The sequence below is a fragment of the Phragmites australis genome, chromosome 12, assembly GCF_958298935.1.
Source record: "Phragmites australis chromosome 12, lpPhrAust1.1, whole genome shotgun sequence".
NCBI classification, from domain to species: Eukaryota; Viridiplantae; Streptophyta; class Magnoliopsida; order Poales; family Poaceae; genus Phragmites; species Phragmites australis.
In genome coordinates, this window is record NC_084932.1 from 17,193,590 (window position 1) to 17,265,678 (window position 72,089).

A 72,089-nucleotide genomic window follows, 5' to 3' on the forward strand; every position below is an offset into this window, starting at 1 on the left:
AATTTGGACACTTCTACCTATTTTACAAAACTTAATCCCCCAAGATTAAACTAGGTACCACATGGAACATACCAAACACCACTAAGGCTTGGCTACAACCACTTTTCACCACTAAGGCCGACAACTCAAAAGGGTCAAATCTAAAACACATTTTAGATACCCGAAACTTCAAAGATAAATTCTTAACACAAATACATCCCACACTAAGCACATGGTTTGAGCAGTCGACACAACAATCGAATAACGTTTTCGGCAACCCCTCTTGATAGTACGGCTATCGATCCTATAACCTGGTCTCCCACCAAACTCCTTGAGACCAGTAAAAACCAGAAAACCTATTCTAGTTATACCTTTGTATTGAGAAATCCCACCGGACTTGATGAACAACTCATCCAAGCCCCGATGCTTCTCATAGATTGTCGAATAGCGAAATATGGGGTGTATATGCATAAGGAGGTCAAGTGCCCTCTGGTCTTCAACGACGACTTCCGGTGGGTACTCGTCCACCACCACCAGTCCAAAGATCGAGGAACGGATACTCTCAAGACAATGGTCATGAGGCTTCATCGACTCAACCATAGCCAAGCCTTGGAAGTGGTGTCTTTAGTACTCCTGAGGCTAACATCTAGCGCGCTCATCTGATTGTAGGATCCTTCCCTAAGTTGGATCCGATGAATCCTTTAACCCTAATGCTCAATTAAGTGAAGACTTTACTCGATGCAGTTCAAATCCAGGCTACTCGAGTAAACAACCCTAGCAGTTCTAGGCCCCCAAGTTAGCAAGGTGCTAGTTCGAGGAGCCATGGACACGGACATCCCCGAGTCGAAGAATCGCAGATGGGAAGCTCAGACGGTAGGGGTTGAGCGCAGTCCTACGGGCTAGGCTATAACTTCCTTATTCATAGGAGTAGAAATGAAGAAGACCTGAGAAACTGCATCCCTCACAATCTGCACGATCTATGGAGAGTGATAGACAATCATTGCGAGGAACGTCGTGAGGATGACCGGTGCTATAATGAGCATAGATCTCCAGGACGGGACGATCAACATGACTCCCATATTCGAAGGAACAAGCATGACAGTCCTCATCCTCTGCCTCTTGAAGAGTTTGATGGGGGTTACGAAGCCTTCACACATGAGTTTCAGTCGATACGATGGTCCGAGAAGTTCAAAGCAGGACTGATCCAAAAATACAACAAAAAGCTTAATCCCAATGAGTGGTTGTAGATCTATACCACTGTTATTCGAGTAGCGGGCAGTGATAACAAGGTGATGGCCAACTATCTGCTGACCGTGCTGGATAGGCTAGCATGGTCCTGGCTGTTAAACTTGCCTCCCAACTCGATCTGATCGTGGGCCAAGCTGAAGGCTCAATTCATTGCCAGTTTCCAGGGCACGTTCGAGCACATAGGAATGGAGAACGATCTTCATCAGCTGAACCAAGGCAAAGACCAATCTCTTCGAGACTAAATTCGGAGGATCAGCAATAGGCGCAATACAATCTTGAACATCTCCAACGAGTTAGTCATCATCACCTTTAAGTGAGGCATTAAGGACATAGATCTAGTTGGCAAGTTAGCTACTAGAAATATCCAAACGGTCAAAGAGCTCTTCGAGTTCGCCGACAAGTCCGCAAAGCATGTTGAAGTTCGTCACCTTCCAAAAACCCTCAGCCTAGCAAGGACAATCCTGAGTCCTCGAAGAACGAGGAGAAGAAGAATAAACTTGGTGACAAGGGCAAAGGTCCTAACATGACTGTAGCTGCAGTTGATAGGAGCAAGTCACGCAACACCGAGGATAACAAAGGCCTGAGCTAAGGTGGTGGAAAGTGGTGTCCCGTCCATCAGACCAACCAACATGGCTTTGATGAATGCCACACTATTAAAAAGAAGGTCGATGATAAGCTCAAGGCTGTTGTTGTTGAGTATCACAACAAACAGAACAACTCGGATGCTAAAGACGGTGAACCCAAATTTCGTAGGGCCGGAGGATCTGCCATGTACGAGTCCAAGAGACAGTTCTAATAGGGCCAACTCGATACCTCAAGTGGTCAATGGTCCCGATCACCTTTAACCATGTTGACCACCCAGCTGCGGTTCCACACCCTGGTTGATATCCGGTCATGGTCCAACCTACAATCCTTAACATCAAGATACAACAAACATTGGTTGATGGGGGTAGCTCGCTTAATCTCAACTTTGCCAAGATGTTGGACTAGATGGGAATTTCAAGGTTGGAGCTCAAGGCAGGAGCTGAGCCTTTTCATTGGATAACCCCAAATTTATCCAATATACCCCTTGGCCAGATCAAGCTACTAGTCACATTCGGAGAGCCTGACAACTTCCATATAGAGAAGTTAACCTTTGATATGTCGGACTTTAAGATAGCTTACAATGTGATTCTAGGCCACCCAATGCTGGGTAAGTTCATGGCCGTAGTGCACTACATGTATCAAACACTCAAGATCCCGGTTCCCAAAGGAGTCATAACTGTCAAAGGGGATCAGTGTGCAGCAGTCAAATGTGATAAGTAGAGTTTGGATATAGTCGAGTGCTTCTGCCGGATGTTAACTACTTCAAAAGATGCGAAGTCTAAGCACCAGAAGCATCAAGCCATCATTAAGGTTAAGGACTCCAAGCTTGTAAGTTTTGTTAGCACGTCCAAGTCCAACGAGCCCGCTAAAGGACATGAAGATTGATGGTGGTGCCAAGACAATATCCGTCGACCCATCTTAATCAGCTAAGACGGTCAAGATAGCGGTTGACCTTAATCCTAAATAGGAACTTGAGCTCATCACTTTCCTCTGGGTGAACAAAGATGTGTTTACATGGCAACCGTCTGATGTGCTTGGGCTCCTTAGGGAAGTGATTGAGCAACGACTAGCTGTGAAACCCAATGCCAAACCCGTGGTGGAAAAACAATGAAGGTTTATAGAGGATAGGAAGCAAGCTATCCAGGAGGAGGTCAGCAAACTCCTAAAGGCGGGCTTCATTCGAGAGGTTCGTCATTCTACGTGGCTCGCAAATCCCGTCCTCGTGAAGAAACCAAATGGCAGGTTGAGAATGTGTGTTGACTTTATCGACCTCAACAAAACCTGTCCCAAGGACCCTTTTCCTCTTGCTCACATTGACCAGATTGCGTACTCTACAATGGGTTGTGTATTGCTATGTTTCCTAGATTCCTATTCGGGGTATCACCATATTAGCATGGGGGTAGAGGACGAGGCGAAAACTGCCTTTGTTACTCCCTTCGGTGTATTATATTATGTAAAGATGCCTTTCGATTTGAAAAATGCTTGTGCTACTTACCAACAGTGTATTCAAAACTGCTTATAGCCGCAGATCAGGCGCAATGTTGAAGCTTATGTTGATGACATTGTAGTCAAGTCAAGAACTGAAGGCGCATTGATTAACAACCTCATAGAGACATTCGACAACCTCAGGAAGTATCATATGATGCTTAATCTTGAGAAGTGCTCATTCGGCGTTCTATCTAACAAGATTCTCGGCTTCTTGGTGTCAAGTCGGGGCATCAAAGCCAATCCACGTAAAATCGAGGCGCTTGACTAAATGCGGTCACCTCGAACACTGAAAGAAGTTTAAAATTTGATAGGACACATAGCAGCCCTTAGTCAATTCATCTCCAGGATGGGCGAATGTGGAATGCCTTTCTTCAAGTTGCTAAAGAAACATGACTAGTTCGAGTGCACTGAAGAAGCTGACAACGCCTTCCAAGATCTAAAAAGTTATTTATCATCTCCGTTAATTCTAACACCACCTAATGAAAAAATGAGCCATTTTTGTACATTGCAGCAATCCCACAAGTTGTAATAATGGTCCTTGTGGTTGAGTGGGAATGTCTTGAGAAAAAGGCCATGGTCCAGAAATCTTTTTACTACATGAGCAAAGTCCTACACGATGCTAAGATATGGTACCCGCAAGTGCAGAAGTTGCTATATGCAGTTTTGATGTCTTCCTAAAAGCCACAATACTATTTCTAGGTGCACAAGGTTACCGTTGTGATAACGTATCCACTCAGGAATGTCATACATAATAGGGAGCCTACTAGATGAATCGCAGAATAGGCAGTCGAGCTCAATGAGTTCGGCGTACACAATACACTATGAACAAGCATTAAGTCAGGAGTACTAGCGGAATTCATCGCTGAGTGGACAAGCATTGAAGTAACAAATCCATGTGTGATTGAGGACCACTGGACGCTCTTCTTTGATGGATCGCTCATGCTCCAAGGCTCGGGGGCTGTCATTGTACTTAGGTACATTGTTCAATTAAATGTTAAAGCTTCCAACAATATTGCAGAATACGAAGGACTAGTAAACGGGCTCCGCATAGCTTCATCACTTGGAATCAAGTGACTTCTCGTGAAAGGGGACTCACAGCTAGTCATAAACTAGGTGCAAAAGTAGTACCAATGCTTGGATGACAACATGGCGGCTTATGTGAACGAGGTGTGAAATCTTGAGGAAAAGTTCGAAGAGCTGGAAGTAACACACATCAGAAGGAGTGATAACTCTAATGCAGATGAGCTTGCTAGACTCGCTTCTTCTCGAGCACCAGTGCCCATGGGAGCCTTTATTGAGAAACTCCTCAAACCATCTGTCCCAACAGCTCGGCGAACGGATGCTGTCCAAATCGACTAGTAGTCTGGTCAGGTCAATGAGCCAGAACTTATAGACACACTAGCTGCACTACTCGAACGCGAACTGACTTGGATGACTCTGTACCAAGCCTAACACGGAGGTCGAGGTATCCCTGACAATGATACGTCTGTAGAGAAAATTGCTCGTAAATCCAAGCTCTACACTTTGGTAGATGGCAAGTGTTGGGGGTCATTGTTAAGGACCCCTGATGACCCCTTGGCTCAGCTAGCCCATGCCCATGGACCCACACCTCCCGAAGGCCGCTTTTGGACTTTCAGGCTTCGAAGTAACCATCTCCTAGAGCCATGTCTCCTGAAGTCTCTATCTCCCGGAGCTATGCCTCCCGAAGCCTCCACCTCCCGAAGCCATGCCCCTCTGGAGCCCCCGTCTATGGGGCTCAAGCAGGCTTCCCAAAGGCTACGAGGTAAGTCATCAAGCGTCAAGAAAGATCTACCAGAAGAGGAACGCCGGTCATCCTTTGCCTGCAAGGAAGTGACCGCATTAAGTACCTAGGCTAGTGGACGCCATCCTGACACCCTAGTACAATGGAGGTTATCCTGACACTTCTGGCAGCGTGGTGCTGGGCCACAATTGGTGACCGGCTCACCCCTCAGGGTGCAGGCACCACAATAGTTACCATGCTAGATATTTATCTTCTATGTAGGGTAAAAAGTAGTTATCCAGGATAAGGCCATGTAACTCGGACGGGTCCTCGCTATTTTGCACATAGTGATAACTTGTACGCTAAGCTATGTACAACCCTATAAATAGGAGGCCATGGTCGTCTGGGAGAGGAGAGGGCAACACACAGGACATAGAGGTGCACAAACACAAAGTCACACTGTGATACTCCCCCTAGACCGATCTATTTTTTCTACTATCAATACATTGTGGTGTTCCTTCCTCTCAAACTTCGTCTCCAAGATTGAGTCTCCTCCTTAAAAGAAACTCTCGCCATACTTGCTGGGGAAAGATGATCTCTTGCTCCAATAGCGCACCGTCCATGGGGATTCGAACACAGAAGTGCTAAGAGAGGTAGGATGCCACCCAAGAAAAAGACCACCAAGGCCACAGCGACAGCAGCTGACCCCCTGGTCACCCCTGTGCGACAGTCCAAGTGGCTAAACACAGGCCGCGCCAACGGCACCCCCCCCAACCCGGGGAACAAGAGCCTTACAGCCACCGCTGACCCAGCTATGACCATAGCTGTGGCTGGCACCGAAGGGCTCTCTACCCTGGAGACCTAGTAGCAAGATGAGGCCCCCACTATGCCCCTAGGACTTGCGGCCAGTGCCACCGCCAAAAACACCATTCCACCCGAGCGTCAATCACGCTTGGCAGCACTCTTGACCCATATAGAGGAATTACAAACGGTCCTACGGGTCGAGCAGTAAGCTACCCGCATGACCACCGCCACCCCCGTGATGACCGGCGCTGTTCTGACCCAAGCTCTACGGGCCGATGAACTCATCGACACTAGGACTCTGCACGTTCGGTCTCCAGAGCCTCGGAGCTGGCGCCGCGAGGATCCCCTGCATTACTATGACTCTCCCCTGCAAACTGACCTATAGGCTACGCCCTTTCCAGAGGGCTTTCAGACCTCGAAGCTACCTAAGTTCAGGGGCGATTCGGACCCTGATGAGTTCGTCCGTTCCTACGCCCTCACCATAGAGGCAAGCTAGGGCGGACCGGCCACCATGGCTAAATGCTTCCCTCTCGGCTTGGAAGGGGTGGCCATACGCTGGTTCTGGGCATTGGACCCTGGCACCATTCACGCCTGGTCCCAACTCCGAGACCTCTTTCTTAGCAACTTTCAGGGCATCTTCGATGAGCCAGTAACCTCCGGAAGCATGTTTACTATCAGGCAGGAGCTGGACGAAACCCTTCGGGATTACTTCCGAAGGTTCTCCCAGACCAAGGCTCAGATTAGGGGCATATCAGACTCTTCGATCATCGATGCCGCAACCTAGGGACTAGCCGAAGACGCCCTATACGATTGGCTAAACCGGCATCCAATATGCATGGTGGAAGTCCTCATGAGCAAGTTTGAGGAATATGCGTGGGAAGAGGAGGAAAAACTCCGCGGAAGGCGCTCGCGAGCTACCGAGACTTCTAGTAACACCCTGATTTTTAGAATTTACAACTTTTTAAAATTTTCCAAGGTCACCGAATAGCTTCACTAGTAGTATAGGTTTAAAACCTATTTTTTAATCAAAAATCAATATAGGTTATTATTTTGTGTGCATTGCATGCTGAGTTTTGTTAGGAGCCAAGTAAATGCATTAGAGTTCTTTTTCTTTTTCTTTCTCTTTGGTGTTTTGAGTGAAAAAGATTTTTAAAAGGTTTTTACAAAACTCAATAGTAAATTAGATAAGGACCTAATGGTTGGAATTCAAAATCTTTGAATTCATCATTTATTCAATCCTTGATCATACCTGATCCTTCTCTAGTTCAATTCAAATCTTATACAAATTCTTGTTTAAATCCAATCTCTCATCTTTCTTAAATTCTACCCAAATCAAAATTTAAAGTCCTTATCTATTCCCATTCTTGTTCAACCTCATTTTTTCATTTCTCTTAAATTCACTCCAAGATCAATTCAAATTCAAACCCTATTCAAATTTCTCTGCAAAAGTTTCTTTCCTGAACCCTAGATATACCTAAAGTGTCTTTGGGATCATCAATCTTGCTCAAGTCTAAACCCTTAGCCAAGTCTTCTAGATGGCCTAATAAAGTATCCACGAAATCTGCAAATTTTCGCGGAGTCCTGCATAGCCTTATCTTATTATGAAGTTTTGGAGTTCAAAACCTCAAATGCAAATCTTGACAATACCAAAGTTGTAGATCTCGTCGAGAGCTTTGATTTGAACCTATGGAAGTACCCATTTGGATAATGGAGCTAGGAGTTATGGCCCCCAAAATCAATGCTGTGCAGATAAGTCTAAGTTCAAACAGTTTATCTTGTGGTGCATTTTTGAATATCAAGATGGAGTTTTCAAATGTTCCAATGAATACAAAAGTTGTAGACCTTTTCGTGTAGTACAATTTAGAGTCTAGAAACGTCTAATTTGGAGTCCGTACGATGAAGGTATCATCTTCAGAATAGAGAGCTAGAAAAAGAAAATCCTAACCGACTTGAACTCGAACCCAATTCGTGTTCGGCTTGGACTCCACATCAAGCAGCTGCCCTTAGCCCTATAAATATGAGTTGCACGCCCTCTCCTACCCCTATTCCACGCCTCCAAGCCCAAGATGTCGCTGCTGCCCTGTCTGTGCACTACCGTTCGCCGTCACTACCCGTGATGCGCTACCTTGTCATCTTCTCGGCGAATCATCCTTCCTCGACCATCAAAGCAAGGTGAGGACCCCTTATTATCATCCCTTAGTACTGTTTTACCATCATACTAAGTCCCTAGCCAAGCCCTAGCCCTAGCTAAAACCCGATCTACACCGCCACGGTCATCACCGTCGCGGACAGCCGCGCTATAGCCGATTGACATCAATGTTCCCGGCCAACTAGTGCACCGTTCGCCATGCCCTTTCACCGGCTAATGTCCCATGACCTCACCAACCAGGTCAACTAGTAGAGTAGCCAAAACACCGCGATCAAGGTTGACATACCCGCTGTCTGATTTTTGGACGTGTTCTACGCGTGCACCGGATTTGCATTCGCGTTCCCCATCATTTGAAAAGCCGTATGGATGCACCAACCATGTCACGGCGTGTCCCATTGAGTCTTCTACATGACCCTAGAAACCTATTCCCGTTTGTGCAGCGACACGACCAGAACGCGATTGCCAACCACACTTTGTCGCAACCGTCACCCATCTCATCTCCACTGCTCGTTCTTCCTCTGAGGGGATGATCTACCAAAACCCGTGCCATATCATTGTGTTCCCAGCATATATGAACATCTCTGTTCAAATGCTTTCTCAAATTTCATAGCCAATCTCCTGGAATGTGAGCATCTTCATTGTTGCGTCTGTTCGCGGTCACCACCAAATCTAGTAGCAATTATCGTTGTTTTGCAGCTACGTCGGATGACCCCTTCCAAAACCAACCATACCATTGATTTAGGCCTTCAGCATTCTACGCCATGCTTCCCTCGTTTCACCGAAACAGTACTGAAGCCCAACATCGATATCAGTGACCATGCACCAGATCGCGGTCATTGGGTATCCTGAACCTAGAAGCGCAACCTTCGGTCTTTTTTATCCATCATAGGTGGTCAAGATTAGATCTCAACGTATCCCTTCTTTAAGCCAAGATGGTATTTGCACAGCATGCCAAGTCAGCGCCACATCATTCTCCTTAGCATAGTCAGCGAAGTCTGGTCTGCCTTACACTTCTTGAATCTTGCACAATGATGTTGTTAAGCCTGATGTAGTGATTGTGCAATAAAGCCTTTTCCCATAGGAAGATTGTTCCGGTAAATCAGCATTTTCTTTTTAGTCTAATCCATCTCTCAAAAGTTGTTCTTTTTTAATCTTAACTCTGATTTTGGCGATTCTTGCGTATAAATGTTTCTAAAATCATCTCTATCCAGCCATAGTGTTTTAAAGTATTTTAATGATGTTTGGTATGTTGTTCTTAGTGTTTTCCTTTGTGTTGTTTGTCGGTAGTCCTTGCAATTAGTCGATAACGTTCTGGAGCAGTTCGAGGGACTTGAAGATCAAGATTTCGACAACAATAAGCAACACCGTGTAAAAGGTAAGTGTCCTTGATCATTTTTAACCTGTGATTTAAATTGTTTTGTTTTACAAAATTACATGCAGTGTTTGTTAGTATGATGGGTAATCACCTATGTTAGGGTTTTCCCTACATTTTCCTTTATCATCCCTTGGAACCTAGATGGTTTACGATTAGGTTTCTTTGGTGGATAGATTGCTTAGCCATGCTTTTGGGATGTTGAGAAGTGTCATATACTTGATTAGTGAACTTATGCAATAGTGGTCGTTAATGTGTTAATGGTCTAGCAATATGAAACCTTAGGCCTTGAGCAAAGTAGTTTTGGTGGTTGTCATGGTTATGTTGTTGGTTTAGTGTTTGCTTAAGTAACTTACGTAAGGACCTAAGAAATATCATACCAACGATGAGACCTGGTATGGGACAGGCCTGGCCTATTAATTAGCGGATTTTAGTTTTTGTGAATGCCAAACGGAAGAGTGGATGTGTGGGGATAGCTAAGGCTAGAACCGTTTGGTTAGTGGTATGAGATGTGTAGTGGAAGGGAAGGGTGAAAACTTTTTGAAAACTACAAGGCGCAAAATGGGGCTTCTGGGTGGGGCGAAAACCACATTTGACAAGGGTGAAACCTAGCGGGCATGGACATACTAGATGAAACTTTGTAACGGCTTTGAAGTTTCTTTTCGGGCGACACACCACTGGCGTGTGTTAAGTGTCTAGCCAACACGACAACATGGAAATCACGACTTGTGGGGAAAGTTGGACAACCTCTACAAAGTGTAAAATATGATATATCAACCGTGCTTACGGTTATGAGAGACTTGGATCCTCACATGATTAGTGGGTTGTGGTGGGTTATTTGTTATTTGTTATAGACTGTATGGGTTACATTCCCTTAATAATTGTTTAATGTTTTTTGAGTCAAAATATGTTTTCATTAGTCGCATTTACGTAAATATACCATGTGTTAGCCTATTCTTGATATAAGCCTGCATATCATTATCTTCCCCACACTTTTTGAGTGTGTCATGTGCTCGCACTTGATAGTTTCCTTATGTCATGTGACATGTGTGCTGCTGCTCAATGAGTGAAGATGTTGAAGATTATCAAGATGAGGTTGTGACGTTCTAGGCACGTGTCTCCCGGTTAGTTGCCTGCGGTGATAAGGGTCGGAGATCACCAACAACAAGATACCGATGGAAACCTCCTCGGGGTGGCCCGATCTTCACGACAGTAGGTTGGAAATCACAAGATAACTTGCTGCGAACAGCGGAGGATAACTAGCTTTATACCTGCCAAGGTTGGATGCGACCAAGCGACGGGGAGAGAGGCACCGAAACCGCGAAGACTTCAACTCGATCTCCGAACGACCGCAGAACCACAAACCGGGACTAATCCACACAAAACAGTGCAGCCGTACTGGAAACCGTAGAGCACGAAGTAGAGGACCCCAGATGGATCTCTTCACAAGTCCAGGAAGAACAAGGAAGAACAAGGGTGTGCAAGGCACTCAGCAGCTCGGCAGCAAAACCATACAGGTTATGTGTTCATTCAAAATGATCAAAATTAATTGTCTTTTGCAGCAGTACATAGGGGTATTTATACTAGTAACAAGTTTATAAGATAAGTATGAACTGAAGTCTCCACGTTGGGAAGGTGGAAGGCCAACAGGTGAAGCACTCCCGAGATGGTCTTTAATTCCCGCGCGTCTCGGGGTCTTCTGCGCAGTCTTCACGAAAATGGCCATTACTCCTAGCTCGGAAGTCCAAATGACGTGCCGTCAGTTGCGTTGGAAACTAGACTTGAAGCACTTTCCAACCATGTATATTATGACCCCCGTCTCTTCCCGAGATGGTACAGTTTTGCCTTGGAAGTTGGAGCAGTTGCTGTGTAACACTGGGTCTTGACGCGTAACCCATTCTCCTCGGGAGCAGCTGCCTTGGTGTTCTTGGCGTAACCCTCAGCGTCCTCAATGTAACCCGACATTGTCGCCTCTTGTGTAAACCTAAGTAACATAAGAGTACACGATTTAGGCAGTATATAATTCTCATCAATATCAAGGTGTAACCGAGAGAGGAAAGTATGCACCTCTTGTTGGAGTAACTTTGCACGGCTGCGTGTAACGGGTCCTTCATAGGCTTGAGCGCGTGTATCCATGGCTTTGCTTGGTGTAACCGGTGTTGCACTTGTCTCTTGAAGTGTAACCTTAGTTGGACTTGGTGTAACTTGTGGCGTAACCGATGGTGTAAGTGACACAGCCGGCGTAACCGATGCACTCGGGTTACGGATGGCTGGGATGTCCTCATCATGCGGTGTTGTAGGGCACCAGTGCTTCTGCTCTGCTACAGATATCTTCATAAAAGATAATATATGTCAATTGCTGTAAGAGTTTAACGTTTATTATATAAAAGTATTGCTTCTGTTATTTCACCTGTGACGTCCTTATGTGTGTTGAACATCCTGGGCACACATAAGTTGTATCTGGTTTTGTCTATTGAAACTAGGTTGATAGAGGTGGTATCAGAGCCATACTGACCGTAGGACGCAAACCTAGATAGAATAGTTGTGCCATAAGGTCATTTTTAAAAGCCTATTTTGAAAATTCCATCCCCGTGCTTTTCTAACTCTCAGTTTCTCTCTCTACTTACCCATTTTAATCTATTGAGAAAAATAAATTTTCAATACTCCTCCTTTCAAACTATTAGTTGTTGAATGCTACAGATTGTTGAAGCTCTGGGTGTAAAAGACAATCATGGAAAGCAAGGCAACATCAAGAAGAGGAAGAAATCCTTTGAAGATCATCAAGCAAACAACAGTTCTCGGCTACGTTCCACTCTTGAACAAGCATTTTGTTCTGCCAACTAGGAGTTTCATAGGTCGAGAGAAAATTTGCAGAGTACCCCTACAAGGAAGGTGTGTTTTTGCTATGAAGAAGAAAGACGCTATGCCAATGCACGTCCCTTGAGGATCCTTTGTACCTGACAATAAGAAGGTGTGTGTCCATTGTTGACAACTTATGCGCTGGGTCAAAAGATGTCCCATGAAGCACCCCGTACGGAACTGGATCAATCCCAAATCCCATATGAAGATCTCAGTACAACATTTAGACTGTCACGACTTTCAAGTTGTAACTCAAGATAGCAAAGATCGACGAGATCCCATCAAGCTCACAGAAGCTCAATAGGCACAAAAAAATAGAGTGATATATTTCATATCAAAGGCTACATGTCTATCTACTTCTCAAGAACTGGAAATATAAATCAGAGAAGTCTGCTTCTTTTCAAGGGGGTAGTCTTCCTAGCTAATCTCTTGGTTTTGGAATCTAAAGATAGATATTGGAAATGGCTAGTCAACAAAGGTAATGCGATAATAAAGTGTGTTAAAGGAAGGACAGTACCCAGAAGCTACACTTCAACCACAGAAGTGATTGCTAAGAACAAGTTTTCTTTCCTCAGAATTAGGATATGCCTTACTAAATCTTAAAGGATAAGAATATCCGCCCAACCAACAGATGAGAAGATCATTAAAAAAATAATAAAGAAAACTTATCAGGAGTGCTAAAGCTACAGAATTCTCAGGAATCAGAAAGCACTAAGATGTATCATGATCTCAAGGATTCTTATCGGTAGTATGAAAACAAGAGTGGTGTTGCAAAGTATATGATCCTATGTGACACATATAAAAAAAGTTAGAATAGTACATCAGAGACAACTACAACCATTAAGATACCAGGAATGGAATATTCGAGAAAATCTAACATACTCAGGGTAATCAATAAAGATTTATTGAAATAGTTGGGAAAGACAACAAAAGCAAAGTGAGCAGAGTATGTTAGGGCAATGAGGTTAACAATGAGAAGAAAAAGTAATTTGGAAAGCGAGAAGAAAACTTGAAGATCAAGATCCCTTATCTCATTTTCGATCTTCCTGAATCTCGAGGGCGAGATTCCTGTAAGGGGGGTAGATTTGTAACACCCTGATTTTAAGAATTTACAACTTTTTAAAATTTTCCAAGATTATAGAATAGCTTCACCAGTAGTATAGCTTTAAAACCTATTTTGTTAATAAAAAATCAATATAGGTTATTATTTTGTGTGCATTGCATGTTGAGTTTTGCTAGGAGCCAGGTAAATGAATAAGAGTTCTTTTTCTTTTTCTTTCTCTTTGGTGTTTTGAGTGAAAAAGATTTTTAAAAGGTTTTTACAAAACTCAGTAGTAAATTAGATAAGGATCTTAACGGTTGGAATTCAAAGTCTTTGAATTTATCATTTATTCAATCCTTGATCATACCTGATCCTTCTCTAGTTCAATTCAAAACTTATCTAAATCCTTGTTTAAAACCAATCTCTCCTCTTTCTTAAAGTCCACCCAAATTAAAATTTAAATTCCTTATCTACTCCCATTCTTGTTCAACCTCATTTTTTCGTTTCTCTTAAATTCATTCTAAGATCAATTCAAATTCAAACCCTATTCAAATTTCTTTGCAAAAGTTTCTTTTCTAAACCCTAGACATACCTAAAGTGTATTCGGGCTCAATCTTTCTCAAGTCCAAACCCTTAGCCAAATCTTCTAGATGGCCCAATAAAGGATCCACGAAATCTGCAAATTTTCCCTGAGTCCTAGACAACCTCATCTTATTATGAAGTTTTAGAGTTCAAAACAGGCTCAAATGCAAATCTTGACAGTACCAAAGTTGTAGGTCTCGTCGAGAGATTCGACTTGAACCTATGGAAGTACCCATTTGGATAATGGAGCTAGGAGTTATGGCCCCCGAAATCAGTGCTGCGCAGATAAGTCTAAGTTCAAACAGTTTAACTTGTGGTGCATTTTTGAAAATCAATGGCATTTTCAGATGTTCCAATGAAAACCAAAGTTGTATATCATTTCGAGTAGACAATTTAGAGTCAAGAAACGTCCAATTTAGAGTTCGTACGATGGAGATATCATCCTCAGAATAGAGAGCTATGAAAAAGGAAATCCTAACCGACTTGAACTCGAACCCGATTCGTGTTCGGCTTGGACTCCGCATTAACCAACCACCCCTAGTCCTATAAATATGAGTTGCACGCCATCTACTACACCTATTCCATGCCCCTAAGCCCTAGACGTCGCTGCTGCCCTGTCAGTGCACCGTTGTTCGCCGTCGTCGACCGTGATGCGCTACCTCATCTTCTACGTGAATCATCCTTCCTCGACCATCGAAGCAAGGTGAGGACCCCTTCTTCTCCTCCCTTAGTACTATTTTACCATCATAATAAGTCCCTAGCCAAGCCCTAGCCCCGACTAAAATCCGATCTACACCACCACGGTTGTCACCGTCACGGACAGCCATGCTGTAGCTAATTGGCATCGACGTTCCCGACCAACTAGTGCACCGTTCACCATGCCCTTTCACCAGTGCATGTCCCATGTGTTCCCCATGCCCTCACCAACCAGGTCAGCCAGTAGAGTAGCCAAAACACCGGGATCAAGGTCAACATACCAGCAATTCGGTTTCTGAACGCGTTCTACGCACGCACCAGATTTGCATTTGCGTTCCCTATCAATCTGAAAGCCGTATGGATGCATCAACCGTGTCACAGCGTGTCCCATCGAGTCTTCTACGTAACCCTAGGAGCCCATCCCTGTTTGTGCAGCGACACGACCGGAACACGATTGCTAACCATAGTATGTTGAAACCATCACCCATCTCATTTCCGCTGCTCGTTCTTCCTCTAAGGGGATGATCTACTAAATCCCATGCTAGAGCATTGTGTTCTCGGGATTTATGAACATCTCTGTTCAAACGGTTTCTCAAATTTCATAGCCAATCTCCTGGACCGCGAGCATCTTCATTGTTGCATCTGTTCACGGTCACCACCAAACCTAGTAGCAGTCATTCCTGTTTTGCTGCTACCTCAGATGACCCATTCCAAAACCAACCATACCATTGATTTAGTATTTCCACATTCTATGCCATGCTTCCCTCATTTCACTGAAACACTACTAAAGCCCAACATCGATGTTAGTGGCCACGCGCCTAATCGCAGTCTTCGATGAAGACCGAACCACCACCGCTACACAGAGTCACCAGTAGTATCCTTAACCTAGAAGCGCAACCTTCGGTCTTTTTGATCTATCATATGTGGTCGAGTCTAGATCTCAACGTATTCTTTCTTTAATCCAAGATAGTACTTGCATAGCATGCCAAGTCAGCACCACATCATTCTCCTTAGCCTAGTTACCGAAGTCTGGTCTGCCCTACACTTCTTGAATCATGCGCAATGATGTTGTCAATCCTGACGCAATGATTGTGCAATAAAGTCTTTTCGCATAGGAAGATAGTTCTGGTAAATCAGTATTTTCTTTTTACTCTAATCTATCTCTCCAAAGCTGTCCTCTTTTCATCTTAACTCCGATTTAGGCGATACTTACGTATAAATTTTTCTAAAATCATCCCTATCCAACCATAGTGTTTTAAAGTGTTTTAATGATGTTTGGTATGTTATTCTTAGAGTTTTCCTTTGTGTTGTTTATCGATAGTTCTCACGATTGGTTGATAACGTTCCGGAGCAGTTTGAGGGACTTCAAGACCAAGATTTCAATAGCATTGAGTGACATTGTGTAAAAGGCAAGTGTCCTTGATCATCTTTAACCTATGTTTTAAACTATTTTGTTTTACAAAATTGCATGCAGTGTCTGTCAATATGATGCGTAGTCACCTATGTTAGGGTTTTCTCTTATCATCCCTTGGAACCTAGATGGTTTATGGTTAGGTATCTTTGGTGGATAAATTGCTTAGCCATGCTTTTGGGATGTTGAGAAGTGTCCTATACTTGATCAATGAACTTATGCAACAATGGTCGTTAATGTGTTAATGGTCTAGCAATATGGAACCTTAGGCCTTGAGCAAAGTGGTTTTGGTGGTCATGATTTTGTTGTTGGTTTAGTGTTTGCTTAAGTAACCTAAGTAAGGACTGGTTCGTGGAGCGACAACCCAAGAAATATCATACCAACCACGAGACCTGGTATAGGACAGGCCTGGCCTATTAATTAGTGAATTCCAGTTTTTGTGCATGCCAAACGGAAGAGTAGATGTGTGGGGACAGCTAAGGCTAGAACCATTTGGTTAGTGGTATGAGATGTGTAGTGGAAGAAGGGACAAAACTTTCTGAAAACTATAAGGCGCAAAAGGGGGCTTCTGGGTGGGGCAAAAACCACTTTTGATGGGGGTGAAACCTAACGGGAATGCACATACTAGATTAAATTTTGTAAAGGCTTTGAAGTGACTTTCCGAGCGATACACCACTGGTGTGTGTTAAGTGTCTCTAGCTAACATGGCAACATGGAAATGACGACTTGTGGGACAACCTCTGCAGAGTATAATACGAAGCTATCCTCTTGGGCCTCCAGAAGGCTCGAGACTTAGGGGCAGCCAGAGTCATCATTCAGATTGACTCTTAGATCATTGTCGGCCATGTCAATAAGAGCTTCAAAGTTCGACATCCAGACATGATAAGATACCTTGAATCCATCCGCAAGGCATTCGTGGCATATCAATATAGAGCATACCGTGAACGGACAATGGCCAGGCAGACGCCCTGGCAAAAGCTGCCACCACAGGCAAAGACCCACCGTTGGGCACCTTCCTTGAGACTCTACATCAGCCAACTGCTAAGACTCTTGATGAGATGGCCGCCACCATCCTCCCCATCGAAACCACCGACTGAAGAACTCCCCTCTTACCCTTCCTCAGTGGAACAGAAGAGCCAGAAGACCCAATTGCGCTCTGCCGCATTTAGCATCACGCCAGGGGCTACCATCTCATAGAAGGCGCCCTGTACAAGACAGGTGTCTACGCTCCCCTCCTTCGCTGCATTACCAGACAAGAAGGGGCCAACCTCCTCCGGGAGATACATGAAGGCCTTTGTGGCAACCATTTGGTGCCTTGCGCCCTAGCCGACAGGGCACTTCGTCTGGGGCTCCATTGGCCTACAATTATGTTCGATGCAGAAAACCTCGTCCGCACTTACCAAGGATGCCAATGGATGGGACACTGTAGCTACCGGCCCCTAGCACCCTACAACCAACCACTCCCATCTGGCCCCTGGCTCGTTGGGGCATATACCTCATCGGACCATTCCCCTGTGTCAAAGGCAACCTTCAGTATGCGGTGGTAGCATTGGAGTACTTCTCCAAATGGGTTGAGACTGAACCCCTCACGGTGATCACATCAAAGAATGTCCAGAAATTCTTCTGGAAGAACATAATCTACCTTTTTGGCATCCCACGATAGCTCATGGTCGACAACAACACCCAATTGACTCCGGGCCTTTTAGACAATTCTGTGATGACTTGGGCATCGAATTATGCATTGCGGCAGTTCGGCATCCTCAGTCCAACGGGGCCATCGAATGGGCCAACGACAACATCCTCTCTAGCCTAAACCACCGACTTGTCAGCCTAGCCCGAGGTCTATGGGTCGAAGAGCTTCCCAAGATTTTATGGTCCCTCCGCACCACTATCACGCGAGCCACTAGGTTAACCCCTTCCGCCTCCTATATGGCGACGAGGCCATGACCCCCATCGAGGTCAAGGGATGCTCACTCAGGGTGCAACTTCCACAAACTACCAAAGAAAGAGAGCTCACCCTAGATCTCATCAAAGGCACGCAGCTTCATGCCATCTAGAATCTCGATCACTACATCAAGAAAGCCAAGGCCTGCTACAATCCTAAGGTTGAGCCATGAAACTTCAGGCCTGGCAACCTAGTACTTTGACGTGCCCTAGCCCTGGGAAAACTACGCAACAAAAGGGAAGGCCCATACCTAGTCCTCAGGTCTAACAGGCCTGACTCCTACCGCCTGGCCGATACAGAAGGGACCCTCCTCGAACACAGTTGGAATGCGGAGACCCTCGGCAAATACTATGTGTAGGGGACCCCAGGCTTAGTCCTCTTCGAAGATCCAGGACAATAAAAAACCGTAGGTTTACACACCCACAAATAGCCACCAAACCTAGAGGTATTACCTCCCAAAAAAAATCCTGTATCCCACACAAAGTCTACGAAGATCCTCTGGCATCTTGAAGGCACTACCTCCGTGTCGGAGAGGTAAAAACCTCCAGCATCTTGAAGGCACTGCCTCCATGCCAGAGAGCAAAAATCCCTCTGGCATCTTGAAGGCAGTGCCTCCGTGCCGAAGAAGTTTATCCCTCCACCATCTTTAAGGCATGACTGACCTACGTGGTGGAGACGCAAAGACCACTACAGCATCTTGATGGCTTAGCCTCTGTGCTAGACACGCATATATCCCTCCGCCATCTTTAAGGTCTAGCTAACTGACATGGCGGAGAGGCAAAGACCGCTCCAACATTTTGAAGGCATTGCCTCTATGCCGGACAAGAAAAAGACCTTTCGTCATGTTTAAGGCCTGGCTGACCTATATGGCGAAGGGATAACCTCCCAGGCATCTTGAAGGCCTAGCCTCCGTGCCAAAAAGGATTCATACAAAGTAATGATCCTCTGACACCTTGAAGACTAAAAGTTTCTGTGCCAAAATCATCAGACCCCTCTGGTAACTTAAAGAACTAGCCTCCATACTACAAGGTGTCACACATCGAAACATTAGTAAACATAGGGAATCCCCTCTACAGAGGGAGCTATTGCCTAAGACGGAGCCCCCTCAGCCTCAGAAAGACGAAGGATGCGTTGGGAAGGGATATGAGTTGAAGGCTGAGAAATCTAGCTCTTCCTCCTCCTGCTCCTCCGGCGGGGACTCCGCATCCTATACCTCATCCACCTTCACCTCGACCCGAATAGGCTCAAGGATTTCTGAAGGCACCCTTCCGTCAAAATCCCAGGGGAGGACAAAGCATTGAAAGAAGAATGAGACAGCAATCTCCCGGGTTGTTCGGGCTGCACACCAGTCATCCTTTGCAACAAAATATACATCTAGAGCACAAACAAGGGGGTCCTCCGGCTCGACCTTGACCAAGACATCGGCGTCCACCTTCGGATCCACGCGCCAATTGGAATCGCTGGAGCATAACAAAGCGACTCAGCCATCAGACGGATAGATTGGTCCTAGATGCTCCAGATGCACTCGATCTCTCCCCGGAGGCACCATCCCAGATACGAGCGAGGCCCCCTCCAGCTTTGGGCTGCCGCACCTATTTACGCAGATCGGACTCCAGTTGGCCTCAAAGGCACGAACATTCCAGAACAACACAGGCGAACCACAAGAAGACAGACATGGCTCTATTAGATAAGAAAAATCCAAATACATGAAGCAAAAGGGGGTAGTCAACATACTAAGACTTTGACCCCCTTCGGTAATAAAAGAAAGCAAAAAATAGATAGCCTGCGACAGAGCTACACCTCCAGGGCGTCCACACACGGAGACTACTCCTGCGGAGCAATAGCGTGAAGCAAAAAGCCTCTAGAGGGTCGCAGTGCGCTTGCATGCTCTGGATGAAGGGCCAGATGTCCCAACAAATAACCCGGGCAAAGATCCCCCGGGGTGCCTAGAGTCACCTGACTTGCTATGTAGCACAGCGTCACACTCCAGCCATGCCTCACCCATAAGATATGGAAGAATTTCTCCAGAGCCACGCGAATATCCACTAGAGGTGCCTCTAGCCTAAAACTCTCGATCACAGAGTCTGGCACCTACTGCTCTAGTAATTCGAGGGGACCAACCCCCACTTGGTGCAGTAGGGCCAGGTGGAGCGCTGCGGCTAAACGTGCGCTGGACCTCACGTTGATCTCCGCAGCTCTAACCATGACCTTTGCAGCGGACCGAAGCCAAAAGAGCGGCATAGCCGACGCCTTCGAGTCGAGGGTAGTGGTGAACACTTGGCCCCAAGGCTGTTCATGGCATCGGAGGTGATCCAGGCAACCTCCGACGCAAGTGCAGCTAACTGTTGGCACTCCGAGCATAGTACCCCCTCCGATGCCTGAGCCTCCTTCAGCTCTCGCTGCACCTCGCCCATGTAGCCTGAAGGGTCTTAACATCACCTTCGGTTGACACACGGGTTGCGTTGGCCACACCAGCGAACTCTCTCATCTCCTGGAGGTCTTCAGTAGCCTTCCACGCGTCAACCTTCGCACGCTCCCGCTTCAACCTCCATGCGCTCCCATTTCAAAACCTACTCTCGTCGAAGACCCTCCTCACGCTCGTAGAGCGCTGTCTCCTCCTGAAGACGATCCTCCGAAGACTCCACTTGCTTCCGGGCATCCTCCAAGGCCTGACAAAGGCCTTCAACCTCATCACGGGTAGTGAAAAAGGAGTGGCACCCCCTTCTCCCAGTGCCCTCATCAAAAATACTAGCTATGAGGCACAGTAGAAGATGAAAAGGAAAAAATGAGCTACTCAGAATCAGACACCGGACCCAGCAAATCATGATGAAACTATTGACCTGTAGGACCGCCACTACCAGTAGTGCCTCCACTTCCTCCAAAGGACGTTAGGCCAACGACTGCTCAACCTCTCCACTCCGAAGAAGAGAGGAGGCCGTGACGAAGGCCCTTGATGCATTCGGGTGCAACGTGAAGTCGTCCAGAGTCAAGACCCCAAGGCCAGGCCCTCCTCAGTCGTCACAAAGGGAGCCCCTGCAGAGGGCACAGTGCCCCCAGCATCGGCCGCCAGGGCCAAGTCACCAGCCGGCTCGGGGCTCCACGGAGACAAGGCCGCGTCCCATGAGGCGGCATTCAAGGACACCTCCAGAGGAGTCCCCGACCCCTGTCGGGGCTCTGAAGCCTCTGGGGGAGGAGTCGAAGACGCATCCACATTGGTGGTCACTGCAAAATACCAAGAAACATGAATCAAGATCCCGGTGCATGTCCAAAATAGGATATGGCTAACGAAGCAATGACACCTCACCAAGTCCCTCAAACCTTCTCTAGAAGGGCCTATAATGTCATCAACGTCTGAACCGGTGAACCCAAAATCATATTCCATAGAGGCCACGTCTCCTCTCTGGCTTTGGCCATGGCTGGCAATATCCGAAGAGGCAAGGCCCTTCCCCCGGTTACCACTATCGAGTTGATCCTCACCTCCAGATAGGTTCCCCGCACTCCTGACCCACCTCTTGCACTTCTTATGGACCAACGACACATCGGACGACTCGGCTGTTGAGCCGGTGTGCGAACCTTTGAAGGCAGAAGGCCACTGAGCTCGAAGTGGCTTCATGTGGATCGCGGGAGTGGCGTGCACTTGCTTTCCAACGGACTGAGGCTCCAGCTGATCCCGCCATGCCGGAGCCCCCACTTCGAGGTGAAAGCAGGTGCGGTTGTACCGCTCCCAACTCTGTGTCAGAGCCACCCGCTACTCCTGCTTGGCATGAGTAGGTGGGCCCAGGATCACCTCTGCGATGTTTGCCGCATGCTCTAGCGGAAGGCAGCTCTCTGAATGAAAACGGTGGCTCACGTCTGTGGATCAAAAACTAGACAACAAAGAGAACACACCAGAGCTGATGGTGGGACCAGAGTACACCTTTGGCCACTCTTCCGTACCTTACTCGAAGATGCAGTCCTAGCCCATCTGTAGGGGCTGAATGCGCAACATGGTGAACTCCTCCATGAGGTCATGCATGCTCATCTTTTCAGCCACCCTCCGGAGAAGGGCCAGCCACGAAGCAAACTAGTCATCTGTGATCCCTGTCTTGTGCTCTGGGACATACGCGATATCCCGATTTGTGGAGCGAAGGGGGGATGCGAGGCTAATGTTGTAATAAAACCATCGCTGCAACCAGCTGATATACCACCGACCATTAATAGCCTTCACTGGGAAGGCATCATGGTACTGCAGTCATATCTAGAAGTAAACACTGTTGAAGCTGAGTGGCCTCTTTGTCCCATCACCCTTCATCTTCGGCTGGCAGCTTGCAAAATGGACGGCTGCGAAGAAATTCGCCCTCCCTTCACACCCCTTCGCCCGCATGGCCCACTCTAAGGTGGCTAGGTGGGTGATGGCGTTGGCATGGAGCTGCGGAAGCTCCACGTAGTAGTGGCGGAGCACCTCCTCAAGTAGCGGCACCAACGGAAAGTCCAGACCCGCTTCAAAGAAAGCCTCGAACACCACGACCTCATGGGCTAGAGGCTCCGGGACCTCCTCGTCCAGCGAAGACCGAGCGACAGCTCTAGAGGAAATCTTCCCCTCCCTAAACATTCGGTAAAGCTTCGTGCCATCGATTGTAGACACCCCTAGCACGATGGTCTGCTGGGGATGACTACTGATGGTGCGGTGGAGCTCCACCCCTGGCGGCTGCCCCATCACCAACAGAGGAACCGGTGCCACCGGAGGGCCCCCCGCCATAGCCACGCCAGCGGCTTCACTCGCTGCCTAAGTTCCAGATCCACCCGCGGCACTCGAGCTAGCCATACGGATCGTAGGAGGATGGCGGAAGGCACTGGACAGCAAGAAAGAAAGAATAATAGCAATCGATAGATGCACGCACAAAGCAAGAACAAATGAGGCAAAGGGCAAACGAGAATGAGGCGTAAGCAAGAAGGCCACTCAAGGTAATCCCTCTCCTTATAAAGATAAGGGAGAGATTACCACCCCTAGAAAAATGGGTGCATGCCCCGTCCCTCCGCCTGCCAGGCCACGATCATGGGGGAGCGAAACTGCCCCCATGACCCCCAACCACAAGACGCCACGCATTCCACGTCCACCTGACAAGGCGTGATTGTGCCTTTTCACAGGGCACATTCAATGCCCCTTGTTACCAACATTATCGAACGGACAGTTTAGATTAAGTGGATCAAATCTTCCAAGGCAAGCCAAGCGATACTAGGGACCATGAGCCATCAAATAGCAAAGCCAGAGACCACTGGAGGCCCTGCTCTGAAAGAACCACAGGCCCAACTGCTCCGCTAGCTGCCCTCGTGAGGGGATACTGTTGAGGGTCATTGTTAAGGACCCGCGACGGCCCCTTGGCTTAGCTAGCCCATGCCCATGGATCCACACCTCCCGAAGGCCACTTTTGGACTTTCGTGCTTCGGAGTAACCATCTCCCGGAGCCAACTCTCCCAAAGCCTCCATCTCCTGGAGCTGTGCCTCCCGAAGCCTCCACCTCCAGGAGCTATGGCCCCCTGGATCCCCCGTCTCCGGGGCTCGGACAAGCTTCCCAAACACTATGGGGTTAGTCATCAAGCCTCAAGAAAGATCTGCCAGAAGGGGAACACCGGTCATCCTTTGCCTGTAAGGAAGTGACCGATATTAAGTACCTAGCCTAGTGGACGCTGTCCTGACACCCCAGTACAATGGAAGTTATCCTGACACCCCCTGATAGCGTGGCGTCGGGCTGCAATTGGCGACCGGCTCACCCCTCAGGGTGCAGACACCACAATAGTTACCATGGTACATATTTATCTTTTATTTAGGGTACAATGTAGTTATTCAGGATAAGGCCATGTAACTCGGCCAGGTCCTGGATATTTTGCACATAGCGATAACTTGTATGCTAAGCTATGTACAACCCTATAAATAGGAGGCCATGGTCGTCTGGGAGAGGAGAGGGCAACACACAGGACATAGAGGTGCACAAACACAAAGTCACATTGTGATACTCCCCCTAGACCGATTCATTTTTTCTACTATTAATATATTTGTGGTGTTCCTTCCTCTAAAACTTCATCTCATAGCTTGAGTCTCCTCCTTAGAAGAAACTCTCGTCGTACTTGCTGGGACAAGATGATCTCTTGCTCCAACAACAAGCTCTACCGAAAGGGGAGTAATAGAATCTTGATGAAGTGCATCACTCAAGAGGAAGAAAATAAAATATTGCTCAATATCCATAAAGGCATGTGTGATAATCATGCATCTTACTAAACCTTGGTCGGAAAAGCTTTCTACCAAGGATTCTATTGGCCAACCGCCCTCTAGAATGCTTCTGAGTTGGTCAAAAAGTGCGAAAACTGCCAATTTATTGGAAGGCAGACCACTCGACCAGCCGAAGCTCTACAAACAATTCCTCTTCCTTAGCCTTTCTCCTTCTGAGGCTTGGATATCCTGGGACCGTTCCTAAGGGCCCAATGAGGTTATAAGTTCTTATATGAGGCTGTCAACACGTTCACTAAGTGGATCAAGGCCGAACTCGTTTGGAAGATAACCGTAGAACTGGCTAAGAAGTTCTTGAGGAGGATAATTACTTGATTCAGAATTTTGCATCGGATAATTACAAACAATAGTAGCCAGTTCGAAAGTGGGACCTTTATCGCGTTCTGTGAAGAATTTGGCATCAATGCTTATTTTGCTTCAGTAGCTCACCTTCAAAGTAATGGTCGGGTTGGACGCACCAATGTTATAATCTTGTAGGGTATCAAAACTCAGTTTTCGACGGGCTAAAGGCCTACTCAAAATGATGGGTGAAAGAGCTTCCATCGATACTATGGGATGTTCGCACCTCGACTAACAGAGCCACCGATCAAACTCCTTTCTTCTTAGTCTATGGAGCAGAAGCAGTGCTCCTGACAGAGTTGAAGTATGGATCGCCTTGAGTGGAAAGTAACTTGGAAGAAGGGCAAGCGCAATCAAGAGTGGGCGAAAGGAGTATCATGATCAAGCATCCATTCGAGTGGCTAAGTATCAATAAGCATTGCGTAGATATCATAGTTAGAAAGTCCAACCCAAGAAACTCGCTGCTAGGGACCTTGTTTTACAAAAGGTGTAGAAACAGGCTCAGTGCCATAAGTTATCACCTAAGTGGGAAGGACCCTATATAGTAGTCGAAGCAACTCGACCTAGATTAGTACGGCTATCTACTCCAAATGGTGATATACTCAAAAACTCGTGGCACATCGACAAACTCTAGTAGTTCTATTCATAGATAAGGTAAGTCAAATGTAAGTTGATTACATTCTGATCAGACTGACTATCCTATTATATGTTGTTAACAGAAAGGATTCGCCTAGGTCTTGCAAATAGTGAAGATCCACCACCTCCAAAAGTTCAGAAGTATGTGGACCCTTACTTGCCCTCAAACGAGTTGAGGAATCTCCTCTGTTCCTCTGCAGAGCAGCAGCTGATCGCCTTGGGGATCAGCCATCGACCAGCGTAAGGGCCAGGACAGGTGGCTAAGGCGTCATGACTTGTCTAATCTCTGCAAAGAGGGGTGTGGTGTCATTGTGACATGTTAAAATCAAATGTTACTGTGAAAGCAAGTATGAGCAGGAGTGGGTTTTTAATGCTCAGCTACCCGACTATTCAATTTTCACTCGATGACCATAGAATAATTGTAGTCGTACGCCCGAGGGCTTATACCCTTGAGCATGTGGTCCATAAGAATGGGTCAATGCTTATGCTCTACCCTCTACTTGATCCAGTCATTGAGCAGAGAGTCGGGGGATACATCATGTAATTTTTATTCTTATAATTCACTCTCTATTTGACTATCATGTTAACAAGAGAGTCAGGAGTTACATTGTTTGAAGACAGTGCTTATGCTCCATTTTCTAGTCGAACTTAGTTATTGAGCGAAGAGTCAGGGGCCACATCGGGTATCTTATGATGCTACAGCTCTACTCTCTGTCTTGATTATCATATCAAACAGAGAGTCAGGGGCTACATTGCATACTTTTGATGCTCCAGCTTTACTCCCCGCTCAATCCAATCATCGAGTAGAGAGTCGAGGGCTACATCGCATAATTTTGATGGTACATGTATGCTCTTTCTTACTCTCTGATCGAGTATTTTTTTCCTCCTCGACCAGAGAGTCGGGGGCTACATAGTACTTTTTGCAAAAAAAATTATCTGGTTTTGTGTCGACTGCATTGGATAGAACCAGTAGAGACATATGTTGGGATGATAACAGACAACTATACCTAATAAGGAATAACAACACAAGAGATTACCTAATATGGAATTCATAACTGCGGGCAAGGTTGCGCTCCATTTGGCTGTGGGCGAGGCTGCGGGCGAGGATGCGGGCGATCGTGCGGGACGAGCGCAATTCGGCTGTGGGCGAGCATGATTTGGCTGAGGCCGAACAGTAGGCGGGGGCAGCCGAGCGAAGGGGCTGGGGGCGGCCGAGAAGACAACTTCTTCGGGACAGCCACATTTGTGATTGTTCTTTGGCGGTGGCTTTTGAGCCGCCGCGTTTTCTTGTTGTGTAGGGGTTCATTGTCATTGGCTGCTATGCTAGTGGCGGAGCTCACACGGCAGGAGCGGCAGCCAAGCCGGTTCAATTTTGAGCCGGCTCGTTTCCTTTTTTTGCTCCCCATAACACCTATCACTACCGAGTAAGGACTATCGATTCCAAAACCAGTAATAATAGGGTTTTGGAACCGGCAGTGATCACCCTTTTTGTTGTAGTATCAGGATCTCTCATGCAATTATTCATTCATTAAAAAAATTATCTGGATCAACCATCCTTTGCAAGTTTCAGGACCTCTCATGTAATTATTCATTCATTAAAAAAACTTATCTGGAAGAACATTTTTAGCTTCTTTTAAATAAATATATTCACTTAGAATTGGGAATAAACCAAAAGAAAGCCACAGATGATTGCAGTTTCTTCAGTAACTATCTTTCGATGCTCGTTTTACTTCAAACGTTCTATCAAATTGGTATATGTTCAGTCATAGCTCATTGGAGTCACATTATTTGATCTTTTGACATTCATCTGTGGTGGAATAGATTCGAGTATCCTAGGGTGTATTTGGTTGGACAGATATCTATAGATGGGAGATGACCATCTAGTTTTTTGAGGTGCTTGGTTGGAGGGTAAGCTTGATATGATGTCCACATAAACGGAATATTCTTTGTCAGATGCTGGATGAGCCCATCCACGAAAATGTACTGGACAAAGCCATCCATATTCTGGATGAGATTTATCCGTACTGATGTGGTTTATTATGGTTGATTAGAGTAAATACACTTTTTTATTAGCACACTTTAAATGATATTATCTTCTAAATTTTTTATCAGATTTATGATCCAATTGTATCATTGTTGTCACATCCCAAAATGCTAATTATGTACTTAAGTAGGTATAATCATCATGACTTTAAGTTTGTATGTGTTGTTTAGCAACTCGAGTTAAAAGTGTTCCAAAAAATACGTTGTAGGTGGTTTAGAGACACTTAGGAAAGCCCCAAACATCTTGGAGACAAGAAGAAAGGAAAAAGGGCAAATTTAGGAAAATTCAGTAAAGGATCCCTCTCGCGGTCTGACCGGGATTCCTTGTGGTCTGACTGTCAGGGGCAGCCATGTAGGCTTACCACGTGGGCTTTTTGTGGTCCGACCAATACTTCTCGCGGTCTGACCGCCATAGCGTAGAGACTCCACTTATGGAAATCGGCTAACTCTCTCTCACACTCACTCTCGCTCACACTCTCACTCTCACTCACTCCTTCACCCACACCAAGAGAGAGGGAGAGACCACCTCGACGTCCACGACGATCGAAGATCGACGAAGGGAACTTCCTCGAGCTCCCCAAAGGCTTCCTCGAGCTCATCCCCTTCATCCTCTTCGTCGGGGGAGTTCCTATTTGCGTTCATCCACCTCAAGCCCCTACACCAGCCCAGAGCCCGATCTCCAAATCGAAGCTTCCCTAGAGTGATCCCCTCTAATAGAAAGCTTCCTTATGATAAGGTAAGACGTCCCCTACTATTTTCCCATCATTCCCGAGCTCTAATCGATCCTCGTTCCATTTAGACCCAAGCTTAACCCTATCCTAGGGCTTATCCATGGGGTATTTTGAGTTTCGCTCGGTGAATATTGTCTAAGTCACTTTAGAAACATTGGTACCCTTCGTGGTCATTTCGCTGGAGCCTTCACCGGTGGCCTCGAAAGGTTCTGCTGATAGAGTCTCACGGTTCCGATCTTGGACACAAAACACGTACTAGGACTGCTGGGATGGTATTCCAATTAATCATCGTGGTCGTGATTAAACAAACGATCGTCCTGATGATTAATTGTAATACTATTTTGATGGTTCCTCACAATTGTATCCATTAGAACTAAATCAACAAAACAAGATCTCTCATGATTATATTTTGATGAAAAATAAATATATGAAAAGCGGATCCTATTAAATTTTGGCTAACCCCATCTAAATTTTATCCATCTAACCAAACATAAAATTGGATTGCTCTACCCATCTTACCAAATAAGAAATTGGATCGTCCCATCCAATAAAATATAGATGATCATATTTCATTCAACCTTGTCCTCCAATCAAACATAGAGAGAGAGACACTTATGGAGGCGGCTTTTGATCTAATGAAAGAGAAGACATGAACTAATTTAGAGAGAGAGAAAAGAGAGAAAATCATCTAGGGTTTGAGATTTTATAGAAATCGCTTTAAGAATGCTTTGTAGAGACATCTTGTGAACTCATATAATGAAAATCAAGTTTCATAAATTGATAAGTTGGTGATCCTGTTTTGTCTTTTTGTTCTTTGTCTTGCACGCATGTTTTAGTTTTTTTGGTGGATTTCTTGTTCTAACATTATTAGTCTTGATTCGATCCATCCAAACTCTTTCAAGGTCACCAAGTTAATGTTATGAAAAGTTTCATTTGTGAACATTTCATAATTATTTCTTAATCATGAAATTAGGGTTAATCAATTCTCATCAACATCTATTATGATCTGCTCTTGGGGTTCATCACTTTTGATCTAGGTATTTGATCGATGTGATTCTTTTTGGGTTCATTGCGAAACGTGTGCTATTTTCTGTTTAAGTGGGCATGGATAGTAATACCTGAAGCTAGCCAGAAATGCAAATCTTGCATTTTGGGGTGTCGAATTATTATCACTTGGCTAAAACTGATAGTAATAGACATGAACCGGCAGTGATAATAACAGTACCACTACCGATTTATGTCATAAACCAACAATGATAAGAAATATCCTTGCCGGTTCTTTAACTAACAGTGGTAATCCCATATTATTATTGCCGATTGCCCACTGCCAGTTTAAAAACTAGCATTGATAATGCTTTCTGTGGTAGTGAATTAAAGCTTATGATGATTCGATCTTGAACAAAGAATCCAATTGTTGCGTGTGTCGTGTAGTGTAATTTACTTTCCAATTTTTCATGTCGTTTGTTGCAAGCACTTACATGTGCAATGGTCGGAGGGGAGTCCATCGATCCATTGTACTTAGAAAAGTGAGGATATGCTTATTCTTATGTAAATACTCATAACAGTCAACCAATCTACATTTTAATAAAAATACATTTTATTTATTGCATTTGAATATTATTGAAGAAACTGATATGGTATATATTCTTCTTGGAAATTGGTTTCATAATATTGTAATTTTGCTATGTTCTATAAATATAGTATAACAAAATTTACTACCCAAAGCGACGCTTTGGCGTCAATACCAATATCTAAAACACCACTTATTTGTGACCAGAGAGTTAACATTTAACACAACAAAACAACACTAGAGGTTAAGGTATATATCAATTTGCCTCGGGCGCAATATATAACAATGTTGAAATCTATCTTTCTACTTATTTCCTATTTACCCCTTGATTGCTCACACCTCTAGTTAAGGACACCAGTTCCACCTCTCTTGTTGAATTCAACTCCTTTTCCTAATAATTTTGAACAGTGCTATTTAGAAAGGTAACAGAAGCAATTTTAAAAAAAAATACTATTTGATAACGGATGGAATAACAGACTATGTTTTCCCATCAAGAAACGGTGAATATATTAAGTGATAATCATTCTTAAAATAGGATGCAAAGAAATTAAAAGTAACAACAATTTTTTCAGAATGAAAAGACTTGTAATGACCGGATATGTATAGTACACTTGACATTTTTAATTTTTGGACCTGGTACTTCCACGGTTCCCACTACATTTTACTAGGACTACAAGAAGTACTAGAACAAACTCAAGTGTGACTTTTAGGCTGCCGTTGAGGTGTACAAATGTACTTCTAGCATTACATTTTTTTTCTCAATATATGAGTTAAATAGACCTCTCTCCTCTCTCCATGAAGCCACCACCACCGCACACACTCGCCAGGAAATGCTTTGGATGGAGCGTCGAATACTAGTCCCTCCCTCTCCTGCCTTCTCTCTCTAGGCTTAACTTGCCTTGCCAAGAAAATCTTGGATTTTTCCCGAGGCTTCCCGTCTGATATCCATGGTTCGTGGTGGTCTGGTGGAGATTTCTTCTCTTTCCTGCAGGCTCTTTATCAGGTGATCCCCCCGCCTATTAGTCTCCTGAAATACAATTAGTATCCTGGATCATTTCTTGTTTCTTAGGTGGTGATTTTTCTTTATCCTGTTATTGATTTCTGAATCCTGATGCATTCTTGATTGTTTCTGGTTGCCTCATGTTTTCTGATTTTGTTTTCTTTTTTCCCTTCCAAGAATCTTGGATCTTGGTTTGTGTTGTGTCCATATCCATGTAATATCATTTCCTCCAGGCTCCAAGAAACCTGCATCGATGTCTATGCAAATAGCTATCTGAACCATGTGATTAAGATTTGAATCTTCTTGATTCCAATGTTTCTTGTAGATAGATAAACTTCTTGTGTAACTGGTTCTGCCTTGCGTTGCTTGTGCAAGGGCAGATGACGTCTACTTCTCACTTGGGTTTGGTTTCGTCCTGGCCGGCGGTGACAACGAGAGAGAGCACGCTGGTGCGGCCGTCACGGTGTGGTGGCCCGCGGCGGTGTACTTGCGTGCTCCCTCCCGTTGTCACAGTCGCACAGTAAACTACCGTGTATTTCTTCTATGGCTTTGGCATCCTTCCTCCCCACCAGAAATATTGTCCATTCCCCAGTCCCTCCATTGGTCATTGGAAACTATGGTAACAGGTACTAAATGAAACACTCCTGCATATTACCAATTATCGTATTATACATAAATTGACCTTGTTAGATGTGCAATGAAAATGCTACTATTGCGTGTGCAAGGTCATGTGCACATTTGTGCCAATCATGCACGGAACACGGTTAATTGTGTGATTGTGTAACTTGATTAATTGTGTAAGCATCTGGAATAGAACTATGTGCTTGTGCCGATTTAATAGTGTCTTTCAAGCTCTAGTTGAATACCTTACTGCTCATCAGATGCTTGTGGCATAATTTCGATCTGAAGAGAATAGTTGGTGCAAGTACTACCTTCCATATCTTGCTCAACTAATGTATGTGCTGTACATTTAATCTTACACTATCGGTGTGTTAGAGTACGATCATATTAGACGTAGTCCATCTAGAGTTTAGTTTAATTCCTTGATGGTTTAATTTTCATTTCTTCCATGGTGAGATCTGAGTTTGAAATTCGATTCATCCAACTTTTTTTATTATTGCAGTTTGTTTTAGTCTTTCATAAATGCCAGGACCACATGAAATTTAAGATAACCATACCCTTAACTGGAAGCACTATGCACTCTGAGTTACTCCACTTAGCTATTTTGCAAAGTAACTGTATACGCATTGTCAAATTTTATCAATGAGTAGTTTCTTTTTTTTTGAAACTGTATAATAGGGGAAGCCCCTACTGTGTTATTTTATATTAAAAAATATAGGAAAAGATAAAAGCTGTACATTAACTGGACCAAGGAGGTTCGAGGGATGGAAGAGAAAGAGGCTAAGACACAGAATCAAGCCAAGAGGAAACAATCTTACTTAAAGTGAAGTTCATCCTATGCAAATGAAGAACACTATTCCTAAAATAGGTTCCCCATGACTGAAATGAGGGCACAGTGCTTTGAAAGATTTCATATTTCTTTGCTTTCAGATTTCCCATGCTGCAATCATGAAAACTTCCATGAAGAAGGGGTAATGAAAATCGTGCTTTGCCTCTTGGATCATGGAGAAGAAGCGGCTTGCATTGTTCCAAACAATGTTGAGGGACAACCAACATCGTGTGGCAAAAGGATATGTGAAGAAAAGGTGATAGGTGGTCACTTCAACATTCTGAGCGCAGAGAACACATCTATAATCATTCCCTACAATATGGAATTTTTTTCTTCTAAGAAGATTCATGGAATTAAGCCTGTCTTTGAAGAGTAGCCAATCAAATACTTTGATTTTTTTATGCACTTGGATTTCCAGATCCAATTAGAGGGGGGTGGGGTGAGATTGCCTTGAAATTGGAGGCATAGAACTTCCAGGAAGAGTTGCTGTTGGAGCCCCAGCAACATTCCCATGTGTCCCTTTGGTTGGCTGAGACCTGTACTTGAGCCATAATCTCATGAAGTATTATAAGTTCATCAAGTGCTTGCTGGCTCATTGGTGAGTGAAACTGATCTTGATGGCTTCCAAGTAGTACAACTGTGAGTAGTTCTTATTACCGCAGCGTACCAGTAATTGTCATTTGCTACTTCTTTTAACATTGTTTAACGAATTTTGCATACTATAGATTGTTTTGCGCCCTTTGTGTTATTCTGTCACAATAACTCTTTTTGTCATAAGAAAATATCTTCTTCACTTATGATCATGACAATTGTTTTTGAAATGTACATACCAAGAATTTGCTACCTCCATTTTCCTTTTATTTGTCGTTATGGACATAAACACAATGTTCCAATAAATGTATTTAATTATTACTTTTTTCTAGTCACTACAAAGTGCTAGATTTTTTTAAAAAACAGACAAATAAGTATTTTGAGGACAACCTACAATTGTCATTTCCATATGACAAATCATGAATCTAATACTTCTATGCATATAAGTGGTCAAAATTTTTGAAGTTGACTACATGAACCATACCATAAGACATTTGTATGAGAATGGAGGTGTACTATGTATGCCAAGTATGATCATTCATTAATTGGGCACTGAAAACCCCATGGACTTTATTAGGCATGTACGGTGCAAGTTCTTATAGTGGTGCTTAGCAAAATACAACTACTTACCCTTGCAAGCCGCCATGTCGAATAGGTAGACAAATGGTACTTATTTTGATGCATCAATGCTCAGGTAGACACCTATGTCGAATAGGTTCTTGTGGATATAATTACATATAATTTAGGAAATTACACTTTTGTTCTTATTATTTCAGCAAAATCAGTTTCCCATATGGAAAATTATCTATTTTATTTTTATAGTTTTGCAATATTTGCAATTTTTTAATACTAATTAAATGACATTGCATTGTTATAGATAAAATTCATATTAGCTTGCGCTTGAAGATGCTGACATGGGCTTGACATGCGCCATAATGTCGCCTCTGCCATTCTATGGGGCTCTTTCAAGTTCCACCCTTTTTGCATAGCATTTTTACCGAACATTTTGCTGCTACACTCGGCCTACACATTCTCATCAGCTGTCCATCATACTAGCAAACTTGCTTGGTCGGTACCTCATTCACCATTTGCACTGCTTAGCCAAATTAAACCCCCAAGGAGACTCAAAGAGGCGGCTTCACTTGATTGTGATGAAGAGAATAGTTAGACGATGGAACAATCAACTTTTTTTAATTAGAAAAAGTCTACATAACCCCACAAACTATCGACTGGTATATACTTAAAACCCTGAACTACAAAATCAGGTATTGTGGACCTTAAACTTTACAAAATTGTTTACTTAACCCTCTAACTTGGTTTCTAAGGCTTTTTTCACCTCACTGGCATCCACGTTGGCACTGGTTTTGCCACACAGGTGGGGATGGGCACTAGGACCACATGTGAGTGGCACATGTTATGGACCCTTCTTCTTTCTTCTTCTTTCTTTTCACCCCACCCAGTCCTTCCCCTGTGCTTCTTCTCCACTCGCTCCGGTGTCGCCTCGATGGGACCGTGCCGTCACCCCTCTTTTCTCTTGTTCCACACCCAAGCGCCACGTCGCACCCTCTCCTCAGCCTAAGCACATTGCTCCCCTCCCTTCTTCGCCTGGGCCGCATCGGCTTGCGCCCTACCTCCTCAGGTCGTGCTGCCTCCTCCAAGTTCAAGCTCCCCCTTATCTCTAGCGAATTTGGTTTGGGTTTGTTTGAATCGGAGTCCAGCCGCCGCAATCCATGGAATTTGTAACCAATTCAATCTCGAGTGGTAGCCTTGGTTGCCGGCCTATATATAGAAGGGAGGGTATTGCTGTGAGAGGGGAAGATTGGAGGAAGAGCGTCGAAGCCCTATCAAGATCTCGCTATCACCCTGGCCCTCATCCTTTGCCGCTGCCGAGCTCAGCTTGAACTCTTTCTATTGACAAATAGTAACGTCAGGGAGCTGGTTAGAATATGGTGGTGCTCGCTGTCGGGCCCTTGCAGCCCTTGTGATGGAGAAGCTCGCTGTTGCCGCCGGTCACCGCGATGAGTTGCCCTCTTTTCTCTCCATCCTTTGTCGCATGTCATCCATGATAACGCGGGTCCTTGTTGGCTGCTGGTGACACCGTGTGTTGAGGTGCCTGTTGACACCGTGGTGCCCGCCACCGTTGCACTCTATTGCCTGTTGATGCCTTCTTGCTCGCGGACGATGATGGTCAACCTGAGGCCGTCGCTCTGTCCTCGCTCTGGTGCTCTCGATGCATGTCATGATCGCGTTGGTTCTATTAAGCTTGTTGTTAGTGCTGTTGTCGTATTCCTGACGTCTGATGCCATCCTGTTGTGCTGCCAAGTATATCACAATTCACCAAGGCCCTTCTGTTATCGCTTGTCATCTGGCCGATGATGGCCAAGCTGAGGCCGCCCGATGTTGCCACCATTGAGATGCTCCAGGCGGTGTGAACTCTATTATCATTAAGGTGCTCAACTGGTGTGTAGGCGTGCGTTGTTGTCGCCATTGTTCTGATCGATCTTTGGCTGGGCCAAGATAAAAGAAAGAAGAAAGAAGAAGGGTCCCTAACCTATGCCATTGACATGCGGTCCTTGTGCTTGTCCCCGCCTGTGTGGCAAAATCAGTGCCAACGTGGATGCCAGCGAGGCAAAAATAGCCTCAGAAACAAGGTTAGGGGGTTCGGTAAATGGTTTTACAAATTTAAGTTCCACAATACCTAGTTTGTAGTACGGGGTTTTAAGTATACACCACTCGATAGTTTAGGGGGTTATGTAGACTTTTTCCTTTCAATTATACTGATTATGGAACATATATTGGAATTTTTTAAAGGTGGAATAAATAATCATGTATAAATTATGGACTTTGTTGTATGCGAGTCGATGGAAAGAGTCAAATGAGAACCACATTAAACTAGGACATGGAGATCTAGAAATATTGGCACTGTGCAAATATCTAAAAATAATGACCACCTTACATAGCATTTTCACCGAACATTTTGCCGCTACACTCGGCCTACACATTCTCAGCTGTCCATCATACTAGCAAACTTGCTTGATCGGTACCTCATTCACCATTTGCACTGCTTAGCCAAATTAATCCCCCAAGGAGACTCAAAGAGGCGGCTTCACTTCATTGTGATGAAGAGAATAGTTAAACGATGGAACAATCAATTTTTTTTAATTAGGGAAAAGTCTACATAACTCTCTAAATTATCGACTGGTGTATAATTAAAACCCTGAACTACAAAATCAAGTATTGTTGACATTAAACTTTGCAAAACCGTTTACTTAACCCCCTAACTTGGTTTATGAGGGTTTTTTCACCTCACTGGCATCCACACTGGCACTGGTTTTGCCACATAGGTGGGGATGGGCACTAGGACCGCATGTCAGTGGCACATGTTATGGACCCTTCTTCTTTTTTTTTCTTCCCATCCAACCCTTCCCCTGTGCTTCTTCTCCACTCGCTCCGGTGTCACCTCGATGGGACTGTGCTGCCACCCCTCTTCTCTCTTGGTCCACACCCGGGCGCGCCGCATCGCACCCTCTCCTCGGCCTGAGCACATTGCTCCCCTCCCTCCTTCGCCTAGGCCGCATCGGCCTACACCCTACCTCCTCAGGTCACGCCGCCTCCTCCATGATCGAGTCCCCCCCCCCTCCTATCTCTAGCAGATGTGGTTTGGGTTTGTTTGAATCGGAGTCCGGCCACCGCAATCCATGGAATTCGTAACTGATTGAATCTTGAGCAGTAGCCCTGGTTGCCGGCCTATATATAGAAGGGAGGGTACTGCTGTGAGAGGGGAAGATTGGAGGAAGAGCGTTGAAGCCCTATCAAGATCTTGTTGTCACCCTGGCTCTCATCCTTTGCCGCCATCGAGCTCAATTTGAACTCTTGCTATTGACAAATAGGTTGTCAGGGAGCCGGTTGGAATATGGTGGTGCTCGCTGCCCAGCCCTTGCAGCCCTCGTGATGGAAAAGCTCGTTGTTGCTGCCGGTCCCTGCGTGAGTTGCCCTCTTTTCTCTACATCCTTTGTCGCAAGTCATCCATGATAACCTTGTTGACCGCTGGTGACGTCGCGTGTCAAGGTGCCTGTTCACACCGTGGTGCCCGCCACCGCCTCACTCTATTGCTTGTTGATGCCTTCTTGCTCGGGACTGATGATGGTCAAGCTGAGGCCGTCGCTTTGTCCTCGCTCTGGTGCGCTCTTCTGTTATCACTTGTCCTCTGTCCGATGATGGCCAAACTGAGGCCACCCGATGCCGCCACCATTGAGATGCTCTAGGTGGTGCGATCACTATTGCCATTAAGGTACTCAGCTGGTGTGCAGGCGTGCATTGTTGTTGCCATTGTTCTGATCGATCTTTGGCTGGGCCAGGAGAAAAGAAAGAAGAAAGAAGAAAGGTCCCTAACCTGTGCCATTGACATGCGGTCCTTGTGCTTGTCCCTGCCTGTGTGGCAAAATCAGTGCCAACGTGGACGCCAGCAAGGCGAAAATAGCCTCAGAAACCAGGTTAGGGGGTAAAGTAAACAGTTTTACAAAGTTTAAGTTCCACAATACCTGGTTTTGTAGTACGAGGTTTTAAGTATACACCACTCGATAGTTTAGGGAGTTATGTAAACTTTTTCCTTTCAATTGTACTGATTATGGAACAGATATTGGAGTTTTTTAAAGGCAGAATAAATAATCATGTACAAATTATGGACTTTGTTGTATGTGAGTCGATGGAAAGAGTCAAATGAGAACCACCTTAAACTAGGACATGGAGATCTAGAAATATTGGCACTGTGCAAATATCTAAAAATGATGACCACCTTATATTTTTCTTTAGATCACCATGTTTCTTTTTTAGTGTGTGTTTCATATCGGCGCTGTTGCTTTCCCCTACAAATCAAGCAGTTGTTTCCATTTTTCAATTTGTCTTCCAGTTGTGTTCACATCGATGTTTACGGTTAGCTGGTTCTCCAGCTCTTCCCATTCTTTTGTATTTCTCTGCTAACCTGTGAGTTGACATGATATTCATATGCTTACCATTGTGATCATTACCTTTCGCTGTTTACTTATTGAGACATTTTTATCCCACCCTTGCTTCCTAGCCTGTTGCTCCTGGCAGAAACAAGCTGAGTAGCATTCATTGGCATGAGCTTCTACTTTTCTGATCTTACAAATATTTTCAACAAAATCCCATGGTCTCAGTTTGATCTTTATTCTGTGTTAAATTCTCCTCTGTTTTTTTTTTGCATGCTTAGGTTCTTGGATTTTACATTCGTATCATTTTATTGGATATTTCGGCCAAGTTTTTGAGTAGACATTAATTTACATTTTTCTATCGATTGCAATGGCATTTTGCTTGGTGTTGATATAGAAGCAATGGCTGTGGATCTTACAGAAAAACATCCAAAATGAAGAATCCCACAGTCTGTAGTTTTTGGTGTATTCTTGATCCTACCATCCATGGTTTAGCCTGATTATTGGTTTTATTTTTGTTCCATTCCAATTTCAATGTCGTCATTTGTGTATATTGCTAATGCCACTGCTATTGCATTTTTTTTAGCATGGCGGCGCCTATTAGTCAAACTAGGTGGTGACAACAGTTCTCATTAGCAATCTGATCCCAATTAACTTTGTATATTAATCGTGCAATTTTGTATCTTACCTTTCCTCTTAGAATGTCTATCTTTCTGTATAGTGTAATAGATTTTTGTCCAGTGTTAAAAATACCATGTAGAAACGGTGCATTCTTTTCGTTGCTTGTTTTGTTGTTTTGTTCAATCCTGTCCGCGCAGGCTTGCTTGGAGGGACTGGGGTGGGTCTAAAAAAAGGTAGCTTTGCAATGTCCTGTGCCACAGAATCATCCCTTAAGCTAATCTTTTAATTGCTATGTACTGATTTTCGGTATCTTTCAGAATAGGCATGAATCCGGAGCTGTGTGTGCATACTAGCATACCTGATTGAACTTTTAAGAAATGGTGTTTACACAAATGGAGCTAATCATCTTGCATCCTTTGTGGCATCTGAGCTGTCCTGTGTCTGTTTCTATTGAGGCATCGGCATTTTGTTGCCTCCAAGGACAAAGCTTATGTATTTTGATCGATACAAATCAGAACAAGGCTTTCGACATGTTTGGATCCCAATCTTCGTCTTAACACATTTATTTGGTAAATCAAGACCAACATAACTGGAGAAAAGCATCAATCTTATTACAGATGAGCATGTGCAGCATGTACTGTATAGCCTTGCAACAGAAGCATAGTATATTTTCAACGGGCATCCTTTTTTTAAGAGCTGGAGTAGGGGAATCCCCTAATATATTGCGGCAACTTTATTAATAAAGGCCCACGGAGGCTATTAACAAACTGTACAACGCCTACAGTAGGCTAGCCTTAGAGAGACGAACGAGAAATGAATAAAGCTAAACAAAGTTGTTAATCCAGTGGGATAACGAAACATGTAAAGCACATTTAATTCTGTGCAACTATAAGTGCACAATGTTAATGAAAGTGCTAATGAATTGCTCCATCATTTGTGAAAAGTTAGATTGACTTGCTGAAAGATTTTTGCATTCATTTGCTTTCAAATTTCCTAGGTTGCAATAGCGAAGACTTTCAAGAAGAAGTTATGGTGAAAAACCCTAGCTGCTTCCTCCATCATTACAAAAAAATCTGTTGACTAGTTTCATGCAATGCCAAGAGAAGACCAACATCTCGGCTAAAGGGACATGCAAAGAAGAGGCGGAAAGTCATATCCTCCACGTTTAAGTTACAAAGAACACAATTATAATTGTTTTTCTAAATTTTGTCTTTTCCTTTTAAGAATATTGTGTGTGTTGATTCTATCTTTGAAGAGAAGTCATGTGAACACTCTAATTTTTTTGGAGCACTTCGATTTCCAAATCTTGGTAACGGGGGTTGGAGGCGATATGGCCTTGAAAGGCAAAGCATAAATTTACATAATGCATACCTATCATTACCCTAGTAGTAAATCCAACTATTCTTTTGTGCGCTCTGGATCTGCACATTATCCAATTTCAACTAGAGTCTAGAATTCTTGGAACGCTACTGTCAACAGGGGGTATGGAAGTTTTTATGTCACAATAGATACATTCTTATCTCTAGCAAACGAGTACAGATGAGGTAGTTACTCTTTGAGGTAATCGTCATTCCACACATCATGCCAATAAGAGTAGTAGAGCCAATTCATAGATAGCCCGAAGCAACACCCCTGAATTGATCTAAATAGCTCATGATATCCCTCCACCAAAACAATCCTCTTGCCCTAAAGGCATGAGGGTCACGGCCACTGCTATAGTGAGTAATGTCTAAGGAATGTCCATCCTATTGTAAAATTTGTGCAGATGCTTCATAGGAGTGCTTCATTTTGCATGACCAATTGATGACCCCTAGTCCCCCTTTGTTTTTTGGGACACATACTTATTCCCAAGCAATAAGTGTCTTCCCTTTGGACGATCCATTCGGGTCCCTCCATAAGCAATTCCTTCGAGCTTGTCTTCTTGGGAAGCTTGAGAGTACACATGGTGTAGGTCGGCAGGGATGAGAGAGCTGAGTTAACCAATGTTACTTTCCTGCAAGGCCTAGTAGCTATGATTCTTCGCTCAATCTACTCATGATGGGGGTCAGATTATCAAACTTCGGCCTAGTGATACCCAAAGGCAGGCTGAGATAGGTGAAAGGCAGAGAACCAACCGAGCAACCAAAAATTCATGCCAAGAGCTTAGTCTTCTCTTCTAACAGATTGATTGGGACCAAACACGACGTGGAAAAGTTCACCTTGAGTCTAGAAGATTGCATATAGTTGTGCAGGATACCTTTGAGGTATAAAATATCTCTCTGTTGAGCCTTCATGATGATGATTGTATTATTGTTATACTGGATAATGGGGAATTCAGTTGTATGAGGTAGGTTCAACGGCAGAGAAAGAATGCCCTTGGCTCTGGCTTCATTATTTATGCATTGGAGAAGATCTGCTGCTATGATAAAGAGCAAAGGGGAAAGGGGATCACCCTGCATTACACCTCTCTTCCAAATGAAACTTTTACCAGGAACCCTAAGTAACGATGACTAATGGGTAACTACCATATCCAGATACCCTAGCGATTTCAGTTATTCTTGGAGCATATCTCTATCTCTGGGAAGGGAGTCCCTTGATGAATGGAAACTGCTCGTAGGAACCTAGGATATCTCATAAATAGGAAAATTTATCTCTAAGAACAAGAATGAGGACTCCAGAGGACATATGACGTCCCTTATATACAGAGCCTCGGAACCATCGCAGGATAAGACACAGCAAGTTAGACAATTTCTACGAGCCATTATGCACCGGAGGAAGCTCTACAAGCCTTTTGCAACGAGATCTCCTCTGACTATGCACAAGGAAGACAACGACTAGGTTAGATCTATCTAGGATAGCCACAACCCCCCCCCCCCTTGTAATAGTCCCAAGGATCAATACAAGACAAATAGGATGTAGGGCTGTTATCTTAAGGGAGACTCAAACCTGTATAAAAACCCCTTACGTGTTCCCTTGATTTGTCTACTCAAAGTATCACCTACTTTTCCTACAAATTCATAAGATCGGTGATTCTCCAATCATCGATAGCTGGCGCTGGCCATGGGGAACATGATAATAGGAGTTGAAGATTCTACACAGAATATGCTGTTGACTTCTCCCAAGCCTACACCGGGGACCGGTATCTCGGATGAGGGGTTCTACAACAACTTCACTCATCCCACCGACAAACCGGCGATCAATCGGGTGCACCTCAATGAATAACTATCTAGCGACAATTCAAGCGATGAGGTAAGTCGCTTCATGGATCAATGCATCAAAGACTACAATATCAAGTTCAAACCACTTAACTACCAAGACAATCGTCAGTGCGATATCCACCACAGGTCAGGATCTTCCCGTGTAGCTTCTAACAACATGGATTGTCAAGATACCTACTCGGAGCAATCAAATGATAAATCCATGATGGATCTAGACTCCTCTTCCAGTGGAGGTTACCCCCTAGAAATCTTTGCCATCAAAGATAGAGGTGACGATCCAGACGATCATGGTAGCAATTCTACGGACGCACATGTCCCTCCCGCTCTGGGTTTGAGTGACGCCTAGCTTACACTGAGCATCCCTCCCTAAAAGCTAAACCCTAATGAAGCATAGGGTTTACCATCTCCCAACCATCAGCAAGGGCTTAGAGCTTTAGATCTGCAGCAGATCAGAGGCTCCTCCATCTATAGGAGGCCCTCATTCGCCCTCCGACTACAGATCTGACAACTTCCCTGGCAAGGACTAGATGAACTCCACTTCTGGCATGACCAAAGAGGTTGTCATCCAGACCAATAATTTCCATTTGACCCTTGCTGGGAATAGCTCTAATAGGGGGAAGTCGCGTAACACCCCATCTCAAGAAGTATCGGACTCGGAGCGGCGTAATCCCCGGAACAAGGCATCCTGGGATGACAATCGGGCATCTAATCGCCATAGGACCTCGCAAGTTAGAGATCATCTGATCATCGACTTGCACGAGGTCGTCGATTGGCAAAAACACCCGACCCTCGAGGTTACATCGTTAGCCCCTTGACAAGCTAATCCCCGACTCCCGTGGGTAAAACACCCGAGGTTGTCAGGACCAAGCAGGGCGCTATCAACGGGTGCATGGCCTTCTCTCTGGATCTACAAAATGTGAGATGGCTGGCAAGGTTCCACCCTGGGTCAATCAAGAAGTACAATGGGAGAACGAATCCCGTTGAGTTCCTCCAGGTCTATACCACGGCTATCCAAGCGACTAGTGGGATGAGAAGGTAAAGGCGAACTACCTCCCCCAGTCCTTGAAGGGGCAGCTAGGGCATGATTGACCAATCTATTGTTGGGAATAATATACTCGTGGGAGCATCTTTGCAACGAATTTGAAGCTAACTTTCAAGGTACGTACATTCGCCCTAGCATGAAAAACGATCTCTATGATGTCCCAGCAAAAAAAACCTTGCGTGAGTACTACGCTGCTTCAGCATCATCCAGAATAACATCCCCAAAATCAACGACTATGATGTCATCCAAGCGTTCACCTAGGGGGTTAAGAGTTAGTGATGCGTTGAAGATATCACCCAAAGGTGCCCGAGATAGTAAAAGAACTCATGAAGATCATCAATATGTTTGCGAAAGTCAAGGATGTACTCCTCATCATTAAGGAGAAGGCTTCTCAGCCTGAGACAGTAAAAGGACCTCAACTTGGGCTCGGTAGCGACACAGCTAAGAGCAAGCGCAAGAAGAACACCAAGGGAGGTAAGGGTAAGAATGCTAAATTTGATGAAGGTTTTGCAGATCTGCCCGACACCTGTCCCGACAAGTGCTCCAGATTATCCCAAGGCAAGAGCTTCACATCAGGCTTTGTCGAACACGACAATAAGCCTTGGTGCGACCTCCATCATACTAATAAACATAGCCTTCAAGAGTGCTACCTATGGAAGAAGATGGTCAAAGCGGAGATCGAGAAATCGACCAAGGGAAAGAAGACCCAGGTCATGACCCAGTGCAAGGACTCCAGCTCCAGCAGCAGTGAGAGCGGCATGGACCCACTACTAGAGAAATGATTTCTACATATGGTTCAGAAACCCTTGCTTGGGACACTTTTTCAAACCGTCTATACTAAAGAGTATGTACAAATTAGATTTGTACATATGATTTTTGAACCATCTATACAGATATTTAGTACAGATGGTTCCAAATTGTAACCATCTGTACTAAGTTTTCTGGAGCTAAAAATCTAAAAAATATTTTTCCTACCCACACCAGCCCCTATATTATTATGTAGGCGCAGTTGCAAATCACGCGATTTTTCACGTGAAATACCACGTGTGCATTTTCTGGGAGTCAAACCCGCAACCTCTAACCTTGCGCAAATCATTCTTACCATATACGCTGATCATTGTATGAAAATAATCTATATAACATATACGCTCCAAATAAGTAGAACACTATTAGTATGGACGGTTCTAAGTTTGGAATCATCTGTACTAATAGTACATATGGTTCCTAGTTTAGAACCGTATGTACTATTCTATTTGTATAGATAGTTTCAAACTAGAACCGTATGTACTATTACTGTCTATAGTACAAATGGTTCTAAACTATAACTGTCTATACAAAAGGAACAGTACAAACAATTTCAGTTTGGAATCATTTGTACTATTAATATAGATGGTTGTAGTTTAGAACTATCTGTACTATAGCGTCCCACTTTGTTGGAACTGCTCATTGCCATTTTCTCAAACGGTTCTAGTTTGGAGCCATCTGTGGTACCTTTTGTACAGACAGCTTCGTAGATCTATCTGTACAGGGGCGTCCCACTAAATAGATTTTTTAGTACTGATCCGATGTCTTTCCAGTCAGACAAGAGGACTGTCAATCACCTATTCGGTGGTTCAGCGTCCTACGAGTTCAAGTGACAATACAAGATGGTGGCCTGAGAAGTCTTGGCTTGCGAACCTGACGATAATCATGCGCAGCCGATATTTCTGCAGGACACAATCTAAAACAAACTAGCATTCAAAACTAAACAATAGGTCAAACATGAAACAACAGGTCAAACATGAACTAAAAACTCAACAAAATAGTTGACAATAGCTCAAACATGACCCGATGCAAAGTGGACGTTGATGGCTCCATGCGACGCGATGTCGAGGGCTCCAGCGACGGCGCAACGTAAGGTGCCAACATCGAGGGCTCCTGTAGTGCGGTGTAAATGGCTAGAGCCTGGAGGCGATGGTAGCTAGGGCAAATAGCCTTATGAAGACCTAATGCAAAGTGGACATGTGGGTGCATATTCGTGTGGAGTAGGTAGGCCTCAAGTCTCAAGTGGTCCCTCACTCCCTTGGACCTCGGGTTACCATGGACCAGGTAAGTTGGGCCTGGCTCTCTAGGCTTGTGAGCTGGCTCAAGCTAGCTCATTAACAAAATGAGCTAAAATGTTGGCTCAGCTCATTACAAAATAGAATGAGCCGATCTGATCCGAGCCGAGTTGAGCCAGCTCACGAGCTTTGAGCTTTTCATCCACCCCTATGTAAAATCCCATCCTAGGAAGACCAATTGTAGCCAAGTTCATTGTAGCCACGCATTATGCTTACCAATGTATGAAGATCCTAGAACCTGAATGGGTCATCACCATCCGGGGTTGCTCCAAGACAGATCTCCGCTGCAACAAGCAAAGTCTCGACATATCAGCTCAACACCAACCAAGCAAGGAACCCAATAGCTCAAGGATCAAGGTGAACGAGAAGCCTCAATCGTGACTGCGACCATAGCGCCTTGAGGTGCAAACCCTGAAACCCAGGGGCTTGGTTCGACGATTAGTCTGGAACCCATGTAACAACGCCCATGCTACCCTCAAACTTTTCAGCTTAATCTAGTCTCTGTCATTTAGGTTTAAGATATTATGTTTACAATAGCTCGTGGGTCATCAATTAGCTATGTAAGCCCCAAGTGTAAGTACTAAGAAAATATCTTCATAATAATAAATATCATATTGCCTAGGAAGTCGCTTGAATTCTTTTTCTGACTTACTTGTCTTTCTGTGCATCCACATGCCTGACAATGGGATAAGTCGTTTCTCAGTTCCTTCATCCTATATGTGCACCCAGGGCGGAAAAAAGCTTTTCTCGACCCAAAGGCAATATGAGCTCTCTTCACTTTATTATGTTTTCTATTTAGACTGCCTAGCCTGAAAAAGCTTTCCATGTAGAAAGTTGGGAGCTTAACTAGTACTTAGTACAGGAAATAAAAAATAACATATTGTGGATGCTCTGAAAGCCAATTCTAATGGGAAGCGAAGGATCATTACGTTTTGCGAACTCGGGTTTGCAAAAAGGCTCCTTATCGTGTTCCATGAGTGACTGGGAGCTACAATGTCTTCCACTCAAGCGGGCCTAAGGCCGGACATAATAAGCGCTCTGACTAGTAACTTACACGTCCTAAACCAATCAAAGGAAGAAGTAAGGAAATCATGATATGTTGTCAAATGCATCCAGTATCGAGTTCTCCTATCAAATGCAAAAGCATTTATGATAAAAAAAATCCCACAAGTTTAACAAAGCTACCAAGTTTTCTGACATAATGTTTCAAATAATTTTATGGTAGGGACCCAACTTCAAAGTCCATCACGTCCACAAAAACCTTGGCCGGCCCAGTCACCTCCTCCACCTTCTGCACTGAAAACTCATCTGACTCTTCCTCGAAGCCTCATGGAGAACATCGATGTCAATGTTCGGGTAGTGGGCCTTAGTATGGGAAACACAAAGGTGACCGCTTCTTCCACACCCTGCCTGACTTAGCTCAAGAGGTGCTCATCCACCTTCCCTTGGAGCCCCTCGTAAGCCTTGGAAAGCTTGGTTACCTGGGTGGTCAGCCCAGTTGTGTCACCATTGCTAGCAAGTTCTGCCGAGATCCTGACTCCAGCAAGCGCCTCCTAAAAGACATTGAGGGCCACAACGAGCTATTGTTGGGCGGTAGTCATTCGAGTCCCCTCTTGGGCCATGGCTTCCTTGGTCTCGGAGAGTTCTGCAAAGCATCATGTTTAGAGTGATAGGGTAAAGAGGTGGCATATTTGGGTTATCAGAGACTTACCCTTTGTCCTGCCCAAAAGTTTATCATGCGCCTTTTCCTTCTCGACAGCCATCCAGGAGAGTTGGCAGTGCATATCGGTTTCCTCCCTCTCAAGTTCGGCTATTCAAGCGGTCCCCTACTAAGCTTCCTTGCAGACTCTTTGTACTCATAAATAACAATCCCAGCAGTATCTAAAGGTGGGTCTATCCAACATCATGTTCTCTAGCGTAAATGTCTACATTATTAACTTGGTATCTCTATACCTATGATCCATGAAACGTGATCATCAATCAATACATGCGCTGGTATTATGTATCATCAGAATGATATGCGACCAGGGATTTACTAAGAATAACATCATGATATAAACAAATAGTTTCATGAATAAGTCACATACTTGCCAATCAATGTAAAAAGTAGTCATTCTTGAAATAATATATTATCAAAAGTACATTAACATAGACGTGTGATATAATCATCTTTATGATGTCCTCTGGGTCATATCACCTTCACCGCATACAGCTACGGGATCTCAGGTCAGTACTTGTTATTTAATCGACTAAGCAGTGTTTTGCAACATAACACTCACCATGAGGAAGGAGGTGAAGACATTGTCCAAGTCACGACTGTGGGGACCTTCAATGATCTCCTTCCGGGTCTGATCTTTAGGTAGCATATGCACTAAGTTTGTAGGAAGAGCTTGCGGGATCGGAGGCTCCTCTTCATGGCTCTCAACATCCAATACTGTGGGCTCATCAGGCTTGCTATCACTCCCCTTAAAGGCCTGAGCTTGGGGGCTGCAGGGCACTTCAAGTAGCCTTCAAAAAGAAGGATGTAAATTTGGTCCTCCAATTAGCATAGGAAAGATGTTCATGATGATACTGCATACATGGGCCATTTCCTACACAGGGAAGGCTTCACAAGGATTAGGATCTCTTGAATGATTTCTTGTGATCATCTCCTTCAGTCCTTGCTCACGGTGTAGCTATGGGTTCACCGCCTGACATACCTACGACAACAATCGCTTTCCTAGGATCTTGAGCCAGGGCATAAACGCACTCGAAGTCAAACATTACAGCTACAAAAACTCTGGTTAAATACTTAACTTACCAGAGTCGGGGCTGTAGCTCTAAGTGCTCATGTTGTGACTAGACCCCTAGTGGGCATAGCCGGGGTTGGATCTTTGTCTCGCGGAACCAACAACGGGTCTACATGGACTGTGGGAGCTGAAGCGGCTGGCATTGGCATCCTAGAATTGCCAACCGGTGAGTCGACTTCCACAAAGAAGTCATCCCCCTCTAGCACCTCTCCGCTGGCAAATGATTAGGCCTGCGACATGGCACCACTACCACCGCTCCTGCTCTGGCCTCTACTCCCTACGATTTGGACCTCGTCCGGGTCCACATCCAAAGCGCCCACGTTCTTGACTTCTGGGTTAGGTTGCCCACGTCCAGGGAGCTTCACAAGTTCTCGACAACCATCATTATGGTTCACAACTACTCAAAAAGAAGATGAAATCAAAAAATGAGAAGGTTCGTGAGACTTACCGACAAGATCCTCTCCTGAGTGTCAACCTCCATCTCTAGAATGGGGACCGGGATGTCCGAGCGGCTAGAATCAAGGGCTTCATCAAACAGGAGCTTGGCCCTCTTGTCCACCACATCCAGCAAAGGCTCTATGGAAAATGACAAGAAAAAAATGACTCATAAGGACTAAGCCCATTGCTTCCCTAAATGGCTATTCGGGATCAATAAGTAATTGTCTCACCTTCTCTGGCCGGGTCCCGGCAGAGAACTACTAAGCACCGGTGATTCTCAACTTCAGAGGGCTCATGCGCCACTTGATAAAATCCTTGGAGATATCGTATGACATCAACCCCTTCTCCTTTAGATACTGGATGTCACCAATAAGATTCTGGTGAAGGACAGTTATATTCAGCTCTTCTGTCCACATTGCCCTCGGCAACGGGGGTAGGCCCTAGGAAGGAAGCCCTGGCGGGCTGGGTTGGCAGTAGAGCCACTTCTTGTGCCATCTTGATTAGGAAATTTTGGTGGCAAAATTGATGTATTCACCATCTTTCCCTCCTGCAGATGAAATCCAGTGCTGCCTGTGACCTTGCCCTGGAACCCATTCAAGAGGTAAAAATACTTGAAGAGGTCGAGGGACAGACACAAACCCAAGAATCCTGACACTCAGCATGACGATGGAGTTGGGATTGAGGTGAATTAGTTCTAGGCCATAGAAAGCGAGCACCTCAAGGAGAAATCTAGAAGGGGGGAGCAAAACCGCAATGGAAGAAATCAAGAAAAACCATTGTCCAGGTGGTGTCTGGACTTTGGATCATCTGCCCCACCGCTAGAGCTCAAGTGATCAAAGCCTGAGAAGGGATCACCTCATTGTGCTCCTCCTTGTCCAGCACTCTCCAACGCGGCAGCAGCGGTGCTCTGCACCTTCTCGATCTTCTTTTGTCCCATGGTGTTGGAGAGATCCTAGGTGGTTTTTTTTGGGGGGGGGGGGGTCAAAGTAGGCGAAAGCAAGACAAGCGTAGCGTGAAGAGATGACTGGAGGTAGACGATGATGATGGGGTGAACGTTGAGTGGGCTTCCTGTCTGCTTTTATACGAGATGGTGGCTCTCTGAAATGGCTCTTCGGCTGATGTCATGGCACAAATTGAGGCCACGATCTCTTGCTTTGTTGTCATGTCACATTTAATGCCCAACGCATGCGGGAGAAGGTGGAGCAGTAACCTAGGGAACCCAACGCACCATGCCACCATGCGCGTGCATTTTCCCAGCGTAATCATGATCTCTTGTTAGGTAAAAGATTCTCACCACTACCCAAAATCTCTGCTGTGATGGTCCAACATTTGAACCTGGCCAGCAACAAATCTTATCTTCCCCGTCCTTTTGCAAGGATGGGATGATATTTTTGAGCCAACCTGAAATTCTACTCGGATGGAATACCTTCTCGAGGACTTGATTGAGAACTCGGAGGTACTCGAAACCCCGAATAGATGATCTGAGAACCCCGAGAACCCAATTAGATGTATCATCCTAATCAGAAACTTGAGCCTTAGTCGATGATGCGGTCTATCAAAATGCTTATCTTTGTTGACCAAGTGTTTGACCCGTCAAAGCCTCATTTCATGTAGGGCGGGGGGCTTCATGATGACTAATGGGTAACTACCATATCCAAATATCCCAGGAATTTTTGTTATTCTCGAAGTATATCTCTATATCCAGGAAGAGAATCCGTGGATGAATAGAAACTGCCCGTAGACACCTAGTATATCTCATAAACAGGGAAGTTTATCTCCAAGCATGAGAAGGAGGACTCCAGAGGACATATGACGTCCCTTATATACAGAGCCTGGGAACCCTGCGAAGGACAAGACACAACAAGTTAGACAATTTTCTACAAGCCATTACATGTCAGTAGAAGCTCTGCAAGCCTTTCGCAATGAGATCTCCTCTGACTACGCACAAGGAAGCTAGCGACTAGGTTAGATCTATCTAGTCTAGCCACACCCCCCTTGTAATAGTCCCAAGGATCAGTACAAGATAAATAGGATGTAGGACTGTTATCCTAAGGGAGGCTCAAACCTGTCTAAAAACCCCTTTACGTGTTTCCTTGATTCGTCTACTCAAAGTATAACCTACTTTTCCTACAAATTCGTAAGATCAGCGGTTCACCCATCGTCAATGCCAAGCAATCTCGGATAGCTCTTCGTTTGATGAACCCATATTGGTTCTTATGTATAATGTCAAGAATCCTGGTCCGAAGTTTATTGGCCAACAACTTGGTGACGAATTTGAGGGTTGTGTTTAGAAGAGATATGGGCGTATAGCTGTTGGATCGGATGTCACTGGATTGTTGACTTCGGAAATCAAACTGATGTGATGTCAAGACTGGTTTGAGGAACAAACCAATCTCATTTATGTGTTGAGCTCAAGAATCAATCCCAACACATAGTGACTTCATTGATGATAATTATTACAATATCCATACCTTAATCGAATAAATCGTCATACAAAAGTGGCCTTTGAGATCCAAGATCCAAATAAAACTCTATAACATAGCTACAAATGCTCTAATACTTCACGACATCTCCACAAGCATGATCGGCGTAGAATGCATCTTAGAACGATCCATCCTTAGCGAACTCTTCAATACTTTCTCCAACTGAGTGTTTGATGATAGCAAGAGTAAGCACATGTCATACCTTGCAAGTTGTGAGGAAATAATATGCATATGAAGGATTGACAATAATATGGCAATATGACACTTTTGCATAAAACCACATTTAAGTAAAATCATTTGAAAAGTAGTAAATATTTACTAAATAACTATACAATAATCGACTACCTCAAGATTACAACCATGTTGATTTTAACCAACCTACCAACACCTCAACCAAGGTTAAACAACACTTCAAACATAATTCCCACCACCATTATTGACCAAACCAACCAAACCATCAAGTTCAAATCATGTGAGGTTTTTCTTGCCACTCGTAACCATGTACGGCTGAATATTCAATTTTAACTCTGTAGAGGTTGTACACTTTACCCTCAAGGTATGATCATACTCTTTTGCCAGTGCTCGTCCTCACCTTACACACTTTCGAGATGTGCGTTGAGTTGACCACTTCAAAACCTTTACAATGTCCTTCTCAGCACGTGCATACCCGCTAAGTTTCACTGCCGCGTTAATACACCTCAACAATGGAACACCCTAGAAGTACACCCTTACATTCCACACAACAAAATGGTCTACACAATGCTAAGAGTACGCAAATTAATTAGCTAGGCCCATCCCATTCTGGACTTGTGGTTGTACTATTTACATGGAAATATCACTCCACGAACCCATCCTTAGATCACATCCCAACTGTACATCATGTGCCAGTCTCATCAAACCATTATTCACATCCCTATACCCTGTTACTACAAAACTTATACCATCATCTTTTATCATTGTTTCATAGGACCACTATCATATTTCGTAGAGCAATTATTACAATCACCATCCTAAAGCAAGGTTAAGCATCATCTACCCTTCTATAATCCAAAACCAAAACCTTGGCGACAAGGATGATAAGGGAAAACTAGTGTAAAGCCTAACTATTGGGATTCCAAAAAAAATTATTAGCATGCATGTTTGTAAAACAAAATATTTTAAAAATTGGGATCACTATGTTCAAGAACATAACTTTCCTTCATTGTGCTCAGTTGGGTCTTCAAAGTCTTCATCCAACAGTCCTTCTAGCTCCTCCAGAACATTAGCATCTACTCGTAAACATACACGAAAAGGTAACACAAAAACACCAAGATCCAAAAGAACCAAATATCCTACAACAAACATCATCACAAACAAGATCACCTTTTTTGGACAAAAAGAAGAAAGAACAGGTCAAATCAGAGCTACAATAAACATGTTACAGCTTTCAAAAGATTAAAACAGGACCAAAAAGATTATCTACAGATGAAATTATGTTGCTATGAATTTTCTAGAATTTTTCCTGAGTCATATATGATTTTCTGAGGTTTTCTAGGATTTGTTTGGAATTTCTAGCAATTATTTGAATTATAAAATTATAGAAAACTATTAAACAAAATTAAACAAACCTATTAAAACATTATTAAACATATTAAAATCATTTTCCTAATTAATCCTATTTTTTGAATTATTTTCCTAATTATTCGTATTTATGACATCATTAAAACAATAAAACAAATCAAAAAGAAAAGAAGATGTTGATTGGACTGCTGACTCAACATTTGATGCTGACGTGGCGCAACACATCGGCAAAACCACTGACGTGGCGCAACACATCGGCAAAACCACTGACGCAGTAGACGGACAGCATCACGGCCCATTAACGGTGTTGTTAAGCTCAATAAATCTAGATGGTTGACTTGGGTTGAACGGCTAAGATCTAAAGTCGCGAAGGGGTATCCGACTATCTAATCTAAACCATAGAGGGGCGATCGGGCGGCCAGGGTCTCACCTCGCTGTTCTCTGGCATGAAGACAATGATGTGAAGCTTTATAGTGGCGTCACCTCACGGGACGGATGTTGGAACCTCGTCGCGTTTCACCAAACTCTCCAACAAGCAGCGTAAGACTATCTAAAGCTCACGGCAAACCCATTTTGGCTATGTGTTGGCGATGGCTAGAGGTGGCTATCAGTGGTAGCGGCTCTCGGAGCTCGAGTATGAGCCGTTCTAGCGGTGGATTTGCCTTAGTTCTTTGGAGAAAAACTGTGGTGTGTCGGGAGGAAGGGTTACGGGGGTACATATTTATACCCATGGGATGTGAGAGTTCGAGATGGATTCAAATTAGGGTTTGGGGAGTCTGGTGTCCTTACATTCCAATCCGAGCCCAATCTTCCTCGTTTTATCTCTATTCTGGCTCTGGTTTGAGTGCTTTTGCGCGAGAGTCCATGTGCAATATGATGGTCTCCTTCTAAAAGTCTTCATTCACGCTGTTCTTTGCGTATTCGATTGGGATTCCAAATGGTTTCGGACCGGAACAATAGAGATAGGGGAGGGGAGGCGGGAGGAGGAAGATGACACGTGGGTCCTGGCTGTCAGTGGCTCGGCGCGGGAAAGACATAGGGCAAAGAGCAGTTGGGTAGATCGGTCGAGCAGGCCGGAGAGAGTTGAAAGGGAGAGAGGAGGAGGTTGGTCTGACCATGTCACACCCTGATTTTCAGATTTCTTGATTTTTTAAAAAATTTACAAGATTATTTAATAGCTTCACTAGTAGAATAGGATTAAAACCTATTTTTATAAACAATCAATCAATATAGGTTATTATTTTGTATGCATTGCATGCTAAGTTTTGTTAGGAGCCAGGTAAATGCATTAGAGTTCTTTTTCTTTTTCTTTGGAGTTTTGAGTGAAAAAGATTTTGAAAAGGTTCTTACAAAACTCTTTAGTAAACTAGTTAAGGATCTTAATGGTTGGAATTCAAAATATTTGAATTCATCATCTATTCAATCCTTGATCATACTTGATCATTCTCTAGTTCAATTTAAATCTTATCCAAATCCTTGTTTAAAGCCAATCTCTCCTCTTTCTCAAATTCTACCCAAATCTAAATTCAAATTTCTTATCTACTCCCATTTTTGTTCAACCTCATTTTTTCGTTTCTCTCAAATTCACTCCAAGCACAATTCAAATTTAAACCCTATTCAAATTTTTCCATAGAAGTTTCTTTTCTAGAAACCTAGATATGCCTAAGGTGCCATTGGACCCAATCCTACCTAAGTCCAAACCCTTGGCCGGCACACAAGTTATCTAGAAGACCCAACACAAAGGATCCACGAAATCTGCAAATTTTCATAGAGTCCTGGACAGTCTCATCTTCTCGTGAAGATTTCAAAGTTCAAAACGGCCTCAAATGCAAATCTTGACAATAACAAAATTGTAGATCCCGTAGAGAGCTTCGATATGAACCTATGGAAGTCCCCTTTTGGATAATAGAGCTAGGAGTTATGGCCCCCGAAATCAGTGTTGCGTAGATAAGTCTGAGTTCAAACAGTTTAACTTGTGGTGCTTTTTTGAAAATCAAGATGATGTTTTCAGAAATTCCAATGAATACCAAAGTTATATATCTTTTCGAATACTATAATTAAGAGTCCTGAATTGTCCAATTTGGAGTTCGAACGATAGAGGTATCATCCTCGGAATAGAGAAGCTGCGGAAAAGGAAATCCTAACCGACTCAAACTCGAACCCGATTCATGTTCGGCTTGGACCCTACCTCAAACAGCCGCCCCTAGCCCTATAAATAGGAGTTGCACATCCTCGCCTATCCCTATTCCATGCCCCCAAACCCTAGACGCCGTTGATGCCCTGTCCGTGCGCCGCCGTTCGCCAGAGCCGCCACCGCCGCCGTCTGTGATGCGCTATGTCATCTTCTCCATGAATCCTCTTTTCTCGACCATCGAAGCAAGGTGAGGACTTCTAAATCCTCCCTTACTACTGTTTTACCATCATACTAAGTCCCTAGCCAAAACCCTAGCCCTGGCCAATGCCCGTTCTATGCCACCATGGTCGTCGCCGTCGTGGATAGCTGTGCCATCGCTGATTGGCATCGACGTTCCCGGCTGACCAGAAGTCAAATTGACATGCCCTTTCACTAGTGCATGACCCATGATGTTTTCCACGCTCTCACCAACCAGGTCTGCCAGTAGAGCAGCCAAACTACTAGAATCAAGGTCGACATGACACGTTCTACGCGCGCACTGGATTTGCATTCGCGTTACTCGTCAATCCAAAAGCCGTATGGATGTACAAACTATGTCATGACGTGTCCCATCGAGTTTTCTATATGACCCTAGGAGCCCATCCCTGTTTGTACAGCAACACGACCGGAATGCAATTGCCAACCACAACATGTTGCAACTATCACCCATCTCATCTCCGCTTATCGTTTTTTCTCTTTAGGGATTATCTACCAAAACCCATGTTGTAGAATTGTGTTCCCAAGAAATATGAATGTCTCTATTTAGGCAATTTCTTAATTCATAGCCAATCTCCTGGAAAGCGAGCATCTTCATTACTGCATCTGTTCGCGGTCACCACCAAACCTAGCAGCAGTCATCGCTGTGTTGCTGCTACCTCGGATTACCCCTTCCAAAAACCAACCATACCGCTGAGTTAGTCTTTCCACGTTCTATGCTATGCTTCCCTCATTTCACTAAAACACCACTAAAGCCTAACATCGATGTCAATGGCCATGTGCCCAATCGCCATCTCCAACGAAACTTGAACCACAACCGCTACACAGAGTCACCGGTAGTATCCTTAACCTAGAAGCGCAACCTCTGGCCATTTGATCTATCATAGGTGGTCGAGACTAGATCTGTAACACCATGGTTTTTAATTTTCTAATTCCTTAAAATTTTGCTAGAATTTTATTAGGGTTTAAATCAACAGATTAGGTTAAAACCTATTTTCTAAAAACAAATTGAATTTTGCCCTAAGTTATATTTTTGTGTTGCATTCATGTTGAGTATAGGTGCATTAGGGTTTTACGGTGTGAAAAAGAATTTTTGAAAACCTCGAGGCGCGCCGTTTGATTTTTGATATTTTTAAAAGGATTCATAAAAGAAAATTCAATTTTTTCTTCTTTGGGCCGAAATCTCTCCCTCTCCCTTTTCTTTTCTTCTTTTCTTCATTTCCCAGTGGCCCATCTCCCTTTTCTCTCTTCGGGCTGAGCCCGTTTCCTCTCCCCGTCGTCCGTCAGGGCCGCGCGCGTCTCGGCCCATCTTCGCTCCGTCCGCGCCAGCCGAAGACGCCCCGGGCCAAAGCCGCTTCCTCCCTCGTGAAACACCCATGTGTGCCGTCTCCTTCCTCGCGTTGCGCCAGCTGAGTCCGAGTTGAACCCGCTGCCGTGTGCCGCCTCTCCCGAGCTCGTATCCCAACCGAACCCCACCCAAATCCGAACACCTGACACGTTCTCCCGCCTATATAAGCGCATGCCCACCTCCCTATTTCATCTGTCTTCGCAACCGAACGCTAAAACCCTAGAACTCGCGCCGCCGCCCGCCATTGCTGCCGAAGCACCGAGCTCACCGACCGCTGTGTCAACAGGCCTCTCCGCCGCATCGGAACACATCTTTGGGACCGCGTGCTCGCGAGGTGCCGATTCCGCCACTCCCCGTTGCATCGTGGCCACCGGAGCTTCGTCCCCGATGCGCAACCATGCACCACTGCGGCCCCTCTCTCCGTCGACTACCTTCCCGGACCGCGCCGCGCTAGGTAAGCCATCAAACGGAAAGCCCTCACTCTCCCAAGTCTTTTGTGCCAAATGCCATCATCATCCATGCTCAACTACTTGGACGAGCTTGAAAAGCGGCTTGGCTCGAGCTCCGAACTAGCTCGAGCTGGCTTGACTTGGCTCGCGAGCCAAGTTTGTTGCAGCCAACTTTGACTTGCCTCTACATGATCTTCAATTGATTCATAAGCGCAAATTTACAGTTCATGCTTAGTTTCTTCTTTGTGTACCTACAATAGAAGTACAAAACAAGTGAACACATACTAACATACACATCCAGATTCCAGACATCCTACTAGGCTTAACACCTTAAGCCCTTAACCAGCATTCTAGCTAACCAAGTAACCACCCTGCTCAGTGCTCACCTACTAGAGTGCTCAGGTCTCACCATTGAGTAGGAAGGCTCGGTGCTCAGTGCTCAACTACTCATTACCACTTACCACATACCCAGCAGAAAGGCAGGAAAGAAAAACTACAAAAGCATATGTAAAATTTGTGCAGAACTAAACAACTAAACATGGACATTTACTATTTCAAAACATATATAATATTTATGCACCATTTGATTAAACCACAAAATCCAAAACATGAAAGGAATTACCTTTCAAGTTCCACATCCAGCCATCTGCCCATCCATTACTATGTTACATGAAAATGAAATAGGTTGTAAGCTTAACCAGCAGGCACACACTAACCAAGTTCCAAGTTCCACACTTAACAAGAATTAACTTACAAGTTCCACAAATCTAGCAGCCACACATTAACACAGAATCCAAAACACATCCAAAAGCAAATGACAAAAGCAGAAGTTTCTGCTGGACAGTGTGCCTAGCAATACCATAGAGGCACAGACAACAATCCATAACACATCCAAAATCAAAAGAAACAGAAGCAGCACCAAACCAGCTCCAATAGACTATTTCTAGTTGCTCTCTATGACACTTTTAGGAAATGGAATGCTCTCCACATCATCCTCATCATATTCTTCCTGAAGAGTCAAAATCATAATGATCAAGTTAGCCATGAGCCCATGATGTCAACAAATGAAAAATTTAAAAGACATATATAGCAGAAATGAACAATTGAACATACCACAAGCATATGAGCTCTGAAATCATTTTGGGAACCTCTAACTAGATAGATGAGAAGCTCGCTCTTAGATGGCTCCATAGAAAATGATTGCAAGAAGGACTGAAACTCATTTGAGCTTGATGGTAAGGAGGTATTTGTATCCATAGTTGAAGTTGAGGATGAACTACATTTATAAGCAGTCGCCTTCTTATGCCATTGAGCCACCTCATAATTGTCATATAGCTTCCCTGACTCTTTGCGAACATCTTCTATCTCAATTTCAGCTTTTGAGGATTCATAAATCCTCCTAAAGCACCACTCAACATATTTCATCTTGTACCTTCGGTCTAGAATAGTAGCAATGACCATAATATTATTCTTTTCTTCCCCATACTTGTTGAACTTATCCATCATTGCAATGCCCATACCCTTCAAATGTTCATTACTAGAAGCACTTGCATCCCTCAATGCAATCTTGACATTAATAATGTGAGGATAAGATGTATTTGAAGTAGGATATGTTGAAGCTGAAAATATTGTTGTTAGTCCTGCCAAAGATCCAAGTATTGACTAAATTGTTTCAAACAAAATCCCATTCTTCATAACTAGGCTCTCATCTATAGTTTGTATCTGAATCACCATAAGACACTAATGCTTCCTTATAGGCAATGGCTGTTTTTAACATATTGTATATCGAATTTCACCTTGTCGACACATCAAGTCTGAGTCCCTCTACAATTTTCAATGCAAGAGATATACAAATTTCTACAAACTTGTGCATACGAGATGAAGACTTCTTTATGTACTTCACAGATGCTCTTACATTGCTTATCAAAGGTGATATGACCGCTATCCCATCATTCACAATCAAATTAACAATGTAGGCACAACAGCGGACATGGAAATATGTTGCAATGAAACAAATTGATTGTCTAGCACCAAACTTAGCCTATAAACCCTGAACAGCGGCATCATTGTTGCAAGCATTGTCTAGAGTGATTGAGATGATCTTATCCTCTATCTTCCATACAACAACACATTTAAACACAGCTTGTGCTATCACAGATCCAGTGGGGGGGGTCTAACTCGATGAAATTCAGCACACTGCATTGCCTATTCCAATTTTTATCAATATAATGTGCAACTAAACACATATAGGAAATTGTATGGTTGGATGTCCACAAATCAGTAGTTAAACTTATGCTATCCACACATTTAAGGCTCTTCAAAAGGATTTCTCTCTCAAACTCATAAACCTTCATTCATTCATTTCTTATAGTCTTTCTACCAATAAACTCATAAGAAGGATTTAAGTATTTCATCAAGATGTTAAACCATGTGTGCTCTACCATCCTAAATGGATACTCATAAACTATTATCATCTTAGCAATTAATTTTTGAGTTTCCTCATGGTTATACTCACTAGGAGAGACTACAGCAGGAAGACCAGAATCACCTACCTTAGATGGAGCATAATTGAGAAGAGCTTGGTTTTGTTTCTTCTCCAACTTGTTCAAATACGCAGCACACTTTTCCATGTGTCTTCCAAGATGAGAAGTACTTGATCCTTGAGTATAAGAATACAATTTATGGCAGTACAAACACTTTATCTTCAGAACAAACACATCTTTCTCCGTCTTGGATTGCAATTTGATCTTCTCAAAGTTGTTCCAGACTTCTGAAGTAGATCGGGACTGCTTGCCAACCTTCACCCCTTTTTGTTTCTTACGTCTTGGAGAGATCGAACCATCATCAGAAATATCAATCGAATATCCCTCGTGTGGCATTGACATATCAGGCGTGTCATCGTTCTTATCAAAAGAATTTTCTTCTTGGTCTTCCTCGTCCAGGTTCAACATCTACAAATACAAAACAAACGCCATCATTCATCCACTATAGAGTTTCAAGAGTTCAAGTCATATTAGCTACCTATTGTTGGAAATTATCAACCATCCACTATAGAAAAAGTTAGAAAGTAAGGTCTAGAACCAAGTGTCAATGTACAATGCTATAACATATGTAAATAAACATTTAAAGGGAACCCAAAAGGTTAGGTTTTGTGCTTTCATCAGCACAAGACAATAAGCTAGTGTAAATACAAAACTAAAACACAGGTTCAGGAGTTAAAGGTGAGTCGGCTCATAAACATGGGATTTGGTAAAATCAGCATAATATGAATTAAGAAACTGTTCTAACTTTATTTGAAAATTTTGAGCTCATGTTTCACAAAATGGGCACAATTTGTGCAATAGGCTACAACATCCTTGCCCGAAATCCCCAATGATACATTTGTGTATTTAAAAGGACCAAAGGAACTAGTATTGTAACGGGCACAGCATTCAAAATTTGAAATCCACACAAGCACAAATTGCTATTGATTTGTGCTGTTGTGGAAAAAAAAACTTATTTGATTCATGAGTGTAAACTCACACACCAAAGATACAGCTGATACAAGAACAAATGCACACAAAATCTGATTAAAGGAACAACAAACCAATTTTGGAATCAGAGACATACACATACTCAGAATTCAACATAAGCGATTCATGAATTACAAAACTTGAGTGCATTTGTGCGAATCGACCCAGTGGTGTATCTAATCTGTATCGGCTGAAGGTGAAGAGTCCATCATGGCGTCAGATCGGATGCACCGGCCTTCACGATCACGATGGCCTTGGCACCGATTGAGGAAGTGTGGCCCTTCCCTCCTTGCACGGAGGCGGTGATGTGTGAGATGACACTTCTCTACTGCTCTGATTCCATGGACTGCGGCGGCGCACCGACGAGGTCAGAGAGGTGGCAGGCGGGCGGCACAACTGGAGTCCAGAAGGGCAGCGGGTTGGCAACTCATGGGGACCATCCAAAAGGGTAGTGGTGACTTTCTCTAGGTGACTAGGCTCTGGCAGCCTAGCAGGCGGAGGCATCCAAAAGGGCGGCAGCGATGGTCTCTGCGGGTGATAGTGTCAGCCTCGGGGCTCGGGTGCGTGGTCGTGTACTCGTGCGGATTGCTAGGAAGTGGAAGTGTGGAACCCTAAATGCCAGGGCGCTGGGCTGTGGGTTGCGGCCTACGGAAGAGTTTGGGCCTTTGGGGTGCTCATGTTGTTGTGTTGGGTGGGCTGGGGCGCGAGTGAGCCCCTGAGCCACTAGCGAGCCAGCTCAGGCTCGGCTAGATTTGTAGCTCAGCTGAAGAGGCGGCTCGGGCTCATCTCGTTTTGCCTCTGAGCCGAGCCTTTTTGAGCTTGAGCTAGCTCATGAGCCTCGAGCTAGATTTTCAGTCCTAATCCCAACATGTTTGGAAGCTACCGAGAACTGAAAATGCCTATCTGATTCAAAGCAAACATGAAAACCCACCGGAGTACCACCAAGAACAGTGTGAAGAGCCTAGCTCACCACAAAACATGTGAGCCGGAAGGTATATCTCCTAAAAACCGCAAGCATGAAGAAGCAACCATCAGTGAAGAAGGAGGGATGGTGTACCGCAGTTCCAAAGCGGGCGAGGATATCCACTGAAATCTTCTCCCAGAAGAGAGATCCTAGTCCTTCGTCACTACGAGCGGACGATCCCCCATTGTAGCGAGCAGATGGCACCGAGCTAGATACCGATGCCATGGTGAGCACGAGCGGGGGAGGTGGAGGATATGGCTGCGAAGGAAGAAGTGGTGCTAACGAAGGACAGGGCGGAGCAGGGGCTAGCAGAGGCGGGCGAGGGGGAGAGAGAGACATCCTGTTTCAACATCAGTTGTTCAACGGACATCCTTGCAGATAAGTTCTTTACAGTTCTGTGTACCCGGCCGCTCCTGGTATTGTTCTATCTTAATCCATGGGTATAATGCTTTGGAGGGATTGCTGAATAGTCAGCGTACTTGTCAGTCTGTCGGTGGAAGCATTGTCTGCAAACTGCTGACTGCTCATTGCATTGGCTTACAGCTTTTGACCCCCTGAAATTGTTCAGCATTCCAAGGAGTTGATCCTGGTGCATGCATGTGCATATATGATTACCAGAACTCTCCAAAGATGTGTGACTGTCAGTCTTGCCAGTGGTGGCTTTAACCGTGCGTTACTTAAGAATGTCAGCGCCTGCATGAGAGAATGGAATGATACCCTGACCCAGATTTGTTTGTAAATCTTGAAAATTTGTCATGTTGAATCTCGTGATGCGATGATGGCGTTTTTCGCACCCAAAAGTGAACTGTATCCACCTAATTGTCGTTACTTCTTTTTCAGCTGTCTGCTGCTGCCACTGGAGTTGTTGCCCCGGAATGTGATAGGAAAGACAAATGCATTTGCTGTTGCATATGTTTGCAGTACTGCCATACCATTGTTCTGAGACTCAATGGTCTCTTGCTCTGATATCTTTCTGGTGAAACAACATTCAGAAGAGTAGATTGTCTGATGCTAATGTTGGAAGATTGCACACATCGTCCTTTTTGTTTTTCATTATCTCTGACACGTCTATTGGATTCGATGTATTCCATCATGGAGAAAAACCATATGATGCAGATAGTTGCTTTAATCTCCAAATTCTCCTCAACATTTGGATCTTGGAGACAAGTGTCCATCCATTTTGAGAATGTACAACGCGAGATTGAATGAACTCAATTGCTTAACTTGAGGGCTACAAATTCACACATTTCATTTTGCGAAGCTAGAAGTTCACACATTAATCTTTGGAAAAAATAAAAAGACTATTATTCTTGTAGGAAAAAACCTGATGGTGAAGATTTATTACGTGTAGTACGGGGATGTCCATAATAAAAAAGAAATAGCAGTTATAATTTAATACGTTAAAGCATATCCATATGGTAAGCATTCAAATGGATTATTAACAGTTTACACAAAAAAAGATTGGACTGTTCAAAATTTTAATGATAGCTTCCATATATATTATGTTGTAAAATTAACAGAGCACAGTATTAATTTGATTCCTAAAGTGCGGAAAAACATTATAACAGATCTACTAGGCAACATGAACATATGCTATACAGATAGACAAATCACATAATACATATATCATCATTTCACATGAATGAACTTACAGCGGATCCCGCTAGGTGGAAGACGAATGAATAAAGAAGTCAATGTAGATGCAGCAGAGAAAGTCATAGGAGCGGTCCACTACTGCAGAAATCCCTTTCACTACCGGTTTTGGAGCCGGCAGTGGACAACAGGCAGTGATAGTCAAGGACTATCACTGCTGGCTCGGTAGGCTAGCAGTGAAGGAGGTTATCACTGTCGGCTGAAGGATTTGGTCGGCAACGATACCTAAGACATCACTGCCCACTGAAGGTTTCAGCCAGCAGTGTTTTCCCTCTCTTCCCTCCTCGGTCCTCCCTCTCTCTCATCGATCTCTCCATCTCTCTCTCAATACATGCATATAATGATACATATATTTATTGAAAATCAATAATAAAAGCACATTCATTAATACATAGTAATGAACACATATTACAAGTCAGGCATCGACAAACACACATATATAGATAATAGTTCTCACAGGTCACCCCCTAAAAAGTTGGTCGAGTTTAACCAGTCCAGTATCCCTCTACCTCTCTCGCGATGAGAAATGCATCTCCGCACTAACAACTGATGGCGTGCGTACGTCCGGGGACGCCGGGGGGCCGATGGTGGTGGAGCGAAGGACCCGGCCACGTTTGATAGACCGCAACATCGCCTATGCTCCAGGCTCGCCGGTGTGTCAAAGACATCGAAGTTTGACACCTGAACGCCTCTACGGTTTGAGCCTTCGGCCTCCTCTACAGCACAATGACGGACCACCTTCTCGTCCTCCTCCTCCTGGGCATGCTTACGGGACGCTGCTTCTTGCTCCTCTGCATTTCATAGCTGACAGACCAACCTCTCATCCTCCTCCTCCTGGGCACGCTTACGGGACACTGCTTCTTGCTCCTTCATAGTGCACAGCTAACGGATTAGCCTCTCATCCTCCTCTTGGGCACACTTACTAGCTGCTGCTTCTTGCTCCTCCTTCGCATCATTGTTGGAAGGTCATTCTGTTGAAGAGTCATCCGATAATACCAACTTTGCATCATACATAGTAATTCATATCATTCATTAATAAATAGTAATTAATTAGAATTCATTAATACTATGTTAGCTGGTGAAATATAATACACTGTTAAGCCCCTTGGTAGCCTTCCTCCTTGTCGCGTACTCTCTACTAGAACGTATGGTGTCATCTGAAGGTCTCTCACACGTGGATGGCACGGGGTTCATGAAACTCGCTGCTTGGGTTGATAACATGTTCCAGGAAGAACCTGGTCATCTGTTCTTGAAGGGCTTGTATTTCTGCAGGTTATAACACACTTGTGCATTGTTTGGAGGGCTGCGTTTGAAGAATCAAAAGAATTAGTCATTGAACACATGTAGAAATTGAAAAGAAGGCATTGATATGTTATTTCATACCTCGAGATCATTGAACCTAACAGTTTCTCTGTTCGAGCTGAATGCGTGCATGAAAGTAAGAACATAAAATGCATAGATATTGTTATCGGGTGGCTATCTCATACACTTCAAGAGGAAAGGATTTGTCAGTGTAATGAATTGAACCTTTTTATTCGGTAGGAAATGCAAGACATGAATATGGATTATGTACCAGAAAGTTGGTTTTTACATCATACTGCTTCCTGAATGGAAAGTGGATAACACTCTTTTTTGCGATATCTTGTGTATGCCCTATGCGAGAATATGAATACCAATTAAACTTAGATACAATCATCGAGAAGATTAAATGATTGATTTAACTTATTTAGCATATCGATGAGGTGTTGGTAAGTCATCTTATCTCTCTTTTGTGAGTCCAAGGCAATGATCTTGCTCAAGTCTGGGTGGATGACAAAGAGGATCTAATGAGAACTACAGAATATGTCACCATAGCAAAATAGTCCTAGAATTGAGTTGCCCATAAAATGAGGATGCCGTGACGCACAAATACGTACTCATAGTTGTAGGATAAGAGTATGAATTTCTTGTATTGGTGGTGAAACAGACACTTCAATAAGTAGTCCTCGATGAAGTTTGGATTACTCATTACAAGTTTCTGGTTCACAAGCCCAAGATCGATGAATCCTACTTTCTTATCTAAGTCTTGTTCATATGCTTGGATCTCCATTCTACGAAAGAGAGAAGTTAGCTATGCAATTTCAAGGTACAAGGTCATATAACGTGAATTATATGCATAAGTCACTTACAGAGTCCATACTCTGACTATAGCCACATCGAGAGCATCTTCCTTGTATAGTTCATACAAGTGCAAGAATTCCAACCAGAAGAAGTTATCCCTGTTGAGGAAATAGTCATCTTTGTATCTTACAAGGAATGCCTGAAAAACCTGCTTGGACTGCTCCAAGTGCCAATGATGTAACCAACGCATTTGAGTTGTAAGGTTTCTTTCTATATATGGTTTGACCAAAGGTTTACTCAACTCAAACGGTCATGTAACATCCAACTTTGATATATCCACTCCCACAGTAAGCCGTGCTAGTTCCTCTGCTGTTATTCTTGAATTAGCCAGGAAGTCCACAATGTTTGGAGCATCCTTAATGATTAGGCCTGGTTTGCTCTTGGTCTACTTCTTGCTGATGCGTTCATAGTCAATCGGTGGCTTACTTGAAGCCTCCTCTGTCTATTTAGCTGTGGCTATTTTCATGAAAAATTTCAAGGCACCTTTAGGCACAACAGGCTTCGGTGGAGGTGGTGGAGGATGGAAATGAGACATGACACTGGCATCCACAATCTTTTTGGTTTCCTCAGCAATGAATAAATAGACATCCTTGGGTTCCGCCAACTTCTTAGGTGTCACTAACTTCTTAAATGATGCCGTCTGCTTGGATGTTGCAGAACCTAATCTTGTTTTCCGAGGTGATAGCTGGCTTCTTGATGGTGTTGGCTCCCTGGTGAAAACACTATATAGATCTTCTCCCATGTGATGAATGTGTGATCGTTCTCTCCTATAGTGTTCGCCCCCTTCTCTGTGGGGTAGTCCACCTCAACATAGCGGTACTGGTCAACTACCCTGTCTACTTCAACCATGGTATAGCTCTCCGGTATCGGACGTCCGTGCAAATGTTCATGGGAGCCACGGGGATAAGTGTCACACCCCAAAATTCCGATTTTGGGTTGTGAGCTTTTTAAAATAATAAAATAACCTTTTTGAAAAATGTTTTTATAAAATATTAGAATAGGTTAAGGAATTTTAAGGTTGAATAAATCCTTGTTCCTTTTTCTCCATGTCATCCAAAAATCCTTCTTGGACAATCTCATCTCATGTCCTTTCGATCCTACCCAATGTGCACTGTCATTCCTTTCCTTTCTTTTACCTCACCATTTTGTTTCCTTTCTCTCTTCTTGCCCCTAGTTAGCTTTCTCCTTCATGACCAAGCACAGACAACTACAGAACGTGAATCAACCATGCCCCAAGTTACACGATGCTCCTCCGGATGGAAACTCCAACATGTGCTTTCCTGCCCCTCCGTTTCCTTTCCTTGCACAACACCATGCATGGGCATGCGCGTGCAATCATGCACCATCGCGATATGGTAGGCAAGCACAATGACATCCATCAAGTAAGCAAAATTAGTGGCAACTCCATCCTCTTTCATTTTCCGGCAATTAAGAGTGGAAGCCATCACTTTAATGGCCCTAATGACCATCGAAGCCAGCTGCCATTATTTCTCGCACCCCCAAGATCAGTGTTGCACAGATGATGCTAAATTCAAATAGTTTATCTTGTGATGCATTTTTGGAAATCAAGATGGAATTTTCAGAGGTTCCAATGAATACAAAAGTTGTAGATCTTTTCGAGTACTATAAGATAGAGTCAAACAACATCCAATTTAGAGTTCAGACGGTAAAGATATCATCCTCCAACTAAGCTGTATGTTACATCTTCCTGCACCAGTTTGCTTCATCTTCCAACTCCGGACTCTTCCTCTCCCCCTTCGTGGCCAGCATCACCCAACCACATAATTAGCAGTTTCACAACCTCCCCTGCCCCTTCCCATCCCCCTTCCTATATTTCTTCTTCCTCTTGAGGCAAAGCACAAGAGTAGAGCACCACCTCCTCCGACCGATCTCTCTCTCCCAGTGCCATCTCTCTTTCCTCCTCTCTGCTCTTCTCACCAAAGCAGATCAACAGAGCCCTGTCATACCATGGTGGCAGCCTTGAGTTGTGCCACCCCTGCTGGCCACCCACCGTTGACCATCACCATCACGCCGGTGCGCCGTCCCAGGCTGCACTACGCCACCGGTGTCACTGGACCATGCACTAGTTGTCCACTGCCGCTTGGCCTTGTGCCCCGGCCAACCTACTACCATCTACCATGAAGGTCTATTGGAGCCCTGCTCACTGAAGGACAACCAACCGCGGCCCTACTAACTGTCGATGCCATCCTATGTGTGTCACTGAGCCGTGCTATTTGCATCGATCCACGCTGCCACAGCCTGGCCGGAGATGTGTCGCTGCCCACTATGTAGAGGGAAAGAGCGGGTGAAGCCCTGCTACCGTAGCATGCCGTCGCTGCACTGCCATCCCGATTGGTGGTTCTGCTACCACCTCTGGTGTCGTCGTTGTCTCTATGAATCCTTCTTCCCCGATCATCGCAACAAGGTGAGAACCTTAGACCAGCCCTTCCCTTCCACTTTTCCCATGTTTGGATGCCTTTAGTGAGCTCCTAACCAAACCCCCAACCCTGGCCAAAGCCTGATCTACGCCTTCATGGTCATCGCCATCACAGACAGTTGTGCCGTCATGGATGACATCAGCGTTCCCAGGCCAATCAAAGCTTAGATTGCCATGCCCTTTGACCAGAGCATGTCCCTAGATGTTACTCACGCCCTCACTAACCAGATCAGCTATTAGGGCCCAGACATCACTGCGATCACGATCACGGTGCCTGCTGCTCCCTTCCGGACATGTCCTGCGCGTGCAGCAGGTTCAGATCATGTTCCTTGGCGAACCGGCACTCCAATCCAAGAGTCCTTTGGCCAAGACATGCCTGTGATAGTCCTTAACATCCTCCCAATTTGGGTTGTCCAAATCTGCACCAGAGCCGCCATTCTCGATGTCAGCGTTGCTGCTACCCCTGCCCGGATGATTTCTGCGTGCATTGCTGGTGTAGTCCGTGTTCCCCATCAATATAGCAGTGGTTTTGAGGCAACGACTGCATCACGGTTTGTTACATCACATCTTCTACATGTTCACCCGAGGGTTACCTCAGATCTGTAGCGATGCCACCAGGAAACGCAATCCCAACCTCCAACGTCGTTGCACAATCTCGCCAAAGTCTCCAATCGATCTCCCTCTATGGGGATGAGCTGTCCGAACCACCACTGTGGTATCATGTTCCAAAGAAAACACTTCTATTCAGATGGTTCCCCAAAACACAACCAATCTCCGGTAACACGCACATATTCTTCGATGTTTCTATGCGCGGCCACCACCGAACCTGGGAGCGTTTGTCACTGTTTTGCCGCTATCTCAGAACGTCTCTACCAAAACCATCCATTAAATTGAGCTTGTCTTCTCATGTTCTACACCGTGCACTCCTTGATTTGTGAGACACCATCCAATCGTGCATCTCCCCGCCTTTAGCTCACCCGTGTGCGTGTCCTTCTGTACCCCGGGTCAAGCTAAGCCCTCCATGAGTTCATGGATGTGATGTGACCTCGTCTGCACCATCTCCATCAATCCCCAGCTTTTTCCCACCAGCGATGCCGAGAGCCCATCGCCAGCTGACTCCACCGAAGTCCTCTGCTCTGCTCTCTCTCTTGGTGAGAATCCCAAATAACCCCTCCAGAGATCCTTTATTTCTATACTTATCTCCTGTTTAGGATGTTTACATGTTAGCTCCTGCCTTCTATAGTCAATCATGTTCAAGCTCTCATAATTCAACGAGCTCATCATCCCACATCTTGTTCAGCGAGTTTCTTCTAAACTCAAATATCACTTTATACTGTCATCCAATTCAACAAGATCCAACGGTTCATACTTGTTCATTCCAGTCTATCAAAATTGGTCACGTCAGACTATATAATCTCTAAGTATTGTTTTAATAATGGAATCTATATTAGAATGCTTCGACATGTAGGGCCTACATGTGGATTCAAGGTGTTAAAACAATATGCTAGAATTATATTGGATATCGCATGCAAATATTCTTGGACATCCTTTCACACCTTTTTCTAGCAAACCCCATATTTTCTTGCGCACTATCACATCGTCGCATGTATCCAGTCTTTTATTCCTTTCCTTGTCGATATCATGCCATCGCTATAGTTGGGGTTTTCCTTCAGCAATTAATGTCATAAATTCATCGAGGATATTTCTAGGGAATATTCTATCTCCTTTTCCCTTTTATCCTTAATTTAATATTTTGAAAGCCTATTCTCCTCCTTCTGAACTCTGATTTGAGTAGTTCTTGCGCCTAAATTCTTCTAAAATCATATCCTATCCAACCATAGTGTTCTTATGATGTGTTGTATTTGTTTGGTGTATTGTTTCTTAGTTTTTTTTTGCTTTCTCTTTTGTCGGTAGATCTTGTGAGCAGCATACGACGTGTCAAGAAGAATTGATGAGCTACAAGGTCAAGACTTCAAGATATTCCAGAACCGAGTTTATGAAGATAACTGAGCAGTAGCCAGGCAAGTGTCCTTGAACATCTTGCACCTATTTTAGGAATTTATGTTAGTTGTTTATCCTTCATGCATGCTTGTCTAAATTGGAACACCATGATTAGGGTTTACTAGTATTTTTATCATTTTCCTTGTCGCCGTTGATGAGTCTTGGGAATAAAGGGTAGATATGCTAGTCGTTGTCATGGTTGGGTTATGAATTAAACTTGACTAATGTTATGCAACATGAACCGGGTATGGTAATCTTTTGTAGCAGCATGGTATAGGGATCCTAACAGGATAGTTGGTTTGAGGATTGATGAGGACATCACTCTTTCGGATACACATACACCGAGTATTCCTCCAACAATAGGTCCATTGACACGAGCTCGTGCATGTCAACTAAAAAATGAGGTGAGCTCGTTCCTTAGCGTTCATTTATAATTTGATAAGGATGGGATGCTACTGAATAATTGTGATGTATTGTTATGTAGGAACACGGGAGAAGACCAGCAAGGGCGCCCAAGCCAAGGTGGAGGTCCAATCAAGTTTGAGTCCATTTCGGAGTCCAGGACCAGACTGCACTAAAATCATCGCCCAGGACGCATACGGACTCCATTTTCGATGTTCTACACATGGTTGGAAAGCTAAGGAGAGAGGCTTTCCAACAGAACTAGTCCCATGTCCAAATTCTTTCTGAGTCAACAGGAATCTTCAAAACAAGTGGACGTCCAAAATCTATCAGGGTGCTACGCCGCCATCTTTTGGCCCGTTGGGCCGTATAACATGTTGGAGTCTATTAGGGACACGTCTAGGGGTCGCCCGATCCTAGTCTCTTATATACAGTAGCCACCGCCCCAATTAGGATTGGGTTTTGCTTAGATATTGATCTACACAGAGATTGTGAGATTTTCGCTCTTGTTCCGGACCGACTAGGCCGCCGCAAGTGTTTGTGGAACCCCAACTTTGAGTGCTTGAAATCTATTCACAATATTTCAGATTGCATCTACTACGTTCTTGCTTGTGTTCTCGGTACGCTTGCAGGGATTGAGCCTTCTTGGCGAGGTCAACCGCGCGACACGGTTGATAACCAACGGAGCTGTGGTGTAGTGATTGCAAGGGAGATGATCTGTTCGGGTCGAAGCCTTTGGATCATCAACGTCGAGTTCTCCACCTATCGACTTATTGCTACCTATCGGAAGATCAGGCCAACAATCCCATCAAGGATGGTGCAAGAAGGCGCATGTGTTGTGCCGCGCGGTGGGAATGTGTATGTTCCTGTGTGGGATCCTAAGGACCGGTTCTTGAACATGTAACTAGGCTAGACAGCGCAACCATGAGTCTTATATGGGTATAGCCTGGCCAATTAATTAGCCATCCCTTTGGTTTTGTGGGCACAAGTGGATGGTTGAGTGGCATAAGAGAGGGCTTCTGCAGCGATGTAATCGTCTGTTAGCGGTGAAATCTCAGTGGGTGCTTACAGGATGGCGGGAGCTTTGTAACTGCCTTATAGTGATCTCTTGGCACACACCTCGAAAGTGTGTAAGGTACCGATGAGTACTGGTAAAAGAGTTGATCACGACTCGTGGGTAAAGTGTGCAAACTCTGCAGAGTCTATAACTGATCGATCAGCCGTGCTCATGGTTAAGAGTGGGCTTGGACTTCTTCTTGATTAGTTGGGATCAGAGTTCTAGTATGGATGGTCGGGTAGCCAGGTAATGGGATTACCTGATGAGTTATGGTAGTCGGATATGGAATATCTGGTGAGTTTGGTGGTCGGATGGAATCCGATGTGCTGTTCTTCTTGCTTACGTTGTGTCTTCACACTTAGTAAATAGGATGCCTGTTTCTTGGAATGATAAGTTAAGGTTGCTTAGTGCAGTAAACCAGTGTCTAACCTTTTCTTGACTCTAGCCCTAACGTCATCCTTTCTTACACTTGCGGAGTACGATATGTACTCACACTTGTTGTTTTCAATATTAAATATTGCTCAGTTAGAGAAGACTACATGGAGATCAAGTAAGCTGAAGAATACAATGAAGATGGAGTGTCCTAGGTCGCGTTGCCCCCTGTCGATTGCATGTGGTGTGCCCAGAAGATCCATAGGAGTCCTCTTTTGTTCTTCCGTTGCTGAGTAAACTCTGGTATTTATTTCAATAAAGTTGTTTTGTTCAATATAGAATTGTATATCACTTATATGTCACCGCATGTATGATAAAACTGACCTTGGCATACATGTGGATTGCACCTAGTGATTTTTCTAAAAAACTGGGCATGACAATAAGCCACGCCGGAAGCCACCTTGATGGTAATGTTCCTAGCACCAATGTATAGTTCACACGGTGCCCATGCTGTGATGAGGTCCATAGCATAAGTGATGGAGTCAGCTCCTGGAACTCCCGTGGATGCACAGCTACTCCGACGCGACCACCGGGGCTGGAGCACGCAACATTAGGAGATGTTGTCAGCTGTTCCTATTTGCTCGTAATGACACCCTATTCACGCGTTAGGGATTGTCATACTACTTGTGCTATTTTTTCTTTTGTATGTTCCCTCTCATTTTTTTAGCGCTTGTTCAAGCATTTCCATCATCCTAGCTTGTTCTGTCTCTCGTTCTACATCTTGCTCTACTTGGGATCTCTTTTGACTCTTGTAATTGTCGACGTCGACTGGGAATCCATATTTCCAACCCATCACCCCAACGCCTTGTGTGCGACCACCGTACTCCTTATTCCCAGGGCCAGGGTGAGCTTGTACCTATCCCTGTCTAGCTTGAAGGAGCCTTTTGTAGACTGCTCATGGGCTTCCACAAGCTTTTTTGCAAGATCTTGCATCGCTTCTAGGTCTTTAGAGTACATAAAGGATAAGCTTCCATCAGATGAGTAAGAAGCACCCCTCCCAAGAATGAAGTGTGTCAATCGTTCGATTCAACCCTCAGTCTCAGGTGTGACACCTCTCTCTCATAGTTCATCTAGCTATTGTTGTCACTGCCTCTCTTTCCTCATGTACCCATGACTGCTGACTTTGTCGGGGTATAGGTTCTTCTTCAAGTTTTCTTTGTTCACCTCACTCAATCTCTGCGCTTCTTCCGACAACTTGTACTCCGCAAAGGCTTGCCAATGATCTTCCAGTTGTAGCCATTTGCAAAAATCCGGCATTGTAGCTTTCTGGACATACGTTATATTTAGTGTTCCCTTCCAGTTCTTAAATGAAAGGCTCATGATCATTAGCGTCTTACACTTAACTACTTTCATATATGTCTCTTCAGGAAAGTCGAACTTCTTTAATATCTTGGGCCACAAGATATCGTAATTGATCAAATCAGGAACCACATGCGGTCACCTCGTTCGCCAGTCCATAATCTGTAGCTGATGGGCATGTGATCCTTAATAGCAATCCCACAGACTGACTTATACGACCCTAGAACTCTCTCTGGTGCAGTTGGCTCCCCTACTGGTGAGACCTCCGTGATCACAAATTGT

General features: G+C 44.3%; 1 long non-coding RNA gene across 1 annotated transcript; it reads left to right on the forward strand.

Annotated features, from left to right (window-relative positions):
• Positions 1-30,263: 30,263 nt before the first annotated feature.
• LOC133887445 (uncharacterized) lies at positions 30,264-39,083 on the forward strand. The gene is made up of 3 exons (XR_009903576.1): positions 30,264-30,488; positions 32,037-38,329; positions 38,414-39,083. It is a non-coding gene; the product is annotated as an uncharacterized LOC133887445 (long non-coding RNA).
• The last annotated feature ends 33,006 nt before the right edge of the window (positions 39,084-72,089 follow it).